The sequence below is a fragment of the Paralichthys olivaceus genome, chromosome 6 (genome assembly GCF_024713975.1).
Source record: "Paralichthys olivaceus isolate ysfri-2021 chromosome 6, ASM2471397v2, whole genome shotgun sequence".
NCBI lineage: Eukaryota > Metazoa > Chordata > Actinopteri > Pleuronectiformes > Paralichthyidae > Paralichthys > Paralichthys olivaceus.
In genome coordinates, this window is record NC_091098.1 from 4,112,996 (window position 1) to 4,185,084 (window position 72,089).

Genomic DNA, 72,089 nt, shown 5'->3' on the forward strand with positions numbered 1-72,089 from the left:
TTTTATACAGGTGTGAGACATCAAACCTGTGACTGTCAGCAAGAAAGTTGAGTGCATTTCTGAAACCATAACCTGTTGAACAGCAGAGTTTCAGTGTAGCCTTACTTTGATGTAGACTTCACTATGAAAATAAAGGTGTAAAATGCCCCCAAAGGCACATATTCAGAGATTTATGTAAGCAGATCAAAAGGTATGTTATCTTAAACAGTAATACTTTTACCCTTTGAGAGGTCAAATAATTCAGCAACCTTTACCATGCGAAACAAACCAAAAATAAAAACCAATTGGTTTTATTAAACCACATATCTTAAAAAATAAATGAGTTTCTGTCTCATCCTCAGGTGCCTGCATTTATGTTTGGTTAAAAAATACATTTCTTTTCACAACAGTTGTAAAAGGTGTTCAGTTAGTTGGTTGTTTTCCTCAAACTCTACTGCCCCCTTTACTTCTAAGGCAGCCTGTGCTCTCATCTTACCGCCATGATTACAGAGCTTTGTTTAAAATTGACTGCACATTTTGTACAGCACCAGTAGAAATGCATAATTGGTTAATTGGCAGCAGCACTGTCACTAGTGATTGATCTGGATACATGGGTTCAAGCCACTGAACGACAGTGATTGGCAAATTGATTCATTCAGATGTTATTCCATAGTGTTACTCAAAGGTTCAATGTGTGGGATTATGTGAACACATTACGCGTCACCCTGCCCTTTAACGTGTGCAGTGCAGTTTTACACACAGCAACTGATGCAATGGTAAAATGATTGTAGTCATGTCAACTGATATCAATGAACATGGAAACCTCAAGTCCACCTGATGAAGGCTAGGCCAGTATTCTTTCCAACTGTTCTGCAGCAGATCAGGCCTCAGATGACAAAATCTTTTTTTTTTGTTGAGTTTAAACTGCAGTTTTAAACAGGTCTTGACCCAGTTTTATTGGTTTAAAAACAATTCTATAGTTTGATATAATTGTAGCAGTAACAGTGATTTGTTCAATGCAAATGTTGCTGCAACAAGTAGGTGTTGATTGAGTGTAGAGAGGGAACCACAGAGTTCTCCTTCAGTATTTCTGTTTGGTCTGAAGTTTGAGCTGCGTATAGAGCTCTGCATCATCTCCAAGAGTCAAGTCCTTGGTACCACCATGAAAAAATTAAAACACTAAATCACACATATCTAAGTCTCCAATCTGTGGAAGAGAATTTGGGTCAGGAAGGGAAGATTTTTACTTTGCATAGTAGAATTAAATATTACATTCTAGATAAAAGTCAAACTTTGAAGTAAATAAACTAATAAGTGCCTTTGACTGCCTCTGCAACATGCCTTGTGTAGAGGAATAGGTGAAATTGTTCCTCAAAATCAGATTTTAACATCAATCTGAAATTGTTCATCTTTCATAAACACTGAGTGGGTATCTATATTAAGATGATATTGTGACAAAACAAAGACAGTAGTCATGAAAATGTGTTTTATACATTGTACTACATTACTAGTAGTATTACTAAAAAAAAATGTATTAATCATTTTATTATGTAGTTACCCCATCCATAATGGCTGCCTTATGCCATGTTCCAAGAACCACGCAACTTCTCAATATTTATAAAAATGTAAATTTGATAAAAGGTCCTTTTCAGTCTTCTGTCACAAGTTTAAGTCACAACATGTCTTTTATAACTGAGTCTATCAACTCTCAATTCTTTGTGACTGGAGTCCCCCACCAGAACTACTGACTCATCTGATCATATACAACGATGAGCCAAAACTCAGATGAACGATGTCAGTTGCCACAGTTCACACTGGTGGGTAACTACTGACAGTGATCCAAGGAAGGACGCAGCGTTGGAAGTGTGTGACCTGAACTGACACAAGGACCACTGTGTCTCAAGTTCTATTTGAATGATGGTCGTTGGATGACTCACAGCCTACAGTCTGTGCTCACAACACATGGGGCTGTAGAGTCATCATGGCCATTCTAGAAATAATTTTCTGGTTCAGTATCTGGAAACTCTTACAGCATATGCTTTGACGTGTCAGATGCAGTTACACTGTGTTTGATGAATGTTTCTTGTCCTGCTCTATACTGTGACATTTGAACATGACACTTGGAAGAGTTGGGGTTTGAATAAGAAAACGAATGATGGCTGTATTCCATAAAGGTAGGGTTGATCATTTATTTCTGAAACACTTCATACCTTTTTTTTTCTTTAAATCCTCTTCTCATCATCAAGATACACGCACAGTGTTGGAAGATATTCATAAAAACCATAAATGACTTGGCTCTGTGTCTCAGTTGTTTGATGGTATCTGAACGTCATTTGCCGTAAGTTGTTTTATACATTTTTCAATTGAAGGTTTTGTCACACGAGCACGCTATTAGTTTTAAAGCTAATGACGAAGTGAATCAATAATCGGCTTCAGTTCACCACCTCATGTCTGCATCGCCAGTTTCCCTCCTCCAAATTGTTCGTACGCACAGGTCAGAGTTTGCATGGAGGTGCGCAAATTCTCCCGTCAAGTTTCTTTTAAATCCCAATGTTTGCGTGAGAAGTGGCGTACGCAAGTTTCAGGCCTTGTTTGGCGCGTACGCAACAATTATAAATGAGGGGACACCTGCCAACATTAAGCTATGACCTTGAGCTGTCGGCTCATACAGCTGTTTGTTACAACCTGCTCCTCACAGCTTGAAGTCATTCAGGAAATTAAGGGGAAATGTACTTAATCATCCTTTTAGATTTACAGCCATTAGGCCTCAGAAGAAAACAAGAGGAAGAATTACTCACCCACATTTTCTATATTTTCAATACATTTTTTAATACAATATTTTGAATCATATTATTTATGTATTGTGTATTTTTTCGGAAATAAAGAATTTACTATAAAGAACATTAGTAGGTGGCATTTTATCACGAAGAACCAGACATCTTAATATGGACTGAATGTAGAGTTTTTCACATTTATATGAAAACTGGAAAAATATTTTGTTGCCACAGATTCAGTTTCTGTGGTATGACATTTCTTCCGAATCCCCTCCTGGGTACACTGTGGTCATATGGACATGGTCAGCAACAATACTCAGGTAGGCCGTGGTGTTTAAACGATGCTCAATTGGTACTAAGGGGCCCAGAATGTACCAAGAAAATATCCCCCACACCAATACACCACCACAACCAGCCTGAACCTTTGATACGAGTCAGGATGGATCCATGCTTTCATGTTGTTTATGCCAAATTCTGACCCTACCATCTGAATGTGGCAACTGAGATCAAGACTTATCAGATTAGGCAATGTTTTTCCAATCTTCTATTGTCCAGTTTTGGTGAGCCTGTGCGAACTGTAGCCTCAGTTTCCTGTTCTTAGCTGACAGGAGTGGCACCCGGTGTGGTCTTCTACTGCTTTAGCCCATCTGCTTCAAGGTTTGACATGTTGTGTGTTCAGAGATGGTATTCTGCATACCTTGATTGTAACGAGTGGTTATTTAAGTTACTGTTGCCTTTCTATCATCTCGAACCACTCTGCCCATTCTCCTCTGACATCTGACATCAACAAGGCATTTTTGTCCACACAACTGCCGCTCGCTGGATATTTTCTCTTTTTCAGACCATTCTCTGTAAACCCTAGATATGGTTGTGCGTGAAAATCCCAGTAGATCAGCAGTTTGTGAAATACTCAGACCAGCCCGTCTGGCACCAACAACCATGCCACGTTCAAAGTCACTTAAATCCCCTTTCTTCCCCATTCTGATGCTCGGTTTGAACCTCAGCAAGTCGTCTTCACCTCGTCTACATGTCTCAATGCATTGAGGTGCTGCCATGTGATTGGCTGATTAGCTATTTATGTTAACAAGCAATTGAACAGGTGTGCTAATAAAGTGGCCAGAGTGTGTATGTCATTTAAATGGATGAACAATCTCACATGTGTGTGAATACTGTCAGTGTCAGGGTGTGCTTGAGATTACAGGGGGTCTACATACACTCACTGAATGAACATTTTGGTTACCTGGCATCAGAGGTTTAAATGTAAAACCATTTTCAGACATGATCTCCAGAGGATGTCCGCAGAATTGGGTCTCTTCAGAGTTTGTCTTTCACACATGAACAGTTCAGCAGGAAATTCTCTGCTCAGACACATTCACAGCAGCAACGAATCCTCCGCAGGACTCAGGTGAGAGGGGGTGCAGCAGGCAGAGGCAGGACGAAACGTAGTCATTCTGCTGCAGAGATCACGTTTTTGTTTACTGCACATTGCACACCTACAGAAGCAGCTGAAATCTTGTCATTTTTTGTGAACAAACAACACAGGACCACACAGACTTTGTCAAAGTTATTATTGTAGAATACTTTGATGTATTTTTTCTTTCATACAGACAAAAGGTGTTGGACTTAATTCCCATTAAATTCTCTTAGATTTCCGTACAGATTTAGTCTACAGTATACAGGTGTGTTCTTTCTCATATATAGATATTTATTCGCTTAAATAACAGGCAGGTAACTCTTTAATATATTCAATAGTCTTTATGTTTTTGTACGTTTGTTTTTGTCTTTTTTTTTTAACTTTTTTTGGTCTTTTGTCATTTCAGCACAGTTAAGGCTGCATTTTCTGTCTGCAGAACAGCTCTGCATTGTGCAAGAAGGGGGGGACCATTCCACACACGATATTTACAACAGTATGTATAATGAATAATGTAAAACCTTCATTTCTTCCCATCGCAACTTGGCAGTAAATACTGGGAGCAGATCTAAAAGAGCAGCCTAAACAATGCACGGCATACGAGGCATTGCACTTCTGCAGTCTCTAGCTCTGCGTCACCCTCCAGTTCTCCATCCTCCCTGGGTTCCCACTTTGTCCAGTTCTTGAGATCATAATGAGGTACAAGTGTATCTCCTGTTCTCTATTTACAGAGTGGTGTCTCTGGTCTTAAGAGACTCTAGAGCATCTCCGCACCTCTGCACACTTCAGGGGCTGTTCACTGGACAGAAAACACAGCCCTCAGAATATGCTCGGGAGAATGTGCAACTGTCTTTTTCCATCAGTGGGAGCACCGGTGGAGAAAATCAATAATAATCATAATAATCATAATATACAAGCGCTTCCATTTTGTTGTTCCTCTCTTTACAAAAAGCAATAGGATTAAAAGAAAGGAACATCCAAAATAAAAAAAGGTGTAACAGGAACATAGTACCTGTAAATCAAAGATGCACATGTGCACATTTGGGCGATCTGTACAGTAGTGGTGCAGTTGTACAATTTATAATTTTTGATAAATATAATATATTCTTTTTCACATTGTGTTTTGCCTTCTGTGAAACTGTCTCACAACATCATGATGTAACGTGGCTGGACGGATGGACAGAAATGGCTTGAACTGGACAGTCAAATTTACACCACTGTAGATTATCCCCCTGTTGTTTGGTGTGTGTGTGTGTGTGTGTGTGTGTGTGTGTGTGTGTGTTTTCTTTGTGTAAGCCTGCAGAAAGCACTGAGACAGTTGTGCTAAGAGGTGCTGAAATAGGATAGACTTGAACAGGATGTGTTTGTATGATGTGTGTGTGTGTGTGTGTGTGTGTGTGTGTGTGTGTGAGAGAGAGAGAGAGACAGCAGATGTGGAGAGATCATTGCACACAGTAGTGACAGGAGCCTAAATGATTTACCAACACATAAAGAGTGACATTAATGATACCAAATGCATGCTTCAAAACAGACAGACCAATACAATGTCACCACCTGCCCGCTCCGACAGCTCGGGTCAGGGTGGCGACGATGATGATGAGCATTCAAGACAGAGTTCTGTACAGGAAAGGGTGTTCCCAGAGAGCCCTGCGTGCATCCTGAAACAGAACTAGCAGGACAGACATGTTCTCTCACTGTGTTTGCATGTGTACCATCCCTGTCAGACAGCACGTCTATCATCCTACGGCTGGGAACAACTGTTGATAAGGCAGTCTGTTGCATATCGTCTGCCCTCAACTGTCTCTGGTGGTGGTGGGGGGGGGGCCCCCGGTCGATAAACTCAGGGAAGTGGACGGGGGGATGGCTGAGGGGAGGGGAGAGGGAGGGAGAAGGGGAGTGGGGGGGGTCCAGGTTTGCATTGCATTGCAGTCACGCTCCGAGGCAACATGAAGTCAGCGGTTCACCCACACCTAGTGCAACATGGGATATAGGCGGGCACTCTCACACCCAGTCTGGAATGTGATGCGGTTGTCTGGAATGTTATGTCACATGGAATGTCGTGGAGCTCGGCGAGGTGACGGCGGACTGTGCGCTGCGCCCGTGTCGTCACAAGGGTGGCTGTCCAAATGTGCTCAATGATTGTTTTTTTAGTTTTGGGTGTGGGGGGTGTACTCATGCAGTGTGTTGTGAGCTTTTACGCAGGACAGCTTCGACACAATATGGGAAATAGGCCTAAAAACCTTCTTACCAACAGTTGGATGAAAAGACTGCATCCACTCTCGTGTGTTTCTAGCTTGAGACTGGAGACATGAGGCCTGGCTCCATCCCACAGTAACACAATCATTTTAATTATTTCTTATTTACTCAAAAAGCCCCCGAAAAAAATCATATCCTATGCATCCATCAACACCTCAATTACAACAAATTATCTTTTAAAAAAAAATGTAATTAGTCAGTAGTTGGCAGTGGTGACAGTTTGCGGCATGTCTGACTGTGATGACTGAAGCTACTGCACTGTCCCACTTTGAGCTGTAGGTGTTGAATGCCTCCTGTAAGCCCAACATATATTTTTTAGACTTCCATTCACAAAAACATATCTGATTTTTAAAACTGAATTGGATGCTTTAGGATTTTTTCAGCAACACTGTTCTGCTTTACAGATATAAAAATATATATAATACATGTATGTTAATTTGTGAGATTCAGAGGTTCTGTTCACTAGTAAGAGAGCCAGGCTAGCTGTTTCCCCCCGTATGCTCTGCTACACTAACCTCGTAATGTACGGACAGGAGAGCAGTGTCTATCTTTTCATCTAACTTTGAGCAAAAGAGAAAAAAACATATTTCCCAAATGGTGGACTGTTCCTTTTAATGTATCCTAATCAGTTTATCGTACATCATGATGATGGGAAATGCACAGTTCAGGATGCACAGACATGACACGTAAGCTCTCATTGGTCATACCTGATAGAGCTGCGTGGGCTTTGGGCCTAAAGCTAAAACTGAACACAGATGTTAGATATGGGCCTGATGGATGATCGCTTTCAACATCAAACAGTGATTTGTTTCCCCCTTGTCTGTGAAAATGACAGATAGAACAAATCTATGACGGATAGAACAAATGAAACAATCTCTTTGTCCACAACACTCATGGAGAGGGCAGTGGTGCATGATGGAGATGACCCAATGGCACATGAGCAGGAGCAGGTTCCAAGTGAGTGCATGTTAGTCTTAAAGGGCCATCGCCTGTGCATTGTGTGTGTGATGGCATTTAAAGGGTTAATGCTTCACAAGCATTCAGCTTTTACTTCCAAGAAAAGCTGAAACACGCCCACACCCACTGACGAAAGACCAGACGAGACCAAGTGAGCGTTGGAAATGAAAAACACGGACTGAGGAACAGCAAGAGAGAAGAGGACACGGCCCGCGGGCTCGCCCCAGATGATGTCCGGAGATGTTACCCATACTCACACATCATTTCATCAACATGGCAAGAGGCTGTGAATAAACTTTGTGCTATATGGGGCTACTGTATGTATACATATAGACATCAAACTCGACACTGTGTCATCTCAGGGCAGGATGGACAGTGTTACAGATAACAGGTCATGTGGACTCATGGGGCGGCGTTCAAGGATCAGTGGTGAACATGGAGAGTTCTGTGTTGTCGCTTCCCACACACATTCCGATTATACATACATACATATACTTATGTAAGTATATGTATCCCCCTCCTTTTCTATTAGGTTTAAAACAGGATCTTTGTTTGCCATATCTGTTTTTGTTCATTTTTAGTTTTTTTTTCAGAAGAGACAAGACAATACACACACACTGAAAGAGGGTGAAAGAAAAGAAGAGAGGGGTTATAAATACATAAATGAAAAAGAAAGAAATGGATGAGCACCGTTATGCTGAGGAATCAGAAGATGGAAATGACTAAAGTCTAGTTAAGGCTTTAACAAAGCCTTTTACTTTAGTTGTGATTTTAAAGTGGCCATAGATAAATGATGGCAGTGGTGACAGTGGTGCCATGTGGGTGGGTAGGTGGGCAATGAGAACAATACTGATGAACACCAATAGAAACAGAGTGAGGCAGCCCCCATAGCCACATGGCCCTGTTCTGCTGAAGCGCTGAGGGATGTCATTTTGTTTTTGGATGTCCGTCCCCCCTCCCTCCCACCGTGCCCACCGTCACTCAGGACAACCCAGCGAGAGTGGACCTGTGCGTATGTGTGACGAGTGTGCGTGGGTCAGGCAGGGGGAGGTGGGCGGGTTATTTGGGAAGTTGACAGGTGGGTGGGAGGGGCCAGTGGGTTCGAAGGTGGAGAGGGAGTTGGGGGTCCGACTGAAGGGGCCTGGAGCGAGGGCGAAGGGAGGGAAAGTCGCAATGTTCTCTGGGAGTTGCGCACAGAAGTCTCCGGCCATTGTCCACTCCCTCCTGTTCCTTCCATGTCCTTCACTTCTTCCTGTTAAATTGTTGTAAGAGATGAAAATGTTATGTGCGTGTCCTCAGCCCTCTCTTCCACTCCCCTCTCCTCCCCCTACCCAAGACTCCGTTCCCCTTCTCTCCCCCCAGACCCAGGTTCAGCTCAGTTATAAGGAGGTCTCCATGCAGTAGAGATGGGCCAGATGAGGGGTGGAGGGTTTCACCGGCCTGTCCCTGCCATGATGGTTATGGTGGTATTGGTGGTGGTGATGGTGGTGATAGGGGCTGCAGCTGCTGGGAGTAACTGCATTGGTGCTGTTGTTGTTGCTGCCGTGGGTGACCATTGAACTGATGCTGCTGCTGCTGCTGTTGTTGTTGTTGTTTCGGTTGCACGGGGTCACCGGGAGGCTATACTGGCGATAGGGGCGAGTGGGGTGGGTTCGGGCCGGGGGCTGGGGCTGAGTGGGAGGAGGCGGCGGCTTGCGGAGGGCCGGGTGCAGGTGCTGGTATCTGCTGAGCTCTGATTCGTCGTCCACGTCAGTGTCGTCGATCAGCGGAATGTTGTGGATGAGGTCGTTGATGAGGAACTCCGGGTGGGCCATGAAGTTGTGGATGGAGTTGCGGGATTCCGGTTTCTCCCGGCCCTCGTACAGCGAACTACGGAATGCTTTCACCACTCGCATCTGCCGGAGGGAAGGAAGACAAGAGAGAGACCACAAAAAAGAGAGAGGAGAAAGTCAGACATAGAAAAAAGGGGGAAACGAGAGACCAGGGAAACCCAGGGGTGGACAGACTTGTGTCCTCCAGCAGACAGACAGACAGACAGACAGATAGACAGACAGACAAACACTCAGGACCAGGTGGCTACAGTCACTTTCCACAAGATTACTTCTAATAGTCACATTGATGTTTCAGTGGGCATTGTTTAAAATGTTTTTGAGCGCCACAACTAGCAAAAAAGATCAGGAGCAAGTTAGCTGTTTCCCCCCCTTCACCCAGGCTATGTCCAAAATCACCATAAAGTCCAACATGTAGTGAATTTTGTAGTGCTGTCCAAATGTTTAGTTCATTGTATCCCACAGTGTATCGTGAAAAGTAGCGTACAACTGATGGTCATTAACTGAGCAATATATACCATCATGCATTGTGCTCAACAGGAAAAGAAATCGCAGAGTGACATTAGGAGAGATGGCAGCACGTCTCAGCGTTCTCTCTCTGGTGATTCTACTGCCTCTTATTCTCATCAGAAATATCTGAATTATCATGAGGATAAAGGCTGTCAGGTTTATATTTGCTGGCATTTTCACAGACTGATTTTAAAACAGTCTCTTTAAGTGTACGTCCATAATACTTCTAATCGCAGTTGGTTTTTATGACCAAGTGAAATCTATGAGTTGTGGCAGTAAAATATGTAAAGCAGGCAAACAAGTTTATTACTACTTGGTCATTCAATGTGCTTTGTACTTCACAGTATTAATAATAAGTATAATTCTCTCCATGAAAGTCCCTTAGGGTAGGGGTTAGTGAATGAGTGGGTGATTTCGGACACAACCCCAGTATTCATGCTAAAACTAAGCTAACTGGCAAACAGCTAACTCTCTGCAGCAAATATGAGAATATTAAGAGGTCCTGTTTAGACAAGACTTCAGATGAACTTTGAGCAGAATTCTATCTCATAACATACACAACCTCACCTTGCTTATCTAGTACGAGCTCACAGGGCAAATTTCTCAAGCTATCAAAGTGACTTTTCAAACTTGAGTCCACCTGACCCCGTATGTCTCCAACAGACAAAAGTGAAAAAAACAAAGTGTTTTAAAAATGAGTTGGCTAATGACATGTTTTTGTCAGTTCTTCCACACCAATCAGACCTCACAAAACAGGAGTATTCAGTAGCCACCATCACAAAGACCACAGAAGCTGCAGACACTTTACATCATTCACATGTGGTGTAGTGTGTGTGTGTGTGTGTGTGTGTGTGTGTAGGGGGTTTGATACAGTATGTGTGGGGAAAACACTCATTCCTCAGCATACTGGACCACATGCATGCATACACACAGATGAGGGTTGTTGTTAGGTGCAGAAGGACAAGAAGCGGGGATGGTGAGTGTGTTAGTTTAATGAACAATAAAATAAGAAATTGCCATGAACCTATAGCAGTGACCACGCGCCACACATAGACACACACAGACACACACAGACACACACAAACATGCGTGCAGCAGTGTAACAGAGTGAACCAACAGTTGAGTTGTTTCCACGTCGTGCAGCTTTAAGGTTGACGTCTGCATGCATTGGACTGCTGTCGATCATGGGCACTGTTTGTTGGAGAGAGTTGCTTCATACACACAAACACGACAGCCGGACAGTGAGTCAGTCAGTCAGCATCTCTGCACTCACGCAGGCGCGCACACACACGTGTAAATATACTGTGGCCATGCAGCAATGACAGACGAGAAGAGAGCAGAGTGATTGAAATGATGATGATGCTGATGATGAAGTTGCTGCAGGATATAAAAAAAACAAGTCTTGCAAAACTGAAAGGTGACGTCACAGAGAATCAGGAGGTTAGAAAGGCATGTGATTGGTTAGGTTACTAGAAACTGAAGGTGATTGGTTGAAAGGCTGGAGCGAAACTCAGGCGTCAGCCCTGTCACACATAGAGAGGCAGCCAGGTCATGCTGAATCAGATCTTTGTCACTTATGCTCCCTTTCTCTCTCTCGCACTCTCATACACATACACACACACACACACACACACATCAGAGTGAGGTCTATGAGTGTACTTCAAGGCGTATTATGCAGTGTATGGTGTATGCGTGCGTAAACACATTCCTTTGCCATGGCAGTTGGTCCATGCACCCTTTCCCCCCCCAAGCCCAAACAGAGGAAAAGAAGCAGCATGAGCTCAAAAGAAACAGAGACTGTTCAATGCAAATATACCGACAGGCACAGGCAGGCAGAGCCCTACATAGAGACAGTTTGGCCAAATGAGATCAACAGAGAAACTTTGTGTCGACTGCAACACAGACTGGAGTCCAAACTGTGACTTTGATAAGGTGGATGGTTCAGACAGCTGAATAGAGATCAGTGCTGCAGTTGGCCAAACTAGGAGTGGTCTCTATATACGACTCTGGTATATATGATAGATAGACAGACAGACAGACAGACAGACAGACAGACAGACAAACAGACAAACGGTCAAGCAGTAGGTTCAGTGCTTATCTGTTTTTCCAAAGAGCCTGTCAGACGGCAGAAAAACACCTCATGCAGACTGAGAAGGCTTCAGAATGTTACTTTCTCACTTCGTCAGCGCTTGGTTTGTTTTCATTTTGTCTCCGTGGAAAGAGTAAACTTTCGAGTATATAACGCCCACAGTGTGACCAGAGAGGCCAGGAGGTCAGGGCACTGCTGGGTTACTTATTTCTCTCACCCACTTCCTTCTCTCTTTCCCTCTCTCCCTGTCGGCTCTTTCAGCAGCGCTTGATGGAAAAACGATGACGGTTAAAAGAGGGAAAAATAGGTGTCGGAAGGTAGAGAGGCTGCTGTGTGCAAAACAAGTGCTGATGAGAAGAAACTGCAACATAAATACAGGGAGAAGCTGTGAGGTAGATGGCTGGTTAATGGCTCCCATTTCTCACCATGTGTCCCAACGGTGAGCAGCACCCCCCCTCTGATATGTGATGACTGAGCTACAATCCATATCAACACCTCCCTCAATCCAACGCAAACCCTCCTCATGTCTCGGACTTGCATCCCATTTGAGGAACAAAAACTGAGGGCAGAGGCTGAAAGCAGGGGAGCTGAGGATGGATTGGAGAATTTGCCTAAATATCCTATTGCTCCCTTATCTTTCCTGAACGCTCACGTTTGTCTCTTTTCTCACATTTTCTGTAACTGCAGGTAGATGGAACTAGCTCAGTCTGAAATGAAAACAAACTGGATCCATAGATCACTTCTACAGATCAAGAGGGATCACTAAGGTTCAGCAAAGCTCAGGCTGATGAAAGCATGAAACTGAGACATACAGTTATATCATTTTTCTATTAAATCATTTTTGTTGTTGTTTCCTTTTAGAAATACCTGGACTCTTGTTTTAAATAATACCCAGTGATGATAGATTTTGCTGAAAAAGTCAGGGAGTTGATAGTCAACATCCTTTATACTGTAAGGGACCGGTGCCAAGGATGAGGGCCGGGTCTGCTTTGCAAAGAACTGAGGGTAGTGGTGTAAAGTAATGACCCTGAAGCTAACTGAGGATGCAGCAGTGCAGGGGGGAGAGGCCACTCTGTCTTGTTAGTCGCTTGAGGATTCCCACATCATATATCATTAGACTTAAAGGTAGGGTTGGTAAGTTTCTTCGGAACAGTTTTTTATTATTGTTTATTTTATTTATTGAAATGTCTTTGTCTTCACGTCATCTGAGAAAAAAAGCCCAAATATTCTCTAAATAATCGTCACTGTCTAAAGCTTTTGTCTAGAGTGTTGCTACATAGACATACTTTTTTATTTTATACATTTAACCAAAATTAAAGGTCTTTTGACTTATTTGAGGACCTAGTTTAAAATATTAGCTAGCCTGTAGATTGGATGTAAATTATTAGCTTAAAATAAATAGTTTTAACTATTAGCCTACACACCCAGAGCTTTCAGACATGCAGTGAACTCTGGAGATTCTGTGGACATTCTGCGATGGGGCTGAATGTGTGAACGCAAATGTACGAGTGAGAGTGTCCAGACTTTCTCCAGAATTTCTCCTGCCAGCTCCCCAGAGAACACAGCAGGAGATCCTCTGGAGGATTCACCACGAGCGATACAAAAATTAAAGTAAATTATAAGAAAACAAATAGCTCAGGATGACAAAACTGTGCCGTACACGATAAAAAGACACCGACAAAGATGTCAAGAGAGCTTTTTGGCCAATGCTGGTGTCAATGTGCTGTAAACTGCAGAAATAATTCATCACATCTTGTCTCTGTCTGCTGCACCCCCCCTCACCTGAACACTTTCTGTGTTGTTGTGAACACGTCTGAGTGGAGAATCTCACACTGCGTTCTTCATGTGTGAAAGGGAACTTCCGTAGAAAGACCCAATTTTTTTTAAAATTTAGTTTATGTCTGAAAATGGCTTTAAGGCAGAATTGCGTCCTGCACGTGATGTGACCAATTGCGGTCCTGAATTACCAGGAATGACTCCTGGAACATGGCTTGGTTAGGTTCTGGAAGATGATTTCTTAAAATGAGTGGGAACCCTGAAGTGTACCCTGCTCTTGATAGCTTTTCCAGGATCACCAACCCTAGCTTTAAGTAATAATTGGAACGTATGCAAAGGTTTTTTGGTGCAGTCACTAAAGCCCATATAAAGACCAAAACCAACAATGTTTTAGTGCTTCTTAAATTATCTCTGACGTTCCTTCACTGTCTGTAACAGCCAGCCCCAAGCTCCAAGGATTCCACTGAAGATGTAAATCTTTAAAAATGGGACATTAGTGTTAAAAATTCAATGATTTCCAAAAACACTGTAAATCTAACCAACTACTCAAATAGCTGCAGTGGTTGACAGTTTCCAGTCAGAGATTTAATGCACTAGAGAATTATTTAGATCCATGGGACAGTGTAAGTTGTAGCGTTGGATGGAGCGACAAAAGAAGTTCTTGTTATTAGAAAAAAGTTCCCTCATTGCTTGAAATAGGTCACAGGCACCAACTCAGTATTTAAAGAAGATAAACTGAGTATTTGATTAAATAACAGATAAACTGAAACAAGATGCTGTGTACAAAACAAGGTCTCTGACAGCAACATACTTGAATCATTTGTAAGTACTGAATATTCCTGCTGTGGATCATTCTTTTGTTTCCTTTCATTTCAGATTATTTGCTTTTTATTTTCAATTAATTGCTTTGAGTCTTTCAGTCTGAATTAAATTTACTGTATTTTCTTTGGTTAAAGCAGCTCCCTACATAACTAATGGCATTATTCCCATCAGCCTCAGCTCTACTTAAGCTTAATGCTATTTAACCAATGTTATCTTGCTAACAGGACAAGATGGTGGTCAGCATGCTGACATGTCAAATGCTGCTTTCAAATGGGATTGTGATTATCCTACTTATGAGCCCATTTGAACGCCCAACACTTGAGACATTCACAACCTCGTGTTGAATTTAATTGAATTCTATTCATACAGAGTTGTCTCTGTAATTTTTGAACACGTCAGATCACTGTTGATCTTTTCATGGGCTCTTGATGGAATTTGTTGACAATTAGAAAATTATAGAATATCACCAGACATATACTTAAAGTCCAATCAAGTCTAAAACACCTTTTCGTGGCAACAAATTTGACACTATCTGAATTCTGCTTTCTTGTGTAAACCCCATCCTGAAAGCTGACGTAAAGCAAGTGTACTTATTATTTAACCACGGGCTGCCTCCATACAACAGGATGTTTTTGAGAGAGGAAAACCCAGGTAACATTAAAGTCAAACTTAATGCTTGTTCATCACGATCCCTCTAAGTATCATTTGTTAGTGGAAATCCATTACGTTCCTCACCCCGACCTGGACCACAGCAAGATGACAAAATGCAAGACTGTGTCATACTGCTGCAGAGTAACAGATTTGGTCCCATTAAGCTCTTTTCTATCAGAGGAGCCAATTTTGAAGCAAGGTCCAGATCGGAATAATTGTATACATCAAATGATTGGTGATAATTGATGGAGAGAAAGATGTGACTACTTAAATAACACACAGGTAACACATAGTGTCTGTGTAGACTGGTCACAATAGTGAGATGTCAGCAGCGCCAGGTTGGGCCTCTTTGTAGCTACACCTTGAGGTGATGGAGCAACATGAGGAGGAAGACAGCATGGAATGGAAGGAGGGAGGGATGGACGGAAGGGAGCAAGGAAGGAAAGGAGAAGCAACTGAGAAGACAGATGAAGACCATCAAATGAAGAGACAAGCGCAAGCACACGCATGCATGCACACACTCAGACACCAGCATACAAGCACAGGTGCACACACTCACACACTGACAGAGACACACACAGAAGTCAAACTACGGCTCTCGGGAATGCCAGCAAATGCACCCATGTAAACACACTTGCAAACAGGCACGCGCAGAACTGACATACAAAGAAATCAAGAGAAAACATGAGGGATGGACACTACTCTAGTAAGGAGATGGGAGGATGACGTAAAGGGATGAGGTAAAGGACAAATTAAGATGAAGAAAAAAAAATGAAGAGTAGCTTACTAAAGAAATCTTTTCAGTATGCTACACAAGAGCCTGTATTTAGATCTGGTAAAATCTAAATACCTCCATAAAAGAACAACGCTACTTATGAAGAACAATTAGAACACATTTCCCAGAATATTTCTCCAAACAGGGAACCTGTAATATCTCATAAATATAGAGGAAAAAGGAGAGAACTGTGATGGAGAGAGAGAGAGAGGAAAAAACAGACCAGAAGTCAGGACTTTTTGGAGACGTCAGGCCAAACGTGTGACGTCGGAGCTGTAAATACTGTTACAGAAATAACCAGTTGACAACAATTGCAGCACCGAACAACAGTGAGAAGAGGGACAAAGAAAGCAAGAGCAATAGAAGAAGAGAAAACTTCTTTTGACTCAAGTATTGGAAACAGCAGTGGGTTATGGGGCTTTTATACTCGAAGGTTTACAGTTCAGAGAATTGCAGAAGCCATATGAAAGCCATTTGGTAATGAGTATGGATTCAGTGAAATCTAATTGTCTGCAGTGTAATAGGAGTTACAGAATAGTTACAGCAGTACTATATTCTCTTGTTTTTTCGACAAAGGAAAGGACACTACTCCTTTAGATTAGAGAACACATCTGGGGTTAAACACAGTAACCACGCTTGACCTCATTCACAGACAGGAAATAACACATGGTGCAGGAGGAGTCACCGTTTGCTCTCTGAACTTCAGGATGCCTTGTGGACTTGTCAGACTATTTGAGTCTTCTTTTTGGGCCTCAATACATGAGTCACTTTCTTTACAAACAACTCTGCTCCATTTCTGTCAGGGCACCTCAGACAGAGGGAGAACGGCAAGCTGCCTCCTGCACCGACCAACACTCAACAACAAAACAAAATGTCTGGACTGGCACCGGGACTGGATTTGGACCAGACCAGATCAGACCAGAGCTACACAGCCGGTCAGGACTGGGTGCTGTTTCAAGGGGGAGAATAAGAGAAAAGAAGAGAGGAGACATTGCACACAGACGAGCAGCGAGCGAGCCGGAGGGGACACAACCATTGAGAGTAAAAATACTGCAGTCCACGTGCCGTGCAGCAGAGTGTGTGTTTGTTGTGATGAATGGGTGTGTGTTTGTGTGTGAGAGAGAAGGTGACTGCAAGTGTGTGTGTGTGTGTGTGTGTGTGTGTGTGTGTGTGTGTGTGTGCATGTGCATGTGTGTACATGCGTTCGGCGGACTCACTCCCGGGGGCTGGGCTGGTATTGGCTGTAGCAGTGGAGAGAGCTACGTGAGAGGGGGTAGAGATAGTGTTTACGTCGTGGAGCTGACTGAGCACAGAGGAGCGCCGTCTCACCGCTCCCTGAAACGAACCGCTTCGCTTGAACGTGCTCACTACCTCCATCTGTAGGACAGAGACAAAACAGCAGCACTCAGTGGGGGCAGGAGAGGCCGATCTGAGTGCGTGTGCATGTGTGTGTTGTTTGGTCCCTTTAAAACATTTTGTGCCAAAACCAACATGACAGGGGCAGCATTTTAAATCTCGCGGATGGCAAATGTGCACCACTGAGACACATCTCAACTGCTTTCAGACCGTTACTGAAACAACAGGATTATAAATAATTGTATTTGCAAATGAGGCTCAGTGTGTAGTTGCATGTGTGTTTGTTGTCCATGAAACTGACCACTTCACACAACGACAGGCACTTAAGCAGAGAGTCTGGATTGCCTCTCTAACGCTGCTTTGGAGGCTGTTTCATATTGATGCTGTTTTGTCATCTTACTGTTCATTCTCTAACAAAGCAGCAGGAGAATCAGTTTCAATCATCAGGTCAAGTCAACAGCCCGTCTATTAGCCCATACACAATGTGCAAACATTCAGGCAGACAAGGGCCCCTGCAGCGACACACACACAGTCACAGCAATTATCGTTTTAGGGTGTTCATGAGCATCTAAAATACCACTTCCGAGTCAGAGAACCCAGAGCGGAACAGTTGGCTGTGTTGGAGAGAAAACAAACTGGAGTCAGTGTGTTTGGCACAAGTCAGAAGAACAGCACAGACGAGATGAGAGAGACTGACTTTTGAAGAGTAAGAACAATTCAGATACAGTGTTTAAATTTAGCTCAAACTGTATCCCTTACAAAGAGGAGTCAATAATGCAGTGTATCTCTTAAAGGACTTCTGTCTTTCTTTCCAAAAGTCTCTTATGTTAGTTCATATAGACCATGATACTGGCAGTTTATTAAGGCAACTTTACTGCACAATTCAGGAGAATAACCCCCCAAATAAATTGTATTTTGTCATAAAGCACTTGGTTAAAAAGTGCAAACATTGACATCCATGTTCTTTGAGATAAAGCTTTTTCTACGTTCCCCATCTATCTGTAAATCACCTTAAACAAACTGCTTGTGTGTCATGACCATGTGGGTTTCTGGGTGACATGTAGCTGTGTCTGGATATCTGCGTGTGTGTGTGTTCCCATGAAAGAGTTTATGGTTTGTTGTGGAGGTCCTGACAAACAGTACCTGGGTCTGGATGCGGTTGAGGCCTCTGAACCAGAGGATCTGTCCGCGGCGCAGCTCTCTCTCAGCACAATCGATCTCCTCCTCATCCTCCGCCATCTCCTCCCCTTCCTCTTCCCCAGGCTCCAGGCCCAACCCCGCCTCCTTCAGGCATGGAAGCCGCTCTGTCGGCACTGTAGCAATCACCTGGAAGCCAGAAGGTTTGTTACGTTGTAATAAGACAATGTACAGTGTTACATTGGTTACATACAGTGTCAACTGTCAATTTCAGCACAGAACAGAAAAAAGCACACGTCATCTGAGTCGGTGTGAAAATGTCTCCTTGGCCTCACCTCAGGAGAAATCCTAGGCCGTGCCAGCCTTTATACTTGCACTGTGTGCATTGACTCAGTGGACTGCAGAGCTGCTTACCTGTCCCCAGAGCAGCTCTCCAACTCCCACGAAAAGACACCAGAGCCACTGCTCGATGTTGAGAGGGGCGCAGCTGAAGGGCTTCCCTCCCCACTGCACAATCACAATCTGCAGCAGAAACACAGGGAGTTATGTCATTATTGTCACATGCAAACACAGTAGAGAGAGAGAGAGAGCGGGGAGAGAGGCGCTGAAGGAATCTCGTGCAGTTGTGCTGTGAAAAAAGGTTTTTACCAATTTAAGGAAAGTGTCGATCGTTATGTGGTGATCAGTGTTGATATTGTGGCAGTGGTTACAAACAAATCAACGAGAAGAGAAAAAATATGTTTGTTCATAGGGAAACTGCAGCGACTCAGCCTAGTAGTCCTTCATGTGGCCCCCACACTGTTAAAAGAATGTGGACACAGGTGAGAAACCACCACTGCACCATCTACCTCTGCTGCGCCGGCCACATCTACCTGCTAATTCCACAAACATCTGTCTGTCTGTATGTGAAATGTATGTCTAACAAACTACATCTAATCGGCTTCACATTTGGCATGTCTATCATAAATTGCCCAAGGCAGTGCAGTACTGAGTTTGGTCCTTAATGGCAGTTTGTCTTCATAGTAAAAGCACAACATTCAACAAGTCTATTGTGCAGAGTGAAGTAAGAAAACACCCTACTAGCTGGTTTATCTGAAGTAAAGTGTAGTCAATGTTTTTAATAAAATTAAACTGAATATGCTTTATAACATTTCAAGTGTGTGGTTTATTTATAAGTTTGAATAATTTACTGAACTGATATTATTCTTTCATACATTACATGTCTGCTTTTTCAAACAATAAAAAGGGACACTATATAGAACTGTTTGAGGAGGACTAGTAATAATTCTGAAGTATCTCTGAAGCATTAACACAGGACAAGAGAACAGAACATTCCGAACACACAGGTACTACACTTGTTCTATATTAAAAAACACACCAGGACATGTCGACACCTCCTCTCAACATTTGTCATACTGATCAAATCTGTTCACCAGGAAATGCAGCAGAACTGCTCTCACGCCGTAGTGTTGCTGTAATTACTGAAAGTGAATTCAGAGTATTCTCGGCTAGGAACACATGGCTCATCCTCTCGGCTAATACTACTGAGTAAATCACACATTACTGTAAGTGAATTCATAGAGCTATAGGATTGTTTTCATCCTGTGTCTCTAACACAGACCACAGTGACACTGTGATCCTGTAGGTCTATTTGTTTCAGTGGATGTAGTGACAGCATTTTAAATAGCAACATGATCATTCACACCAGGAACAAGGCTTATCGGAGGGACACTGTCATCTTGACACCGAACTGCACAGTCATAAATCTGAGTGGGACTACTATACAGTGTATCATATGTAGTACAGTAATAGTATCTTTCTGCAGGGAGGAGGGATCACTTATCTTTCCCTCTCCCTTTTACCTTTCTCAAGCTGCTTCCAGACTTCAGCTCTCTCATCTCTTCTTTTCCTCTCAGCTGCCTCTGTGTCTCCCTCACACTCCAGATCACTGCCATACCCCTCCAGCTGTCTTTCTTTTCTTGTTTCTCCCTAGAGTACCACCCAGCACTGAAGAGCTTTGGAATATATCCGTCTTCTTCGCTTTCCCTCCATCTCCCGCTCTGTCATTGTTTGCTCGTCTGTGTTTTTGTGTACACACAGTTCTCTGCTCAGTGAAGTGAGCTCATGTGGCTGAGAAAATGATGAAAAAGAACGCCTGAACATTAACCATCATGTTACATTACATTACATCTGCCTAGATATCTATCTATCTATCTATCTATCTATCATCCATCCATCTTAGTAGATATTGTAATATCTACAAATTATACTTTAATCAAAAACCCAGACTGAAGGGGTAGGGTTTACTTTTAGAGATTTAGACACTGCCCTCAGGTCCTCAGGCAGACTCATCCTGCACCGTGGATCTAAAGGGCCATACTGGTTCATAAAGGGAGTTCTACAATCAATAGGGAAATTGAAAGGCAACTGATGTCAGGCCTTTATCACAGGTTTAATGAGCTTTCTGGTCCTGGTCAGCACTCAGGCCACAGCTGGATGGAGCAGAGCATTTCAGTAGGGAAGCCTGCTTCATATATAAGTGTGTCACTCAGAAAGACAAACAGTGACAGATAGACAATGAACACACCAGTGTTTTTTGCTTGTTGGATTAAGTGCAAAGGGAATAACATTTTTTGACTAACTTCTTTCGCTGAGAGAAAATCTGACACATCAAACTATAAATGAGAACAGTCTGGACTGCGAGTGTGTTGTGTGCAGGGCGGGTAGTGCCCCACATGTGATGTTTCTTGGAGTAACAAAATGGCTGAGAAGGACTACTACGGTCTACTACAACATCTCTGCCACATATAGTTACTTTACAAATTACAAAATACGTTTTTATTAAATTTCCTATTAATACAAATGTATTAACTATTGAAGTCATAGTAACTGGTGCTGCTGCATTCTACTGAAGCTGGTTTCTAACATTCCCTCGATATTTATAATTGGCATATTGGAAACACCTCTAAATATCATGCAGTCCAGTTTAATACCCCTGCAAACTACAAGCTCTATTATAAACATGTAGGGAAATGTATCTCTGTCTGGTAGTGTGGATCAAAACTTGATCTGAGATCAATTTAATTGTATTGCAGACAACAATAATTTAGTCAACAACTGAAAAATCCAGCGCAAAGTGCTCAGTCACTTTCAGTGAAGTACAACTCATTTTTTGAAGATAGAACTCAGGGTGCATGCTGTAATCAGAACCTCTCTGTCCCTGGTCAGACCACTCGGCTCAGAACATTCCAGACCTCAGAGGAAACATTAAAAGTTATTAACCTCACCTGCACAGCGAATGTCCCCAGAACAATGGAACAGAAGATGGGGTTGGCGAATATGCCATCAAAGACGTTTCTCTCTCCATGGATCTTGCGAGCATTGATCTCGTTGAACAGCTGCATGAGGACGAAGGTGTTGAAAATGATGGTGTAGTGCTCAGAGGGAGGGGAGTGGAGCGGAGCGTTGCGGCCACTGTCGATGTTGAACATGCGCTCGCCTGGATGGTGAAAAAGGAGGAAGAGGGGCCGCAAGATGTGAGAATCTGCTGTTGTTCATTGTTTTGATCTGCTGCAGGGAAAATAAGCTTCTCGACACTTAACATTTTTAAAACAAAACAATGTGTGTGCATGTGTGTTTGCATGTTTGTGTGTGTATGTGTGTAGTGTGAGTGCATGTGTATGTGCACACGTGTTTTTGTGCAGGCATACGTGTGTGTGTGTATGTGTGTGTGTGTGTGCGTGCATGTGTCTGAGTGTGTGTGAGCGTGTATGTGTGTGTGCACCTATGAACAGCAGGGTAAAGATGATGACCAGCTGGTACACTCCATGGCCCAGGATGTTCTTCATCATGGTCAGTGAGATGAGTGGGTTGTTACGTCCGTAGGGTTTCCGTAGCAACAGGGCCTCGGTGGGGGGCTCGGTGGCCAGGGCCAGAGAAGCGAATGTGTCCATGATCAGATTCACCCACAGCATCTGCACTGCCTTCAGAGGAGAGTCCTGCAGAGAGGTTTACATCCAGAGAACTGTGTCACCAACCTCGTTCAGATGAGTCAGACTTCCCACTACCACTGACATGAAGACTCTGACTCCAAACAATAACAACCTGTCAAAATGACCAACTTTAGTCTACTGTTTCAGTTTGTTTATTTATCAGTCAGGTTATGCAAAGAACAACATAAGTTTGTTTAACTTGTGTAACTTATTTTCATCTCTACTCCAAAAGGTTATGATCTGTTGATACAGGGTCAGCTCTACTGTGGTCATGTACCTAATGCTTCTCCATTGCACCTGTTGTCACTTTCATTTACAACAAAGCAGGTGAAATAGATTCATTATCACTTGTGCTTCCTAAATGCACAGATAATACCACTGAACTTTTAAGGACTGTGGGTTAGGGTTAGTGTATTTTCCCACTCAGTTGTATTATGGTTTGACTGATATCATGTGAATGTAGTAGGATTATCTTCATTTTGTATCATCGCACGGTTTAGACTAACGTTCTCATCGATGAAATAGAACGCATTGTACTATAGGTTAGTCAGCAGAAAGTAAAGTGCATGTTAACGACACCATTTGTTCCACATTTCATGAGCAAGGGCCACGCCCCAAACTAATGTATATGAGATTTAAAGGTTGGATGGAAATTGATGCATTTGGTGTTGAGCAGAAATTAATGGATATTCTCATAGCCTTGTCTGGGAGGATGCACTGGTGACGAGGAGGAGGGAGACACAGCGGGGTCCTGCCTTCTGCTCTTTTTAAAATTTTGTTGAGATTCTTTTGCCAGTTTCATGAACATTTGTCTATCATACTTTTATTTATAATAGCAATACATACATACATTATTATTTCTTGTGTAGGTGGATATTCTATTTGTCCATGTGTCAGTGTGTCTCTGCTGACATTAGTTGGTGAAAACTTGCATAAAAAGCATTTTAACGGTTGCTTTGTCTGAGCAGATACAGAATGAGTGACGTTAACAGAAGTGACATCGGTGTGTCTGTTAAGATATATATATATATATATTATATATATATATTATATATATATATATATATATATGTGTGTGTGTGCGTGAGTGTGTGTGTGTGGGGGGGGTACATGTGTGTCAGCATGTATGTTTTATTAATAGATCTGTCTACCTGAGTGATGCAGGCCCCAGTGAAGGCCACTATGACAGCCACTACATTGACCGTGAGCTGGAACTGCAGGAACTTGGAAATGCTATCGTAGACATTTCGTCCCCACATCACCGCCTTGACAATGCTGCTGAAGTTGTCATCCGTCAGGATGATGTCAGACGCCTCTTTCGCTACGTCTGTCCCGGCGATACCCTGACAGAGATTGAGAAAGAGTGAGGAGGGGGAGGCAGACACCCGAGATAGGATTCATGCAAGCATTCAAGCATTCAAATTATTTTTGAGTGCTACTGTCCTTCCTCCAAGTGCTACCACTTCTGTGGCCAATATCAAATGGACACTAGTACAAAAGTACAAATAGTGGATTTTCATTACATCTATTTTTTTTCTTTCATCAGAAAAATCTATAATCTAAATATACTTGAACATATGAAAACTCCTAACTCCTGGTTGTAAACATAGTAGAATATGAATATGAATAACACATTAATTGTTTCAAGGGAGAATTTGATCCATAAAATGGAACTGCATACTGTTTCTATGTGAGAACTATAGCACCTGAATGAGTAGCTACAAAGGGATTTTAACACCAAATAAACATCACTGGTGAATAATGTGTCAGGTTACCATGGCAAAGCCCACATCGGCCTTCTTCAAAGCTGGTCCGTCATTAGTTCCATCTCCTGTTACTGCTACAACCTGCCTCTGTTCTAAGACCGTGCTGTCAATGATGCCTGCACACAGACAGAGAAGGACAGATAAGCTCTGTGTGTGTGTGTGTGTGTGTGTGTGTGTGTGTGTGTGTGTGTGTGTGAGAAAAAACCTCTCTGCACGTGTGTGTTTGGGTTCATAAACCTGAGACTCACCTTTAACCAGTGTGTGTTTGTCTGTTGGCGAGGATCGAGCCAACACGCGGAGTTTGGGCCAGATTTTGTCGATACGTTCCTGTTCGATCTGTCAGTCAGACAGAGAGGACAGTGGGAAAGAGTGTGTGATGATGAATAGACAATAGAATATGTATTAACTCCTCCCATCTCTCACTAGGTGTCACTGTTGATCCAGAGGCAGATCTGACACAGGTGTGATGGAGGAAACAGAAGAAGACACATGGGGAAATTGGCTATCATGAAGAGTTCTCTTACAATCATTTAGCTGGAACAATTATGAAAAACATTTCGGAAGTGAGCCTCTTTTTAGACTATGTGTGACATAATAAATAAGAGCTATCAGCCCAGAAGCTTACTTCAACTGTACACATCTTATTGACAGCAGATATATCGAGACTAGATCAAAACGGTCCGTTTTAGTCCCATCTATTTTTAGCTCATTTTCATTTTGTGCAGTGAGCAGTTTTATTTAGATGCTCTTTAAGTTTAACCCGACACAGACCCCAGCTCACCTCTCCCTTCTCATTCCTGATTCGTCGGTTGAAGTCTTTGCCCTCTATACAGATAAAGTCATCCCCGGGGTGGATGATGCCACATTTCGCAGCAATGGCCCGGGCTGTGTTAATGTTATCACCAGTCACCATTCGCACCGTAATGCCTGCACGCTGACACTTGCGGATGGCCTCTGGCACCTTAGAGGGACATGCAAAGTTGTTCAGCACACACATCCTCAAAATACAGGTAAGAATGAAATATTACGAATCATAAAAACTCACAGTACAAGCTTGACTATAACTTAATGACACAGACTCCACAGGACCCTACCTCAGGCCGCACAGGGTCCTCGATCCCAACCACCGTGATGCAGGTCAGCTCTGTCACTATTTCTGCCTCGTTTTCCCAGTCTGGCTCCGGGTTGGACGGCAGGTCACGGTATGCAATGCAGATGGTCCTCAAACCCTCACATGCCATTGGCTCAATCACCTATTAATCAATCAGTATTTCTGGTATGAAAACAGGGCGGCAACATTTCACCCGTTTCACCATCGCACCACAAACTGCATCATTTACTGCTCATGTGATTTACTTTCCAATATCCGGTGAATATCATATATCATTCATCATCATCATATCATAATCACCTGTACGCAGTTTGAGGTTTATTCAATCATGGACGAGATCCCTGTAAGTCAATGATTTGATAACTGATCATCACAGTGATTTTATCTGTATCACTGAAACCTGCTCGCAGAAAAATATTCAATACTCATATTAACTCTCACAGACGATTTACACTCCACAGGGTCGCAGGGGGGACGGAGCCAATCCCAGCTCATATTGGAAGAGAGGTGGTGTACACCCTGGAGTGGTCTCCAGCGAATCACAGGGCCAATATACAGAGACACAGAACTGTTCACTCTCACATTCACATACAGTCAATTTAGAGTCTTTTTTCTGTGGGAGGAAGCTAAAGGTAACCCACACACGGACCAAACTGCAAACCCCACACAGGGAGCCCACGGCCGAACCAGGATTTGTACCGAGAACCTTTTTGCTTTGAGGCAACAGTTCTTATCACCGCACCACTGTACACTCAAGCTAGAAAACACAGAAAACAGTTCTTCTAATGACTATATCATCATCCACCTGCCCCTTACTAAGACTTTTTATCTACTTAGCACTTAACACAGCCATTTCAGATTTCAACATTCATACTTCTGCATGAAAGCAACCATTAGACTCATTTTGCTTCATTAAACATGTATATGAACAAACTCAGTGTTTTAATCACAGTCTCACTCTTGGTCTGACATACGGCTTAGAAACTGATCAGTAATCAACATTTTGACAAAACGTTGACAGATTCCATTTCAGTCTGTGTAATATTGTAAATGTAAGGAGGGAATTCCATTCTTATTTGCTATCATTTGTCATTTTTGCTATTAATATTGTCAATATAATAATCAGAACCCTCTCAAAGGAGAAGAAGTAGAGATAAAAGGATGGAAATTAACAATTTGATATTGTTTGAATAAAACAGTAGATACAACTGTCCCAAGCCCATCTCTCTACTCCCTCCCCGTTTCTCCTATCCCCCATTTCTTTCCTTTCAACCCAACCAATTAGAGCAGACCCCCTTACAGCCTGAGTCTGGTTCTGTTAAAAGGGAGTTTTTTCTCTGAGAACTGTTGTGTTTCTCTATATAGTATTCTAAGGTCTCGACCTTACTCTTTAAAGAGCCTTGAGATAATGTATGTATGTTGCTGCTAAGCACACATAGAAGTGAAACTGAATTGAATTGTGTGCTGACCTTATGAGTACCTTTGAATACTCTGCGTCACAGCTGTAGGGAAAAGACCCCCAGCCCAGTGCAAACAGCAGAGGGAGGACTGTGTGATGTAAAGAAGAGGTGACATAAAGCTGCCACAGTGCAAACTGAACAAGTGAGCCGGAATAAAGTTGTGTAAGGAGGAGAGTTATTTTTCTCACGGCAAAAGCTGTGTTCATCATGAGCCAAATTTAGGTCAGTCGGCCTGTCAGTCAGAGGAAAAACTGCTCGCTTAGCCAGCACACGCTAATATAAGTGGTGCAAATACATGTTTTAGAGCAAAATACTGTAGTTATACGCTTTATGTACATCACGTTTGGAACATTTATTGTCACTGACACAAGGGAAACTAGTCTGGCTCTATTCAAAGCTCAGAGGTACACAGATGAAATGGATCAAATTAAAACTAGCAATAGCAATGAACCTATAGAGAGGGATCAGCTGAAAGTAAAGCTTCCCTCAGTTTAACAGTGAGTTTCTGCTCATTGTTAAATTCTAAAACTTTACTCTGATGGTTCACTCTCAGCGCTCTCAGGCAGACAGCTGCTTTCAGAGGAAAAGCTATAAAAGGCCACTGTTCACTACCTGCTCAGCAGCACACAGCAGACAGACATAGTCAGAGAGCAGCTGGTGAACACAGAGGAGCATATAGCAGCTAAAGAGACACATATTTCCCCCAGGAGTCGGTAGAGACCAAAAACAGTTAAAAGAGACAAAATACTCTACATAGAGTACAGTGCATGTTATATAAATATTTTTTATCCAAGCAAAAAGCCAAGTTGTTTTCCAAGTTCAACCTTACATCATCCAGACAGACAAAGTGTCATCAATATCATCTAACTGGCAGCAAGGGTATTTCCAGAATTGTCAAACTATTACTTAAAGTAATCTTTTTTTTTTTACAATTTTTTAGTGACTGCAAAGAGCTAGTAGGAAATAAGGAGTAGAGAGATATTGAAGATGACAAGAAAGGTCAATGGCTCAGAGGACATAGTGATGTAATGGTCAGTGTCCTTAAATCCTCTCCCAACAAAATGAATCCTACGGAAGATACTAGTCTGCACATAAAGCCAGAGCTTTATACGATCAAGTCTCACCTGTTTGACCATTTCATCCCTGTCGCGTGGTCGGAAACTATGCTGTTCTCCGTTGGGATCTAAGACATAGGAACACCTGCGAAGAGACAAGGGATAGAAAACACCGAAAAAATCACGAGGATGCTCCAAGAGCTCAACATGTTGAAGAAAGTGAACAAGAAATTCCTGGATTGACCCGTTTATCTGGATCCGCACTGATTGAATGGGTTTTTGGCCCCACCCCTCAACAAAATTTCATGAAAATCTGTTCAATAGTATGTGTAATCCTGCGAACTAACAAACGAAAACAAACCATCAAAGGGTTAAAATGTTTGTCTCATGATCTCATGTCTTACTCCTCTGTCCACCTCCTTCAACCTCCCACGACACTCACTTCTTTAGCATAATTTCAGAAGCTCCTTTGCTGTACAGGCGGAATGAACCATCCGGCAACTTGATCACTGTGCTCATGGATTTACGCACCGAGTTGAATGTGTAAACCTAAGAGAGAGAGAGAGAGAGTGATGATGAACTCTTGGAGTTGATTGGTCATAGGTCAACGTCAACAAAACTACGATCAGAAAAAAAAAAGATCAGAAAAGTATTCCCCATCATATGAAAATGTCATCATGCTGTGTTCAGTTGTCCCTGCCTCCCTTGTGTATATAGTAGCTGTGTTTCACTTTTTCTTTGTCAGGTGTACTTTCAGTTTTGCTCTCATACTTTGTTATTTTGCAGACTGCTACAGAACACTGGTTGCCTGTTTATTCACGTTTTATTAATGTCCAAAGTATAACGTCTCCAAATCGTACAAAATTTGACACTGCACTTCGCTGGGCCAATAACAATACACATACCAAGTGTGAGGCTGATAAGATAAAATGTTTGCCAGATACACATACATACAGACGTTTGTAGAATTAATGGGGAGATGGTTCATGTATGTAAATCCAAGAAATATCAATATATTATAGAATTATATCTTAGAAACCTGGCGTGGCTCTGAATTGAGTATGGATCACCTCAGGGTTCATATATGAGCATGATCATTAAAGAGATATGGATCATGTGCAAGTTCGAAAACTGTGATGAAGCCCCTCGTTAAGGTGGTAGTGTGATGTTGTGCGTGGCTCCTCACCTTGTACAGTCTCTCCTCGGGGATCTGCTCTCTGACAGTGGCGTAGTCCCGCTGAAGGTCCAATACAAATCCCAGCAGGCCACACTCCGTCTTGTTGCCCACCTGCTTGGCCAGACCCCCCTCCACATCAGGTGGCTGATAGAGAGTAGGATTAAAGCGAAGTCAATCAAAGAGGACAATGGTAGGGTCAAGGAGGAAAAAGGAGAAATAATAAATAAATACAAAAATGATTTCCTATGAAACTAGGCCATCTCTGTCAGTGCATGACTCACCAAGATCTTGGAGGTGTAGGCGCTATTGATGGCGATAGCATTGACTAACAGGTCCAGTGTGCGGGGGTTGAGCTGTCCAGGGTCCGGGATCACACGGTGGTGCACATCACCTGGGCAACAACAATTTAATCTTAATACATGTGATTATTAATCTGTGCACATTTAACATACATCTGAGACAACTGAAACATAACCCTGTTATCTTTGAGTCCAATCAACAACTGATCAAATGTTGAAGAAGTTCCCTCAAGCAGTCATGAGATATCACATTCAAGACGCCAATGACATGTTTTCTGAAGCCTGTGACCTTGACCTTTGACCTAGGTAGGTAACTAAGATCTTCCTTGTCACAGGAACATTGAGTGGCCCGACCATGAGGAGCACAAATAATGCCCTGGGGAAATATCCTATGATGACATCATTGAGGACTTTGTCTCAATAAAGTGATGAAGAGGAATATTTTGATCAGTGGCGGTTGGTCAATAGAGGGCGCTAGGGAGCCACCCTCCCTTGTGGAGAGTGTTTTATTTATTTTTTATTTGTTTTTATAAAAAGAAATCTAACATGAGCTATGATAAATTATTTAAGTATTTATGTGTTTAAATTTCATAATAACGTGTGTTGTATAACCTATGACTAAATATGTTCAGTGGAAATGTGTGGGAAACGAGTGTTCGGGCACACAGTCAGTTCATGGGCGCTGGAAAGGTTGCCCATAAAGCAGAGACGAGTAGCCAATAAGGGACTGTTGCTGCCCAAAAATAATGCCCGGAAGGATGATTCTGATAGCGCCCCAAGCCCGGTCCCTCAGTGTACCTGCGACAATGACGGCCACAGGTACGCACGAAACAGCATCCGCCCACCAAATTCGGTACAATCTCTTCTCCAACCTCCATTTGAGAGGAGAACTTTTGTTGAAAAAATGCAAATTAAAGAAATTGGACCAGATTCACCTGATATTAGAATCAGCCCACAAGCCAGCGACTAAGGTAAAACGTACACCCGAGGACTTTCCTGTAACTGGTGCAGCAGAAAGGTGTGGCTAGCAGGATGTATAGAGTATGAGTCATAAGATATATTATTTTGTCTTAATAGTGTTTGTTAACAGCACTGTATATGTTTCAGGAATGTGTACTTAGTAAACACTAGTGACTTGACTCAGTCTGTAGTCTAATGATGCATACTCTACTTACTGTCTGAGCACAAGAGCAACAACTATTAATATCTTACTTATAATATATAATATTTTTCACCAGCCACCGCTAATTTTGTTCGTAAGATTTAAAGAAACATTCAAATGTTTACACACTTAGTAAAATGTGAGATTGTATGGCAAAAGTTCATATGTGTAAAGGACTGCTTAACTTACTTAGGGACATACTGTCTCGATTTTATCCAGACAGTCCAGATAGAGTATACTGATGCTGAATATGCCCAGTCTGTAGAGGGAACCTAAGTTAATCATCTCTAAGATTCTAAAGAAAATACTCTGTTCAATAAATATTGTTTGTTTATGCCTCTGACAGGATATGGAGCAAACTGTGTGCTACTATGTGGCAGAGGCAAATGGTTTACATGGCGCATGTGCCTTTAAGTAGAATTTTGCTTAGGGCCCCAGGGAAATCAGAACCGGCTCTGACTATGACTATGACTATAACTATAATTATAACTATGACTATGACTATGACTATGACTATGACTATAACTATAACTACAACTATAACTATAACTATAACAAGACTCAGGAAAACAGGAAACATGGGAGCAAATACAAAAAAAAAAAAAATCTTAATCAAATACACTGAGAAAAGAGCAGTAGAGCAGTAGAGGGCTGAATTTGACCATGAATGGATGGAGATGGGTTTCCTACAATTCAACACTGCAGCAAATATAAATGTCATTTTAATTAGTATATATCACACAAATATAGAATTGTGCTTCATCTGCAAAGCAATACTAGTTAACAAAGCAATGTCACTCAGTGTGGGCCTGTATACAACACAGAACCAGGCCAAGAATGTATTTTAAAGAAATGCAGTTGTCAGTGCTAAGTATTTATTCAGGCTGACAAGGAACTGTTTTCCAAGAATGATTCGTCAAAAGACACCCACACGTTACACAAATGTCTACATTAATCTAATCCAATGGTTTGCACACTTTTAAAAAACCTAAAACATAACATTCATAGGGACTTTTTTCATTGTATCCCCAGCAACCCCAGCTTCTTTATGCTTGTTACATGCATTTATATATGTAAGTAATGCTGATGTCATATTTGTGACTATTTCAACTAATATTAAATGAAACCATATGTGTATGTTAGATTTAATTTTGTTTAGAAAATTCTAGAGCTAAAGATGCATTTTGTTTTGAAATTGTGTATTTTTGTCCCATTTAGTTTGAATACCTCTAATATAAAATGTGTTGTACTTAATGCATTTTCCCAGAATTTTTTTGTTTGAATATAGATATTACAATAAAAAGGAAATTACAAAAACCTTGCAGCAACTGTTCTCTGTTTTTAAAGTTCACCAGGGTACCACAGCCCCCACTTATCGGAATAACAGTAAGGTAAAATGATGACACATGATTTTGGATTTCCTTAATGACCCATCCAATGCAGCGAGGCTGATTATTAAAAACAGGCTTCATTTATTTATTTATTTATTTTTGCTCACCTATGAAACTCTGCACCACAGTCATGCGGTTGGTGGTCAGGGTGCCGGTCTTGTCCGAGCAGATGGCCGTGGCGTTGCCCATGGTCTCGCACGCATCCAGGTGGCGTACAAGGTTGTTGTCCTTCATCATTTTCTACAAGTCACAGGAAACAGTGGTGAAGAGAAGGATGGAAGGAGCACTCTGATACTTCAGAAACAGATTCACGCAGGATTTCAGTTCCAGTCGTTGAACTGCTGTACAGACTTCAAATTTTCAGAACAGGAGCTATTTTGCCTCCGTTGTGTAATTGTGCATTTGTTACAATGCTAAGACAGCCAATAGCTCTTTTATTTCCATTTGATAAGTATCCACTGTCCAGTCCTGTAGACTGTTGGGTCTACCTTGACAGAGTAAGCCAAAGAAATGGTGACAGCGAGCGGTAAGCCCTCTGGGACAGCCACCACCAGCACAGTGACTCCAATGATGAAGAACTTGACAAAGTACTGGACGTAGACCGGAGTACACTCTGTCAACCAAACCCGACCTGCAATACACACCACGTCACACATTAGTGCCACAAATAGCCTAATAGCCTTTTTGTAATTCAAATTGTATTCATATTTTGTGCAGCAAAACATATAGCAGAAACACTACTGATCATTTACACAGTGGAGGTAACATTAAATAAAACCCTAGACACTAAGGATATATAACCATTAATTAACATGTATAAAATGTATTTAGATGTGTTCTTCATCATTCCATTAATCCTTTCTTTTCCCGAGGACTTCTGGAATTCAAAATAGAGAATTTGCTGTTTGTTTTATTAGGTATCATTGTTTTGTAACAGGGGGTGATCCTAGTAACATGCCCAGATCTTCTGCAAGTATGTGCCCAGCTCCTTTTTACACTTCCAACATTAATTGTTATCAGCAAGTCCCATTTAATAAGGTGTAATTGGTGTCCAGTGATATCTGTTTTTATATGATTATGATTTTATATTGGATACATTTTACGTTTGCTATAATATCTGACCACAGGTCCTTCCATAAAGACTGAGTAATCGTCACCAAAAGTAAAGATTAAAAGTATAACCTGTGCAGAAATGAGAATTATGTTTGTTGGTAATTTGTGTTCACACAGACCTTCAACGACAAACGTGTTGATGACAAAGTAGAGCACCAGAATGATGACAGTGATGGCTGACATCACCAAACCTGCAGGGAGATAAATACAGGAGAAATGTTGTCAATTCAACTCAATCAGTCTGTTTTTATTTTAAGTGTGAAGTAAGGTTTTCCCAATAAACAACACAGTGTGTCAAAATTCACCTTAGTGAAGTTTATACAGCAGAATCTGAGAATATCACCCTTGACATATCTGTTACATCTTCTTTTAGTTAGCAGTAATAAACAACCATTCTAAGTATGAGTCAAACAACTCTGCAATTCATTTCTCGGAGGAAAGTTGCTAAACTGATAAGAGTGTGAAACTTGCCCAGTGTCCTTATGAATACTTTACCTGCTTTGCCAATTTGAACAGCCAGTTTCGTGAGCTTGCCCTGCAACACACTCTTCTCCTTCTTTGGAACATTGGTCTTCTTCTTCTCTCTGTCCTCTACCTCGCCTCCCTCGGCACTCTTCAGGGGTTGCATCTCCATGGCAACACCCCCATCATGCTTCTTGGCTGAAACACAACATACATATATACGTTCTATTCAGCACCACACCTGAAGAAGAAGAAAGTTCATCCCATATCCACACACATACACACACACACACACACACACACACACACACACAAACAAACATCTTTTTTTGTCAAACTCTATGTCAGGACATTGAACCTGATGTATTCCTTTAGCCTTTGCCCTATCCTTAATGATCACACCTAAATGCCAAACTAATTATTAAATCTAATTATAACCCTAACCCTGAAACCAAGTCTTCACCCCTTTAAGCTAGGGTTGGTATCCTGGAAAAACTAGCAAGAGCTGGCTACACTTTGAAAAAATACAACTGATTCATCAAACCACCTTGTGAGTGGCATACACTGCAGTTCATATTCTACCCTGTGCCTTTTTGAATGTATACTTACATGTTGTGTACTTATATTTCACTTGAGGGAGTTTTTCCTCTCAACAGTCGCCTGTGCTTGCTCATTGTGGGAACTGTTGGGTTTCTCTATGTTAATATTGTCTTAAGGTCTTGACCTTTAAATGTAAAGTGCCTTGAGATAATGTAAATTATGAATTGGCGCTATATAAATAAAATTGAATTGAATTGAATTGAGTACTTATATGTTGTGTTACTTATATGTTTACACCAGGGGTCTGAGATGATTGTCATTTCAACCCCCTTTGAAGTTGTGATAACTGTTAAGACTGTCCTCACAACCACAGGCAGACGTGCACATTCACACACGCGTCACGAGTTCCTACCTTTGTTCTGATTGTTCTCCACAGCTCCATCAGGTTGTTTTCCTGAGAGGAGTACGAGAGTTAGAGAGAGGTAGAGAGGAAGATAAGGAGATAGGAAGAAGAAAGGCTATATGAAAATGTTGTGCTCATACAAGTGCATGAACATAAACAGTTCATAGTTCTGATCTTAGGACAGTCAAAGACACACTTCCAGAAACAGAGAACCACAAAGAAACAATACGAAAGGAAAGAGTGATAAATACACACACATCTTCATACACTGGGTTAGAGACTGAAAGACATTTGTCTGGGTACATGTCCATCATAGGTCACTTTACTGCACTGTAAACTGGGGTCCACTTATTGGCTGAGGAAAGGGGCGGGGCAGACAACTTTAGCTCACATACCATTGGTGACTGTGCTGTAACTGGCATCTGTAGAGATGAGCAACTGAGAACTGTCCTCTGTTTAGGGGAATGTGTGAGGAAGGAGGGTTTTGGGGGAGCATGAGAGGATTTGACAAAAAAGGGAACACAAAAGAGAGCAAAAAGGGAAGAATAAAAAAACGCAAATAGTGAATGTGTTTGTATGCATGACTGCATTGGTAGAATGTTTATAGATGACTGTATAGAATGAAAAAAACAAACTGAATATAACGTCAATTTCAAAATCAGAGACAGATCAGAGAGAAAAGTAAACAGCCCCACAGCAAACTCACATTGCATGAGGAAAAACTAACAAGTTATGGCATTTGTAGAAGTCTTATGAATAATGCAGTAACTCCAGTAAATGACTGTCTGAATGATCCAGCCCACAGAGGCTGCACTGAGCGCAACACATCCGAGTACACGACTACCAGTTTCTAAACAGACTGAGGAAAAAAAGAGACAGCAGTATTTCTTTCTTATATAGGCATCATCATCATCATCTAACTTGTTTCTTTCCATTTCTACAGTCCATGATGCCACAAATGTTTTCTAGTTTTGAATACGCCAACAATGCTACACACATTCCCATGCAGAAGTGAGAACTGCAGTGGTGGAAGCACGGATGAGTGCCCTGGTAATGATATTAACCTTAAGTGCTTCTGAAACTACATGTAGCCTCTGTTGTTGTCTGCAGCTGTGCTCCGACTGCAGGGGCTCTTCCAAAACAGATTTGAGCATAGACTAATGCTTCACGCACCGACCAACCAACACTCTTCTCTGAATCTCCCCTGCTCCCTGGCTCTCCCCCTGCTCTTTCAATAATTGATTCAATCTGCAGCCTCACTCTCTCTCTCACAGATTAAGGGAGGAAAGGAGAAACAGGGGGAGGGGGGGCATGGTGGAGACAGGAAAGTGAAAGAGGGCATAGGATTGGGGTAAACAAGAGAAACCTTGTGAGTGAAAAAATTGATGAGTGGGGGGGGGGCATGCGACGGCGTGACAGTGAGGGTGAAGAGAGGGAACAATGTGGAGAGAGAGATGGAGAGGATGAGGGCTAAATTATCTATGAGGTTAAACCGGTGTGTTTCCTGTTCAAGCTCCTTTCTGAAATCAGTTAGGCACCCAACTAACTGTACACACACACACACACACACACACACACACACACAGGCCTGCTGCAGTGTGTGAGTATGGCAGGATTGTGTGTCAGGGGAGCCCTGGGCACAGACAGGGAAAAGGCACCCCACCTCTCCAACATTCCCAGACTGTAAGAGACAAAACAAATACTAAGTGTCCCTCCACATGTCTTTGTGGTCATTTTGCATCATTTTGTGTCTCTCAGTCATTAGTCATTTCATGTATTGTCTGTAGTCATCTTGTGTTTCTTAATAATCTTTAAGCATCACTTCTGGTTGTTTTGCATGTCTTTGTATTAGTTTGTTATCTCTTGCTAATAATTACATTTATTTTCTGACAAGACATTTTAGGTCACTTCAAATGGAGGCCCCTGATCCCTTGGGCCCCTCTTCCTGTGCCCTTTCTATAATTCATCCATATGTGTGAGTACATGATAACTGACTCAAGAGCAGATGTATTCATCCATGGAGATATGGTCCGTGTATGAAAGAGGTTTTCGTCTATCTTCAACAAAAATCATGCTGTCGTTCATTCTTTATAGTGCAAATAACCATTTACGGCCTCAGCAACGGTTCAACTCGTCCACTTACCTTTCTTCTCCTTCCCCTCTTCTTCCATCTCTCCAGCACCAAGTAGGGTGAAGATAATGCCTGTCTGCGAGTTGACTCCAACAGCCGTCACCAGCATCCTGCCCGAGCCCTCCATCACGTGTGTACCTTCATGTCCAAAAAGATTACTGGTTTACACTTCATTAAAAAAAGAGGTAACCATGTCACTATTTTGGGCACCAGCCACACAAGCTACAGGAAAATGAAGACACAGCTGATGCCAAACAGTTATACCATGAACTCCTTCTGCAATTAGTGAATTCTTCCACTTGTTATTGGTTGTTTGGTCCTCATTTTTCCATAAAGAGTTTGTTAGAATACCTATTACAAAATACCAGGCTTTTCTAATCATGTTCAACAGTAACATCTGACTTTCACCAACAAAACTCAAACCAATGTTTTGTTAAAAAAAACTCATTAAATGTGACTTTATCTAATTATACAGTCAGTAAACAGTATATTACTGTTCAATTGTCTATGTTACAGAGATGTTGATTCAACTGTATGATCATTTTGGAGGATGGTGCTGCTGAACTGCATTGTGTTATGTTGACAGGTGTTGCTATTATTTTGTCCACCACATTTAAATAATTGAGGTCAGGCTAAACAACAGACAAACCTCTCTGTATTGTAAAAAAGAGCACAGAGAAACAGGACACATGACAAAGGTTTAATTTACATGACAAAATATTCAGTTATAAAGAAAACAGGAATCTGTATTTTCCATAAATCTGGCTATTTTTAAATCTCATCTCTATGCATTGCTTAAAACTTACATCCGGGTATATCCATGAGTACTTATACACATGGGAACCATTCATAAAAAATGTTAAGGCAGAAATATGTTAAAGCGGTTGTCTCATGTGCAAATATTCGTGAAGCATAATAAAACCTTCGATTGAAATATGTATTTCATTCATTTGTAAGAATCAGCATCAACACCTGATGGACATAAGATACAGTGATGTTCTGTGTTGTGTTGTGGGGTAGCATTACTTCCTCTTACTTTATCCACCCCTTGTACACACAGGAACTGGACAAAATACAACCCACAAATCTACCACTGATATGAACCAAGACAACTCTGCCCCAACAAAAATGGACCTTCAACCTCATTAACAGAAATTAGCAGGGGTCTAAGTGTGACGTTTGTATAATATTTTGTCTTAGCCATGATAACACAGAAAAGGCTAGAAAACCCACCTGAGAGCAGCATGGGGTCCTTTTCCACAGACTTGCGTACGTGGTCGGACTCTCCTGTCAGAGAGCTCTCATCTATCTTCAGGTCGTTGCCTTGGATCAGGATACCATCAGCTGGTAGCAGGTCGCCTGCACACAGACGTGCACAGATCAGAGTTTGATTTACCTCCTAGATTATGTCCTTTTGGGAAGAGTACGAAATGGTACATGGAATGCATTTATATTAGTACTCATCAGGTTATATCAGTACATGGGTGACTACCAAGGAGATTTATGTATCTTGTGGACATGTTAAGTAAAACACACATACATACCACCACATTTTAAAAGGAGAAAAGCAGTACTGGTAAACCAGGAATAGCCAACAGTTCAGGAAATCAGATTGTTAGCACAGAAGATGAAAGATGAAGATGAAAAAAGCATATAGGAGGAGAAAATCTTATTTTAGAATGAAGACTGGATTGTGTGTAACTTTACTAATTACACAGTATGCAGTATATGCTAATTGCAGTTTATCTCTTTTGTTTAATACACAAACAAATTAAAATTCAAAAACCTGTGACTTGAGCTAGCAACTCAGTGTAAGACCACAAGCTGTCATTTTTCCATTTCATTTGTGCACAAATTTAAAAGAAAAACTAATTTAACTGTTAAGCCGTTATCTTTGAACAAGTTCAGGCTAGCTGTTCAGTTAAGCACCTGCTGGCTCTGGCTTAATATCCAGTATGAGCAACCTATATGTATGAACATTCTCACATGACTGGCATCAAAAAAGAAGCATATTTACTAAAATGGCAAAAATAATGCGAAGCAGTGACAAGAGCCAGAAAAGACAAGTCAGCAAAAGCAGTTGGACATCTGACAAAGAGCTGATTTATCATTTTTGTGCAACACATTCAGTCAATACTCAAAACTCAGATGTAGAATGTTTTCAAAATCACACTCAATTCACTTTATGAAATTTCATTAATCTAGTTAGTAAGCTAATTAAATTATATATGAATTACTAATGATTATCAGTATCAACAGTTATATTGTTTATTTGTTGCAGAGATCCAGAGAAATGAGAAATATGCAGGTTTACCTACTCATCTTTCAAATTATCAAACATAAGATGGCAAACAAAAAATCTGGGAAGCAAATTTAGACAGCCAATACCTACCAGCACCAGAAAAAAATCAGAGCAGTGGCATCTCTCTCAAACGCCCTGTTCAGACCTGGTATTCACTTTTATCCTGAGAGATCTCATCACAGGTAGTCGGTGCAAAATGTTTCTGTTCACACCTAGCATCTACTGTATATGCAAATAAAACGTCAGTTGTGTCAAGACCAAATGATGTTGTTTCTACCCATTTTAAGTTTACAAATGTGTCTGATGTCACAGTTTGTGTGCGTCGGTTTGTGTGTAGGTGCGAGCAAGAGAGAGAAAAAAGCGAGCTGAGTCAGGAGGGCCTGAATGGTGCGCAGCTAAAAAGAAAGATTTTTACCAATTTAAGAAAGGTATCAATCAGTGTGTTGATCAGTGGTCACAAAAAAATCAACATATAGACATTGAGAATTGTAATATTAAGTCTAAGCTGTAGCAGGTCAGAAGACGTCAGCCAAGTAGACGGTCCTTCAACCAAAATGGATATATCAATGGTCAAATATTTTGTAAGTTGCTCCTTTTTTGATATAATAAACATTTGCAATTGTCTCCTTACCGTATTTGACCTGGGCCATGTCCCCCACCACCATGTCAGCCACCGGGATCTGGATGACATTTCCTTTCCGCACGACGGTGAACTTCTGCTCCTGCTCGATCCGACTCTGCAGACCGCGAAACTGCTTTTCTTTGGACCAGTCATTGAACGCCGTCACCAGGACGACGCACACAACAGACAGCAGGATGGCTGCACCCTCTATCCAGCCGGCGTCAGCCTCGCCTTCATCCTCTGCACCCCCTGACCCTTCCCCACATGCTGGAGAGTGGGAGGACAGCGGGAGATTTAGATATTTTATGGAGAACATGGCGACAGACACGATATCACAACTGAAGCAAATATTATTACATCAACAACAACTCAAACAACGAGTTTGTGTTTATCATCATTCCTTCAAAAAGATCGTAACATCTAGTACATGAGTACAAATACTTATGTTGCACGGCTCTGATGAAATGTGAGACGGTTGACTGTGTGGTATCAGAGAGAGCTTCAGGGTCCCATATTTCCTCTTTCCGTCCACTGAGCCCACTTCCTCTCATCATGACCCCTAACTGTGGTTGAACAGACCCAGAAAGCTGATGGCAACAAGCTGCTAATCCCTTTCAATTTTTATCTCACTGGCTTTCGTCTGTGTATTCGTTTCCTTTGATTTTGTGCTTTTATGTTTTATAACAGTGAAACTAATAAAAGTGATTGGATCATTACATAGCAGATCTTTCGGATTTAGTCGAACAACAACACGAATGAGAACAAAGTATTTGTGGATTGTTCCTCTCTGTTCTGGCTTTCCTGCCCTGAGGTGTCAAAGGTGAGATTACAGATATTTTCATGTAGGACTCATTAGGTCTTCTTCCTATTGTTTTTTCCACATTACTTTACTCATTAAAGCACTGTCGCATGACAAATTTAAGGAAAAACCAACGTCAAGTGTTTGTGTAAGTTGTTAGGACACCATGTGCTGCCAGAACAACATATCTGGATCTCTACCAGAGCGATGGAGCACCAGTCTGCCAAAAGATATTCATGCATTCGGTGTTTTTATGATGGTGAGGCGGGAGGCACAGTGTAACTTATCAGTCCAAAATCTCCCATAGTTCAATTAGATTTAGATCCGGTGACTGCAAAAGGCCACTGTTTTTTATATTCATCAAATCTTTCAGTGACCCCTCTTGGATAAGGGCACTGTCTCTCTCTCACTCTTGATTTTCCACAAATTTGTCAGGTTTTTCCTTTCATTTGTATTCATCTCTATCTTTAAATCAATACTCTATGACTTTAAATCGAAGAAATAACTATGTAACAAATAAAATTAATGATCTGTAAAATGCATTTTGTTCAGATCTCTGAATTTGCTCATTGACTTTATGACTCTTCTTTACTTGCTACTGTTATACTTTGTTTCATCATTAACCATTAACCCAGTGTTGCCATATTAAAAGTTCTTTAACACTAAAAACCCTCAATCGAATGCGCCAAGGTGTTACCTTTATACCCTTATTTAATCTGGTATCATAGCTGCAAATGTTAGGAGGCTGTGGCTCAGGATGTAGAGTGGGTTGTCCACTAACCAGAGCGAAGGTTTGATCCCTCTCCCCCATTCTGCATCCCAAAATGTCCTTGGATAAGACACTGAACTAAAATGGTAAAACTGTTAAATGCTTTGAGTGGTCATCAAGACTCGAAAAGCTTTACATAAATACAGACCATTTACCAAATATATATTGCTGTGTATCTGAGATAAGTTGCTGATCAGTTTGTTTAAATTATCTTAGTTCAAGGTCCAGAATTTGGTCAAACTCAAGGATAGGGGATTTGAGCAGATTTCACTAATGGCCACAGTGCTGAGCAAAACTTATTTTGATACTCTGTTTCATCATTCTCCCTGATCTTTAGTTCTCGCCTTGTTCTATGAAGCGTCTAAGGATCTTCCTACAATGCTAACTTCCACTATGTCTTATTCCTTTGCCCTTTTTTCACCAGCATACTTATGATAGGACGATACTTCATGCCCACCCCCACCCCAACCACACCCCGCCATCCTCACATTCGCTTTCCCTCCCGGGCGGCTGGTAGAGAGAGAGGCCGAGGGAGATGATGGCGGCGGCTTCCAAGATGATGAGCGTGACGTCCTGTAAGGCCTCCCACACAAGCTCCAAGAAAGTCTTGGCCTTTTTCGGCGGGATGAAGTTTTGACCGAACGCTTGGTGCCGACGCTCCAGGTCTGCCGGGTCCCCGCTGAGACCTGAGGTTGAGAGCAAATTTCTTCATGTTAAGCAGTGTCACAGAAAACCAATCTGCACATGCTCATGCATTCATAAAGTGAGTCATGGAGTTATGCAAGTGTATTTAAATGTAGTCGACACACACTGCTTCACACGTGCAAAATCAAGATTCACACCCAAACAAATACTAAAATCTATAAGACAAACTTTTTGCAAACTAGAATTTTTTTTAAATTTAATTAAGTTATTATTATCATCAGCCTCAGAACCATGTCCCTCTCATTTCCATCCTTGCTACAACATCTCCATCCTCACCCTCTTCTCCCATTCAACCTCACCCCTAAGTGATTCAGTTTCCATGGTGACCAGGATAGCAGGTCCAGGGCTTCCTGTCTCTAATAGGTTTCTGCCCAGCAACAGGTGATGTCATTCTTTAAGTGTAATAGGTTTGAGGGAGAGCTCTTTTTTTTCCATTTTTTTATTTTTTGTGATTGGCTGTTAGGGAGGAGGAACGACAATTTGTACACTGCGGTTGGCCAAGATTGGTGACTATCTTTGCGTCAGCCGTGTGTGTGTGTGTGTGTGTGTGTTTGTGTGTGCGACATCCTGGTCCAATTTGCTTGCTGCAGGAGTCATACTTAGCTCCCAGTGGTGCCGAAGAGTTGTGTAGCAATATGATGCTCAACAGGGTTCATGCCAAGACAAGGCAGAGAGAGAGAGGGAGAGAGAGCAAACAGGTGACCTTATGCTGAGTAATCATAGTGAGCTCTCCCCCCCTTTCATCAGTCCATCTCTCTCTCTCCCTCCCTTCTTTCTCATCCACTCATCTTTCCATCCATTCTATCCTTCCTCCTCTTTCTCTCCCACAGCCTCTTGGGTCTCTCTCGTCTCTTTTTCTTTTACTCCCTCTCTCAATCTCCCCTTGATGTGTCCTTGACAATGCGGCAAGCTGTTCTAGCTTTCCCTCCTCACCCCCCTCCTCCCCCATCACCACACACGCACTCTTTCTCTCACTCCCTCATTCTCATTCTCTCTCTGCTCAATGTGGATATAATGGTCTCATACTGCAGTGCTGGTGTATCCATATCTGTTTGCGAGTGTGTGTGTGTGTGTGTGTGTGTGTGTGTATGTGTGTGTGTGTGTGTGTGTGTGTGTGCGTGCGAGCGAAAAGAAAGAGAGAGCGAGAGAGATCCCACTCTGTATTGGTTCAACTGCCACTCTGGTCTGTGTATCATATTACAGATGATGATGTTCAACATCAGTTCTGTCATAATTTATGTGCATATGGTACAATTACACTGGTTTGTGTATCTATTTATGTAGTACTTTGTAGAAATATAGCAGAATTGCCCATTTCATGTTGCTCGTCTGTGATTACTTTTATTGAAGACGTACTAAGCAGAGGCATTTGACAGCAGTTCTTCGTGCTGCTGTCAAATGCCTCACATCCGGAGCAGAAATTATCTCAAGTTGTGAGTTCAGAACGATCAGTCACAAGTTTGAGCTGTGTTTTCAGTAATGACCTTCGAGTTCTACAAGGTGGAAACATCTTTCTTCTCCTGTGTTTGCACTTTGACTCAGCACAGTGCAGGAGAAGCGTGTGTGGGGGGCAGCGTCTATGTGTGTTTGCCAACTGTGCTTTGTCGGGACAACTGCAGATACATGACTGTGTATGTGTGTGTGTGTGTGTGTGTGTTGTTTGGACCTTCTGCACTGATTCCTGACCGGCTCACAGTGTCAAATTAGCAACACTCAACACAGACTTACTGTAACTCAACACCCACTAACTCTCTCATCTTTCTCCATCTCTCGCTTTCTGTCTCTCTCTCTCTCCTCTCTCTCTCACATACACACACACACACACACTCCTCTCTCTCCATTCAACTGTCATTCCTCTTCACCATCTCCATCTCACAGCTCTCAGTCATCTCTCTCTCTTGCAGACTTTCCCAGTCAACTTCTCTCCTATGTTGTGTTGCTAGGTTACAAACTAGTTGAAGGAGTGGGTGTAGTGTGGTACCACACCCCTGCTAAAACACACAAGTGTTTACATGCACACGCACACACTAAAGACATAGACAGACACATTCTACCCTTAGTAGTCATCACAAATCTTTGATTGGTTTAGATATATTAACTTGTTATTTAGTGTGTGTGTGTGTGTGTGTGTGTGTGAGATTGAGGTTTCATGTAAAAGCTATCAATTAAATTTCAATAAAATTCCATTCATTCATTTATTATTAATATTATTATTGTTGTTATTATTATTATTCACAATAGTGGTAATAATAATAATAATGAGTGCCATTTCTGTGTGATTGATAAATGATCAGAACCATTCTTTATTAATTTCCATCATTCCATTGCAGCTCTGGTTACTATTTGCAATTTATCATTAAAATGTATTAATATATATTCAGATCTGTCACACAATTAGTTGATTTGACACACACACACACACACACACACACACACTATGCCTGAACCCGAAATTAGAGACTGCATCTGTAACAATCACAGCTGTGCCACTCATCTTATGGTCAATCCTTTTGCACTTTTACAATTTATTGATCTAATCCATTCATCCACTATAATCCCCTCATCTAATCATCAATTTTTCCACTCATGTTCTCCATGCATCCAACTCCAACACCAAAACCTGCCTTCTGTAGCCAGGATTACACTTCGTGATAAAATGTGTTTCCACTGTTTGATGGAATGGCCTTTTATTCTGCTTTTATTCTGCTTCCTTCTGTGAGCTGCAGTGAAGTGAATGCATTTTTAAAATTTGTTTTAAACTTGTTAAAGTCATTTGACGTCAGCTTTTGTGAACAAAACATTTCATCAGCTTGAATTGGTTATAGAACGACTGGTGAACACACGTAATTGCTTTCATTCACCTGAGCCTAATGGTGATGGCGTAGAGGAGAAATCTTGACTTGAATGCAGTCTGCAGTAACAGCACGTGCACAGAGAAGTTTATGTGTGACTCCAACGTAATCCATCCATTCACTTCTTCATTCAGCTAATCTCAGTGTGCCAGTTTATTTCTGCTAAACCCTCTCCATTCATCCGCTCAACAAATGCATCCAGCAAGACAGCAATATCTTCACCCATTCATGTATCTTCTCATCCACCCATCCATTCCTCCCTTAATCTATTTATACATCTGTATTCTCACCCATTCATCTATCTAGCCAGTAGCCATCTACTCCATTATTCATTCATTCATCCATCCATCCCTCCCTCTTTCTATCTGCTCTTTACCCCAATAAATCGTCCACACGTTAATGCCTGCTCACCTTCAGTGGTGTTGGACTGTAGTCTCTGGCAGAGTCCCTCTGTGTCTCCGTAGTTTTCCTGGACCTTCGTCAGGGCTTCGCCCCCCCTGAGCTCCATCAGCTCCCTGAGCTCCTGCACCGAGACCCCAAAGTCTCCCCCTGCATGGCTGCCATCTGCCCTTCCTCCTCCTCCGCCCCGACTCCCTTTAGGATAAAACTCCACTGCGCTGTTTGCCATTTCACCCATTGTGGCTGTTGTTGACATGTCAGTAAGGGTTTCTTCTTTTTTGGTCCTCCTTTCTCTCCGTAGTCTGTCCTCAACTCAGTTCCACTTTCGTTTGGTTGGTGACGGGGTGTTCATGTGCTCAACAGTCAGACTCTTGGTTCTGCCTTGATGTCCTACTTTAAAAAGTGCATCTACAAGGATACACCAAAAACCTTTTTTATTTTAATTAATGGTAATGAAGGAGCGTTGGTTGTTTATTTCTGACTCCTCACTAGCTTGTCCTAGCCTCCCACTGCTCCTTTAATTCTCCATAACAGGAGGAGGAGGGTGAGGGGGGTGAAGGACAGCGAGCCGGGGCACCTCAGAAGCGTGATGTCTGAAAGAATCCAGCTTTCTTTTCCTGCGTCTCCTCTGCAACTCCACTCTTTCTTCGTTTCTGTCCCCCTCCCTCCAGGGTCACGGCCAGTCCATGGACAGACGGACAGGCTGACGGACTTACAGACAAGGATGAGGAGTGATGGATGAATGGAGAGAGGGGCGAACGAGGCAAAGGCGACTGATAAATCAGAGACAGTAAGTGGATCCAGTTGGGAGGGAGCTACTGCACCACCAGGACCTAAGAGAGTGCAAGGAAGAGATAAAACATTACCACTGTGCTCTATTGATCTCGCTCACTGTCATTACATCAAATCATTTCTGAGGTACAGACAAGGCTGAAACTAGATTCACATGTGAAATTAACATTCCTTTATCTGTCTTGACCTAAATAAATAACAAGAGGAACACAGTCCAAGAACACTGCCAAGTTTTAAAATGGGTACAAACATGATACATCTAACATCTATAGATGTAAGATCATTATTGATAGAACCATAGCCCTGTTAGCACACTTAAACATCTAGTTATGTAAAAACCCTTGTGTCACTTCATGTGATGTTTAAAACCTGCTCTAATTGACTTTTTGACCACTGGGGGGCAATAAACAAAACACTCACATATACCGTAACCCCCTTAAATAGATATGATTAACACGGTTAACAGTGGCTTATTTAAACATTCAGTTGACAATGAGTAATATTAGCATTCATATAGAGCTGTGTTTTTTTACTTTAAAAAATATAAGTCCGATATTCACTCTCATATCTTGCAAGGAAAATATCTGGTTCTTTAGACACTAGATGCTCCTCAACGTTCTCGTCAGTCTCGTCAGTAGCGTGTGTACCTAGCCTTTATTTTTAAATTTTAGCGTTCTTTGCTGAAAATTGAGCCTGTTCCATTTGCAAACAGCAGCAATAAAAGCAGTATGATTAAACCATAAAGTTGCAGGATTTAAAACCAAATGAATTAATTAAAAGATAAAGGGGAAATACAAAGTTGACCATTTTCCATAGGGCACGCTAATCTTATTAAAATCCATGGTTAGTTGGGGTGTAATGATTCTCCAATCCAAATTTCAGTTCAGACCTTTTTTTCCTCCTTTGTTTGTTGTACAAAAATGTTCCAAGATTACAGACGACTTGAACGTGTCTGGGGTGTCTGCAATCTCAGGGTTATTATCCATTAAGCTAATTGAACTTGCCTTAATTTAACAGCAGGGGTGATCCCTCGATCGTGATTGGACCAAAACAGTCACATGACACAGATCATTAGACGACAATGAACAAAGTTTGAATGTGTACATACTCATCTTGCCCTTGAAATAACTTTGTGATTTAAATTTGTCTATTGATATGGTGGATGTTTCTAACATTTACGTTTTGGTCATTATGACAGATTAAATGTTCTGAAAACTATTTTGAGGATTGTATTACGATACACCACTAAACCTGTCTTCAGCAAGTTCAGGGATAAAACTATCTGCTGAATGACCTCACCTTTAAATACACTTCACAATTGTGTGGGTTCATTTTTACTCAAGATTACTCTTGTTGAGGGTTAAGGGCAGAGGATGCCACACCTTAACCCTATGATTTAATTTGATTGATTGATTTAAAAAGGGCAAAGTCAATTTCTTAAGCGACAGAGCGCTAAACTAAACAGTTACTCAAACATGAGTAAATAGTGCCTTGGGTGACTATTTTCAACTTTGGACTGTACACATGTAGTTCGCCAGTATTTATAGCAGCAGCATGCGACAGAGTCAAAATAAACTACAGTTTTGTGTTCATGGTAATGCAGGACGTTGGAAAGAGGTATATATAACCAGTCTGTTCTTTTAAGAGAGCTCTGTGGATGTTACTGTAAACCATGTACATCAGAACATCTATAATGACAAAACCCACCCCACACCGGGACACATCCACCTGCCTTGAAGGTGCGAGTGATTCAGTTTATTCAGACCAATCAGAAGCTTCCTGATTTGAGCTGAAAAAACGTTTGTCAGTCAGTGAATAAATATTTCAGCCTTTCTCTGGAGCTGATTTAATTTGAATAAATCGGACACAGTAGGCGCAAAGTACGGCCTATAGTGGAACTGCAACTTGCTTTTTTGAGCCACTCCTGCTGAGACAAAGCATCATCCCACATGAGCAATTAGCACCGGCTGAAACTAAATACTCTCAGCATCACAGATGACACAACATATTCTGATTTCCCTATCAGGGTATTTTACATAAGGTTGAGCATTAAAAAACCCCAGAACTGGAGCTCATCATTAATTCCTTTTCTCCTCTCTCTCCTCTCTCCTCTCTGCTCTCCCTCAGCTCCCTCTGCCTCTTGCATCTCCTTCCTCCCTGTTTCCTCTCTGCCCTGCATGCCTCTATCCTGACTGAGAGTGTTAGTTTATGACTGAGTCACCCTGCTCGGCCTTTGAAGCTCCCTCTCCCTCGCCATCTTTTCTTATTCGCCTTCTCTTCCATCTATTCATCTGTCTATCTACAGTCTATAGGTTTACAGTCTGTTTTTTTGGTCTTGTCTTATGGTATCTCATCGCTTGTTATTATTTTACCTCCCCCCACCACCCCCCCTCTCTCTCCGGACTCCCACATTTTGTTGCTCTGCCTGTCTATCTGCTTCCTGCTACTGCAATCATTTATTTACTCCGCCAGTCGCGCATTTTCTTCTCAGCCTGGTCTCTTACTCACTGATTCTGTCTGATTTTATAACACTCACACAAGAAATAGCTCTTCTGTTCAGCCTTCCAACTACTGCAACTAACTCTGACCATGTCTCTGTTTGGTGCAGAGCTTTCATGAGGACGGTGCACATGTGTATATATGTGTGCCCATGTGAGCCTACATTACATAAAATGAACACAAAAAGAAAAAGACTTTGTTACTCAATTTGTTACGCATTCCTAACTCTTACACACACTCACAAATACACTCCACTTTAGCCACAGGATGCAGCATCAGGTACAGTAAACACACAAAGACACTAACGCTCATGCCCAGAGACATCATATGATCTCTGTAATGACACACACACACACACAAATGTGTCATAGACCATCGCACTTTCAAAATGAGAGTGTAAGAGAGTGAGTGAGAGGGGCTGTCCTGGCTGAAAATGTGTTTGAACATGAAAAGAGTCAGACAAAAGGTCACCACAACCCTCTGCGGTCTGCCCATTTATCCTGAACGTTAGCCCTGCTCCCCTGCACACATCCCTCAGAGGTTCGGTGCAATTAGATTTTTTTTTTTTCTAGAGAAAGTGGCCACTCTTTTCCCGAGGGCATTTCGTCTTTATCACAGCAGCAAAGAAGGTTGAGCGGAGTACAGAGTGGGGAAGACACAGGAGAGAAGCTCCTCACGGGATTTGATTCTAGGCCAGCAGGGCTGCGTATGCTTTGTGACTCTGATGGTGCGTGTGGGTGGGTGTGTGCGGGATGGGGCAACCCAGGCCACAAATGCACAAACCAGAGCACATGTGACAACACAAGCATGTGTGCATTCATGTGTTCCTGCCAGAACTTCTTGTGCACATACTTGTCATGCGAGGTGAGTGTATTCACATCACTGTACTCTCTCTCTCTCTGTCTCTGTGTGTGTGTGTGTGCAAGATCGTCTGTATTTCATCTCCCTGCCTACAATGGCTGGCCTGCTGTCCACCTGTGCAGCTGTAGTCCTACTTCCTGACAGGCAACTGAAGGGTCACCTCTGGCGGGGCGCTTGTATCTGGGCTGCTGCCGTCGCTGGCTTGGCGCCAGCCACACACTTCTGTATTTCCCAGTGGGAATAGCACACTTAGAATTCGACACAGTCAGTGGCTGGAGCCATTAGAAGGTGGGCTGCCAACAGGGCACAGATATCTGCATTACTGTTAGAGCACATTAAAGCAGCTGAACGATGCTGAAGAAGATGATGATGGCAAAAGTTAGAAAGAGTGTGTTTGTGGGGGAGAGAGAAAGAAAGAAAGTGTAAATGAACTGCTATCCACCTCCAACAAACACACACACACACACACACACACACACACACACACACACACACACACTGACATACACACACACAAACGCACACACACACACACATTTCAACTGGCAATTGCAACAGCAAGACTGTGCACTTCTGTGCAGGAATGGCGTCGTGCAACAGTGTTGCCCACACAAAACGACCTTTCCTGGTCACCTTCAGACGTGCCTGAGCCTCATCCCTCTGTTCACCAGCACATATATGGCAGCAGGAGGAACTTCTGATTCAAGCGGACAGGATACACTGCAGGCCGACCAAAATGCAAGGAGAGCGAGTGTGTGGGTGCGTGTGAGTGTGTGTCGCCTATGGTGCGCCACTTGCCAAACCTACGTCCCTCCGCAAGGTTACCGGCCTGGCCACCGCCGGCCCGCTCAGCCCCACTCATACCCAGCCTGCACCGGGCGAGTTGTGAAGGTGCCTCCGGCCGGAGATCGTTACCGGATCAGACCGGCACCCCCGCAGCTCCGCGCTGCAGGTGCGACAAACAACGCAACTGATCCACAATAGCCTGTAGCCCGGTACGCACGAGGGCCGGGGAACCCAGAGAACAGCGCATGGTGCTCGGTGAAAATGTTGCAGCCCGTCACTAACCGATACATGCAGGATGGATGGATATGTATCATTAGCTTTACCCACGCGCAGGAGCACATTCACGCGCACACACACACACACACACACTCCCTCACAATGCCATACCGCTGTGTGCCAGGGTATAATGGTATGCCCTACAGTATAAGCTACTATCAGAGCAGTGAGGGGCCTGTGGAGAGAGATGCCACATCAGGCCTGTTCCATCCTGCAGCTCCATCACTAACCTTCACATTGTCCATGAAGCTCTGCGCGAGCGACACATCTGCCCTCAGAAAAACGGCGCTCGAGCGCCCGGGGTAAATAGGAGCCACGCACGCGTGCACGCACGGACTCACCGACTCACCGTGCAGGCCGAGCTCAAGGACATCAGCATCAACTCGCGGGCGGGGAGGCAGAATCCCCGTTAATCTGCGTGTGCGTGGAGCGGCGAATGTCCCGGACCGGATGAGAGGACACAGCGGGGGAGCGGGGCTGCGGCAGCTCCGGGAGCCTGGAGTCCGAAGGAGGGGAAGGGATGAAAGACGACGACGGTACTGATGAATATTCCGCTCCGCGCGGTCACCTGACAGCTGGTCGGCGGAGTTCTGCGGCGGTGGAGGAGAGGGAGAGAGAGAGAGGGGAGAGAGAGCGAGAGAGAGAGAGGGAGAGAGAGAGAGAGAGGATGCGCCGGGTTGAGGGTTTAAACACCTCCGTGGAGGGAGGCGGGGGGGGGGGGGCTGTCCGTGCGTCTGGACCAGGGCTAGCTGCCGGCGGCGGTGAGAGCTGCTAATGTGACCGAACTCGGTTCACTGTTAAGGGCAGTGGAAGAAAGAGAGAAGAAAAAAAGAGGAGAAGCTCATGCGACATCTTTGGAGGAGGAGGAGGAGGAGGAGGAGGAGGAGGAGAGCCCGCGCGCACAGAAGCTCGGTCGCAGCATCCGCGAGAGGAATCAGGCAAAGGGGGGGGCTCTATACGTCACCCCCCACCCCCCCATCACCACCCCCCCCTCCGCCACCGACTCTGCTGCGTGATGACGACATCACCCTCACACCGCAGACGTACGCTCGTTGTGAAGGATCTCTCCAGATTTCAGATATGACTGCAGTGCCCGTTCCAGTCCTGCCTGGTTGTGACGTTCTGCTCTCTTGTCCTGTGTTGAAGCTCTGGAGCCACTTCAGAATGATTCCTTGTCTACAACATACTGTCACTTTCTATTCTTTGTGTGCTGGACATTGTTTGCAGAGCTTTTCACAAACATGTCTATGGCGCACAGTGAAGTTAGAAAACTTTGTGTTCATCCTCCCTGGTTTATTTGCAGTGAATATTTTTTTCAGGATATGTTTTACATTCAATGGAACTGAATTTGTCGTATTACTGTTCATGACACGGCAATGATCGTGCTGTGATTTTGACCCAAGGTTTGACCCAGTTACAATACACATGCCAAATGTGTGTGTACAAGATATGTGTTCTACAAACAGACAGATTTGTGGAATTAGTAGGTAGACAACATCAGTTGTTGAAGAGAACTCAAAAAATGTCATTGAACATTAAATCAAAAGGTTTCCACCACTATAGAGCCAATTTCCTTCCATTTCCAGACAGATTTAAATACAATGAAATGCATTTTTATTCAACACAGAACAAATAATCTAAAAAAAAACATTTTTTAAATTATTTCTTAACACTTAAATCTATATATTCAGTTCCTTCTGTCCATCAATTTTCTTCCACTTATTCAAGGTCAAGTTGCGATTTCAGCAGGCTAACCAGGATTTTCCAGACGTCCCTCTACCCAGCAATGCTTGCCAGCTCCTCCTGAGGAACGGCAAGTGCTAGTTGGGATATATACCCCTCCAGTTAGGTCTGCGTCTAACCTGGAGTCTCCTACCATTTGGGCCTGCCCAGAAAACCTCTAATTGAAGACATCCAGGAGACATCCAATCAGATGCTCGAATCACCTTAGCTGACTTCTTTTGACTCAATGGAGCAGCAGCTCTTCTCCGATCTCCCTGCAGATGTCCAAACTCTCACACCAGCCACAGAGGAAGCTCATTAAGGCTGTTACTTTATATTTGAAATTCGAACATTCATTCAAACATGGTGGGGGGGCTGTATACTTAAATCCTGGATATACAGTCTGGATGCCTATCAGACCATCTGAAGTAGTTTGTTTCCTGGTCCAGCAGAGGGCTTGCATGTCATCTTAACGTATGAGTTAAATTAGTCAGTGATGTTGCAAAATGGACGATGATAGCAAAAGAAAAGTCATCCTGTGCTGACAATCATGACACCGGAGCATCTGAGGGGTGGAATGTGGAAATAGTTACGATTCTACATAGTTTATGGCAAAATAACAATCTAAGGTGAGGCTGTTTGGTCATCTTTGTACCACTCAACTGCCTTATAACAAACCTGTTGGCTCACCTGTTAGCAGCAGCTGAGGATGGACCACAGATGAACAAGAGTAACGTCAAATGTTCAACCGTTTTTGACTGTGTGCCGGCGGGGAGGGGATGTGTGTGTTTGAAGATATCTGAACGAATAATGTGTCATATCAAATTTGTTTGAAGTTGACTTTTGGAAAAACAGCCCTTGAGCCTATTTTTACTGCTTGTATTTGTCAGTTCTTAGGTCGCTATGCAAAGATCATGACCATTGGTGAGGGTCAGAAGACAGTCTGGTAAATCGAAAGCTTTACCCTCTGGCTCAAATCCCTCTTCATCACAACACAAGTCCTCTTTCTACCTCAGAGTGAAATTCAATTAATAAACTTACATTTTAGATTTTTCAATTTTTTATTCAACATGCATCCAAAAAAGGCTTTTCCTTTTGCTGGTCTGAAGGCTCTGGGAATGGATCTTTGATTCACACTCAACCTCCAATTTGCCAGACTCATTGTTTGGTTGACAAGTGAATTACATAAAGTGAAGAGCCAAAACACTACATTAGCATCTACGGACAAATCACAGCATGCATCTGGTCCTAAATGGGGAGATGCCTGGCTGGTCCACAGCTCAGAGGACAGGGGAGAATAAACTGGAGTTGGTCGATGTGGTTAGAAGCAGCAGAACCTGCCTCCTCTGCTCTATGAAATCAAACAAAACAGAGGCCTGAGGCGCTCTTCACTGTGGTAAAAGATAGCACACCCTAGTGCTGAAGAACAAAGAGTCCTACGTTCAATGCAACCGCCCCCCCCGCCAACAACCACCACCACACTCACACACACACACCAGTCCTCCATACTCACATCCCGCCATCCACACGCATTGGCTATACCCAACTGGCTACTGTCACAGCTTATTATGCAGTGAGCCAGTGTAAGGAGAAAGAGGATAAATGTATTTATAGATGAATCAGATGAACTTATTAATAGATATCCTGTACACTGCAGGGAGATGGACCCCAGACTCGTCCATTCATGCAGGCACACACACACACACACACACACACACACACACACACACACACACACACACATCTTGATGAAAAGCTTTGGAGCTGATTTTATCTTCCCTTATCTTTAACTATTCCACACCATCTCCCAGAGACACACACACACACACACACACACACACACAAAACAGATGTACCGTCTTTGTAGATGAGCGCTGATCTCTTTTAATATTTCAACGATATACACAAAACGTCCTCTCACTCTTTTCAAAATCTTCATCTGGAAATAGGTGAGATCTTCTAAGAATAGGAGTTCTGTCTGATTGGTGACCAAGTCTGTTTACCTGCATTTAAAACAAACATTTTACATATATTGTATTTCTGGTTATGGTATGCAGTTCAGGAGGCACAGTGAGTCATCCTCTGATCAGAGGGTTGGCTGTTTGATCAATCTCCTATTCTGTATGCTGAAGTGTCCTTCAGCAAGAAACTGAACCACAAATTGCCCCTGGAGAAAGTGTTTCACATAGATGTGTAAATGGTCCTCAAGAACAGAAAAACGCTATATAAATACAGACCATTTCCCATTTACATAGTGTCGTAGAATGAGGCAGCAGTGCAATATTTAAAACACACATAAATGTTGGTTTGAATGTTTCTGAGAATTTTTCTAAGAGTGGACACAAAACAAAAGAGATCCAGTGAGCAGCAGCTTTGTGTTGATGATAGAGGTCAGAGGAGAAGAGGCAGACTGGTTGGAGCAGACAGAATGGTTGTGGTAACTGAGGTAATCACTCTTTACAACTGTGCTGAGCAGAATGAATGGCACGTCCAGCCTTGAGGTGGGTGGTCAACTCTGGACAGTTGAAGGCTGCGAAAAATGTATCCTGGTCTGATGAATGTGGATTTGTGCTGAGGCTGCTGATGGTAGAGTCCCAATCTGGAGTTAACAGCATGAAGCCATGAAGCCAACCTGCCTTGTGTCAACACTCCAGGCTGCGGGTGGTTGTGTGATGGTGGGGAATGTTTTCTTGGATACTGCTTACCATGTTCATCCCCCTTATAGTCACTGTTCACCATCTTCTAATGGCTTCTTCCTGAAGGACGATTCTGCATGTCACAGAGCAAAAGTCGTGACGAATTGTTTAGTGAACTTCCGATAGAAAATGTAAGATGTGGTAGAGCAGGAGATCTGCATGAAAGAGCAGCTTAACTGATGTGATGCCTTCATGTCAATAGAAACATTAATTAAACACAGAGAACAGCTGAGGCATCTGGTCACACAGACAAATATAGATGTTTATATGATGATGCTACATATGACAAATCAGGAAATCACCACATAACCACAGATTATGATTTTGTGCCGAACATATAATTTCACCCAGTAGTAAAAGCCAAAATGTCAAACACAGTCTCACAGTGGAAAACTCATGGACTCACCAACGTCAATAGGATACCTTGTCCAGGAACCAACAAATTCTGAGCTGCTAGCATGGCTGTCTGTGTGGGTTTTCTCTGGGAACTAGACTGATTGGAGACTGTAAGATTGTCTGTAGGTGGGATTGTTGTGATGGAAGGTTTCTGGAAGCTGGTGAAAGGAGAACTCAGGCAACAGCTGATGTCTTATGTATTTAGCAATTGTCACCCCCAGTCTCAAGATGTCTCCCACGGCATCCCCATGTATATCTCTCTCCTTGTGTCACCTATTTCAACAGAACATGCATGAATGGCTACAATTGCTGTCACTCTCTATGTTGCATGTAAGTGTTCGCATCCTATATATTTCAGCCTAAAGCATGCTTTCCTAAACCACGCTGTGTCCTTACATCTTTCCACTGGTGTAATATACAAAAGAGTTTGGTGCCTCTCTGTCTGAGGCATCTGAATTAGATATGAAAGTCCATGACACTACAATGTACTGCTAGTTGACCTATAATCCTACCATGGGTATTGTTGGGAGAGAAGGGAGTATGTGTGGAATGAGACAGGCTCTATTCTCATAATGGTGTACAGATGGAAAGTGTGAGGATGGATTTCTCAAAAATTGTGAGTTTGAATGGCTGTTTGTCTCTGTATGTTGACTATGGGATTTGCTGGCGACCTGTCCATGGTGTACCCCACCTCTTGCCCAATGTCAGCTATGACTGGCTCCAGTTCCCTGAGACCCTCAAGAGGTAAAGCAATATAGATAGTTAGTTTCTAATCAGAGAGATTTGTTCTCCTGCTATTTATTTAAAAAAATTACTGATGACGAAAGTTTGTTCTCCGTCTTGTTTGTACACCATGACTGGTGGTATCCTGTCCCTGGTATTACTAAGGTGAAGAATAGAACACGTTTCTGTTCTTCTTTATTTGTACTGCAGTTTGTGGGGCAGCTGGACAGTCCTCCTGACACACAGAGGCTCTATGGTTCAGATGATCTAAGTCACTCTGCAGTGAATGTCACATGGTCTGAAAGAGTGCAAAGTTACCTAGTTACCTTACACTAGAGAAAAACATGACGAGTGAAGAGGGAACTTTGTGAGTTAAACAGAATTTTTTCAGAACCGCTTTACCGACTTGATCCTCTGAACATGAACATCTCCTGAGCAACAGATGTTTGAATGGAGGGGGGACTTTGTTATATGAAATCTGTGGTCACCAAGAAACATTTGAGATGCAAAAGCAGGTGTTCAGGGGTGACTCCACCCATCAATCTCAATGTTAAAGGTCCAGTGTGTAAGATTTAGGTGAAAGGGAACTATTGGCAGAAATTTTATGTAGAATAATCCTCATGATGTTTTCACTAGTTCGTTTCATCTAAATTGTATGAATTGTAGTTTTCTTTACCCCAGAAAAGGCCCTTTATATTTAAATACTTTATATTTACATGGAGGGGATCCTCTCTACGGAGGCTGCCATGTTTTTTACATTAGTCCAGACTGGACAAACACCTTTTGAGTTTTTATGACAACTGAAGCTACCAGAGGTTCTTTTTCTTGTTTGGAAGGAGAGGGTGAGGTGAGGGGTGGTCAGCTGCAACATGATATAACAGATATTACAAAATTCTACACACTGTACCTTTAAGGTCACTGGTCAGTAAGGGTGCAGGGTGAGAGGCCTTGATAGACTTGTGGCTGATAGTTTGATGGCTTTGTCTGTCTGCTGACCCATCCATCGTTTCATCTCACTGTTTACATTGTGGCTGATGAATCATGCAGATTGCTTTTTTTCTCCACCCTTCAATACTAAGAGCGTGCACTCACACACACACACACACAAACACACACACACACACACACACACACACTTAAATCTATTGTCTATGCATTAGGCATTTAGAGTGTTTAGGAGTGCTTGGTTGATGTCTAATAGGTCTCAGACTGAAGGCTACAGAGCTTTTATAGTTCAAGGGCACTCAGATCTGAGACTGCAGGCCTGATACAACATCAACATCCCAAACTGTCATTTCGATGCCAACACACATGTAGACTGAGACGTACACACCCAGCTGGTCATGTGTGTGTGTGACCTTCTGACTTCCCCTCAAGGCCACAGTAAAGGCTGAAGTGATGTGTAAGCAGATAAGAAGCAGTGCGGAGGAGAGGCGATCAGAAGCAGGCTGGAGAGTGTTGAAGTGTGACACAAAGATAAGCTCCCCTCTCACTTGCCATTTCCCTCTTCACCTCCCCTGCATCCCTCCTTCCATCCATCCTCCCTCTCTTCACCCCTCCATCCATGTCACTCTCTTTTTCCCCCTACTCCTCCAACTCCTTCCCTCGATGCTCCTTCCCCTCCGATGGTTAATTTATGGAGTCTGGCTGAACACGCACCCTCTCCATTATTAATATAACATTAGGGAGACGGAGGCAGGAGAAGGGAGGAGGCACAAAGGAGGAGAGAGGAAAGATGTGGGAGACACAGGGAAGTGGACAGAGAGTGAGGAGGAAACAAGTGGAGGGAGGACGACGGAATGTGATGGGTGAGTGAGAGAGAGAGACGGGGAGATGGAGGCCACAAGAGATGGAGATTGACAGAAAGAAAAAAAAGGTGGAGAGAAGATGACAGGAATGGGGCAAATGAGGAGCTTAGAGAAAGACAGCCAGATTTTCCCAGAACAGCTGCACGACGGAGGGTGACAGATGAGGAGGGAGAGGAATATTGTATAATGTGCAATGCTGTTGGCACACATGCTGTCCCGTGAAGAGAAGCAGGAGGCATGAGTGGAGGAGGACAGGGGAAAGGAAAAGACAAAAAGAGAGACTCAGACGTGTCAGTGCTGATCATGTGACTCCTTTATCCTGGACAAACACAGACACAAATATTTTTGTGAGGACACTCATCGACACAATGAATTCCTTTGGCCCCTTACTGTAACCTCAACCCTTTGAAGCTGAGGACCATGCTCTCTCTCCGCCTCTCTCTCTCTCTCTCACACACACACACACACACACACACACACACACACTTGAGACAGGCAGACTGGAATTTTACAAGTTTAATGCAAAGAGAAGCTTTGTACAGGAAATTTAAATAAAACTTTGACAACTGTCTCTCAGCAGAAAGATCTTAAACATACTTTGATGATTAACAACGACAGCTGAGTTTTCACAACTCAAATCAATGGAGACATTACTGTTTTGTCTCTTTCTTTCTAACTGTTAAAAATAAGGGGCAAGGTGTCCTCAAGTCACCTGAACACTCACATTGGTTTTACGCTCAACAGAGGCCAACCGCATTTCAGAGCTGGAGCTACCTCAGTGCTATCTGGGCTTTTAGCTCTGTGCTGCCAGACTGGTGTGTTCACAGATGGGCTCCTTCTGAGAATGACCAAGGTTCTGGTTGTGAATAAATCTCAGTGAAACACAGATGTGTTTTTTGATCATTGGGTTTATTCAATGTATCTGTCAGACATATAAAAATTGACATAAGAACTGATACATGCAAGTATTTATACATACAGTTTACTGTATCGCGAGTAAAACAAAGCATTGGCGACACAGAGCATAATTGACGAGTTTATTTTTTTTAATAGTTTGTCCATATATACTATAGACAAATCTATAGAAGAATCTTTTCAAAATCCTTGGGTTTCACCTTGATTGAAAATGTTTGGTTTATATTATTACAAACCGCACATTTGAAAGTCCATCAGTGTTTTTCTAACTCATAGCAGCTGCAGTGTGCAGTAAAGCCTTGTTTGTTGTGAAGATATCAAAATGAACCCTTTTCATCAAATTTGTTGAGTCACATACAGCACAAAGGAAATGCACCAAGTCGACACAAATTAAAACAGGACATCAACATGAGGACAGTCATCATCAAAAAAAAAACATTCTCATGAACAATCACACAATGACACTTGTACTGTCCTCTCGGTTTGGTCCTGGTGTTCACATTGATCTTCTATCTCAACCTCATTTAGCACTGACGCCAACACCATCATCTGTTCTCATACCTCAGCCTGAAGCACACTGCTTCCTGCTGAGAATGTGGATCCTGTCAGTCTCAGTCAGAATAAACTGCAGTTTGTGGAAATTAAGAAGACATTCAGTGCAACAACAATGGAGCTCTATAGCTCAGTTGAATAACATTCAACTTTGGTACACAGGCGACAATTACAACACTGAAGACAATTCATTGGTTTTGATTGATATTAAAGTGTGTCATTTAAACAGCAGACATTGTTCTTAATGATACAACAAATTACCTCTCTATTTCCCATCAGCTCGATCTTCTTCCAAAACTTATAACCATCTTTTAACTACTTATGAGATGTATCTGGAAAAAGAACATCAAAAAAACCTTGAAAAACCACTTGTATTGCAAAATACTGCCACTTATGGTGAAGAGGTCATTAAGCCATTGAGTATACTTTTTAATATAACTATGTGATGTCAAGATGAGTTTAAATATGTATCTTGAGACACATATTTGTATGCAACACAGAAAATCAATGTTTTCTTGTGATGATGTAGATTTATGCAGCAAGGTGTTCTGAATGATAAAATGTTTTGTAGTCAAATGAACTAATGTGTTAAGTTTAGTGCCGTCTCGTAACAGATACTGTATCTAAGTGATTCTGAGACTATTACCATTCCTTTTCATGGATTTATGGATTTATTGGTGAATTACTTTTAGGCTGGGGATGAATTTATGATTACCCAATCAAACAGTGGTATCTGTAGTTAAAACATGATGTCTGTGATGAGAATGCTGACGTGTTGAGAGCTGCTGCACGGCTGAGTCATCAAGAAATGTCTCCCCCAGGTGGCAGCAATCGGTAATGAATTTGTTTGTCACACCTCACAGACTAACTGGGGCAATACAAAGTATTCCCTCTCAGAAACAGAGAGGCGCAGAGGCATGTGTGTGTGCGTACACACACACTTTCCTGCTGCGAGAAAATAACACACAACACACATAACTCTTGATGTGTCTCCCATGTGCAGGTCTTGTTGCCGTGTCCTTTAGATACACTTGGCCTCCATGTCATAGAGTTGAAGAAGGTCTGAGATCACAGCATCGATGTCTGATTTGGTCACGTCCTCACACAGCACCTACAAACACACAAACACGCAAGCGCGCACGCACACACACACACACACGCACCTGGTCTCAGTAAGCAGTGGACATCAAAGGCCTACACACCATTTCAAAGGACCTAGATTTTATTGCCTTGAGGACTGAAGAAAAAAACCATAACAAATTCTGACTGTTCCATTTGCATTTGTGTACAGTGATTTATAAAATCAAAGCTCTAACAAAAGAGAGTTAATTTGTAAATTGCTTGACAATAAAAAAATATAACGGCTACCACCTCTCAATTAATACTTAACACTCAGAGACACTTGTGCTTTGTGGACTGACTGGAGCTGGTTGGTCAGTGGGTATGTCACTTTGGTTCAAGTTCAAGGTTTGCTGTTGGCATGACCCTGAAATCTAGGGCGCATCCGTGCAAGGCTACATCACGTCTGTCCGTCTGGCCCTTATGGACTAAATTGAATAATGTACATGCTTTAAATACCACTAAATGTGACTCTATACATTTCTCCCTGTTGCATTTGTTGTAAATGGATGCTTTATTAACAAGTTCATTTCCCAGGATAAAGTGCTTCAGCTCCCAGGATAGAAAATAAGTAATTGACACAATCTTCAGACCCAAGTTCACGACATTTCAAACAAAAGCTCTGTAATTCTAAGTGACTCTATGGACATTACTGCCATGACAGAGATCAGCATCCCTGAATGTCTGTGTCAGTCTCGGTGAAATAAAAATAATCAAGCAATAATCTGAGGACGTAGAAGAGGACATGTAGAACTCGGTCCACTGTGTCTGCTGGCTGTGTAAGCAGGTAACCTCATGTCTCATTTTATGATCAAATCACTAAGTTACATAGTCACTTGCACACTTGTTTCTGATCAATCGTTTCTCTCTTCAATCTGTAACTGGGACTATGCAACAAACACACACCTGCCACCACTCCTTCTCCCCGACAGGCAGCTCCACTCCGTAGCTGTTTAAAGCCAGGTACAGCGTTGCTATGGCAATGTGTTGAGGTGTGTGGCGGATGCACATGTCTCCGTGGTAACAGTCTCTAAGCAAAGCCCACGAAGTCTCAGTGATGGGGGTTCGAGACCAAGCGTGGCGGTTCACCAGCGACTTCACAGACATTAGGTAGTGAAGTAAATACTGAGGAGGGAGGGAGGGAGGGAGAGAGAGAGGGAGAGAGAGAGAGAAAATCCAGTCATTCTGTATATGACACATTCTACATTTGAGTCAAACAGAAATTTAATTTGTTTTAGTTTTGGCTGCAAGTTAACAATGCGTTCAAGGGTAACCACTTAATCCCAGTTAAATTAAAGAAATGAGAAAAGCTTAGATAAGGCAGCATTTTCACCTCATATTTGAAAACACCTCTTCTATGGCAATCGTAAACCAGTTGTACACATTGGGACAACCACGACATTACAACAGTAACTGAGACAGACGTAGAGGCTGAACACTAAACAGAGGGGACAGGAATACATACACACGCTTACACCTACCTTGTGAGGGTGTTCAAAGGAGACGTGGAAGTTGAGCTGTCGGAGGATGAGGAGCTCGCACTGCACCACGCTGTCCCTCAAGTCCCAGAACTCCTTGTCACATTCTAGAGGCGCACTGCCACTGTTGAAATACCTGTGGAGGGAGAAACAGAGGGGGACATGAGAACAGGGAGGGAGATGAGGGCAGAGGGTAATCGAGGTGACCACTCTGAAAGTACTTCTCTGCTCTGTTCAAACTGACGTAAAGCACTTGACACATAATAATGATCATCCTTAATCATGTTTGGAAAGTTGTGTTCTCTTCTCCTGTGTTGAAGCTCTGCAGCTACTTCAGAATTATTCTTTGTCATTAGTGAGTTCTCCCCAAACAGTTATACAATATACTGTCACTTTTGATTGTTTGTGTGCAGAATTTCTTTATAGAACTTCGTGTTCATCCTACCTGGTTTATCTGCAATGATGACTTTGTAGAAGTAAAACTGAATTTGCTTTCTTACTGTGAGGCTTATATATATATATACTCTATATATGACTGATTTACTGAACTGAGAGGAGTCAGTCTGAGTCACCGACGATAGTGTAGCTGCTAGTTTGCCGCGACCTGCTTTATACATCGCAGGCAAGGATATGTAACCGCATCAGAACTAGCAAGTTCTCCAGAGACGCTTCATCACCAGCTGCAAGAGTCTCCTCCTCGCGTGCCTTTATAGCCTGGTTGCACTTGATGGTGTGATGTCGCTTCAAGTGGTGAAACAAGTTTGTTGTGTTTGGGATTGTGACGTTGTTGTGCGCGCTATGGAACATAAATGCGTCATAGCATCACTATATCATTAATATTGCTATATGACACTTTTTTAACACGTAAAAATGTATACCAGTATTATCATGGATGATGATGATATGATATGATAAGGCACATCCCTAACGGCAAGTAGTACCCACTTGTAACCAAGCATATTACCTGTGGCTTACGTTGATGATGTCACGGGTCCTGATATGCTGCTCCTCCACTTTGCCAGCCAGGTACAGACAGCTCATGGCCACCAGGTAGGGTTCATATGAACCAATGCTGACACGATTAAAGAAACGGTGGTACAACACACACGCTGTGGCCACAGGCACCGAGCGCATGCCCAGCTTCACTCCTAAACAATGGAGGAGGGTACACACACAAATTCAAAGTGGTGTTTCATCATCTCTGATAGATTAATTCACACATATTCATATACTGCATTTCTATTTAGTAAGTGTGATTAAGGTCTGATAACAGTACTGCCAATGCTATTTCATAAATCATTTCAGTCACCATTTGAATCAGTGGAGAACATATCAGTGTGTCAGAGTTCTGTCCCTACGGTTACAGCTAAAAAACAGCAAAAGTGTAGAGACAAAGGCTAAAAGCTGAGTAAGAGCTTCTTGGTGGATCAGATGTGTGGTAAATTTACGGTTTGGAAAGTTTACATGATGAAAATAAAACCGTACCAGTGAAATGTATGAGGTGTTAAGACAGAATAATGAGATAATACACATCCCTGAGACTCCAGAAGTGTGTTGTGGACTCAAGCACTTTACCCACCCCTCCATTGGCATAGTGGTGATTAGATAATAAGTACATTTTAATTTTTCAGTGAACTATCCCTTTAAGCTTTCAAAGTCAAATTTAATAAAACAAATAAAAATGGAACTTACTAAATATATTTAATGAGAGGGTACTAACCTTCTCATATAATATATACTAATTATACTATAATAGTTTACAGTTTAATTTTATTTATACAACCTACATTATACCAGAGTGACTCCATAGAATAAATCAATCCCTTCTTAGAGCTCTGCCAAAGATATCTACTTAAACAGGCGACCTCACTCACATGTTCTGGAAATTGGAATCAACTAAAAACAGTGCCATATTTGAATTTCTTAAGGAGATGAATGGATTTGAGATCCTTGGTTCACTTAAACTAGTCTTACTAGCTGACATAAAACCACAGACTGTGTATAAAGCATAAAAAGTGATAAATAAATTGCTCTGTTATGGAAAAGTGTGGAACCTGTCATGTTTTATCTTAAAAGAAAGCCACGGCTGTGATACATATCGGGATGGTTTCAGGAGCTATATGGGTAATATGTGCTGTGGGTGGACAAAAAAAAACTTAACACACATGGGAATCAGTGTATGTGTGAAAGCTGAATCTTTGGACCAATGTGTGGAATTTGTATGAACCACAATAACTGTAGCCTTTCTTATATTTAGTACTCGCTCACACTGAGTCTGGTTCTGTGTGTGATCCTGGTGTTTCTCTATAACCTTCAATGTCTCGATCTTCTAAGTGCCTTGACATAACGTATGTTGTGATCTGGCGCTTTCTTTATGAAACTGAACTTCTGGATTAACCCTTGCCTGTGGTGGGTTGGGGGTAATAATCTATGAATACATTTCACCATCATACACGACTTTGAATCTTTGTTTCCAGGCAGAAGCGGGCTTCCATACTACACTGGCGGGAACTGAGAGTTACCTGTCTCCATGATGAAGCGACAGACGCGGAAGTGTGTCTTGGTGTCCCGGGCGGGGTCACACTCCGACTCCCCGCCGGAGGGATGTCTCCTGCCCGCCAGGCACGGCGGAGCGTCCGTGCTGGCAGACGGACGAGACACCGGAGCCTCCATGTGTCCCGGAGCATCCGCAGAAAGACAGCGAGTGGGAGTGTAAACTGAACTCAGCCACACGTAGCTGTGCAGTTACACGTGTCCCTTCATCCAGGGCACGCAGAGGTGGAAGGATACTGGCGTTGACTGCACGTCCCGAGTACCTACAACCTATTCATTCTCCATCACAGCGTCCATTACCGCGACGTGAGTTCGCCGGAAGAAAAACATGCTTGTCTTCATCTTTCCGGCAGACTAGGCACCATTAAGCGCTTTGCTGCCTCCCGGCGGTATGGAGGCATCGCTGCACTGTATGCCCCTGCTGCCCCAGCACACTACAGCACAGGAGATGACGCAGGCCACCACTGATTGATAAAACATCTGCTGCATGGTTCTGCAGACATTGAAAGACCCGAGCCTCCTGAGACGAAACAGGACATTGAGTGGAGGTGCTCCAGGACCAGCCCCTCCAGAGTCTTCATAACATGAGAGATCAGAGAAACTGGTCTGTAGTCACTGTGTGGGGTTTCTCTTTGGATCCCTAAAATGCAAATTTGTAGCTATGAGGAAATGCAGTAGTTCCTTTGCTCTCTTCTTCTTATACGTCCCATTGTCAAGCAGTGTTTTTGAAATGTTTTAGTCCTCACTTTGCCTATTTAAAAGCTCCCTTCTTTCCTTGGCGTGGAGTGGACAATGCATCGAAACATCCTGTGCAGACAGAGATTGATGAAAAAGCTTTTTTCAAATCCTTTTAACTTGATGCAATAATTTTGATCTTATTTTGCATGTCACAGCCGCAGTGGAGCCTCCCCTGCTGGTGGAAGCACTCATCGCACCAGCCCAGCAGGAACACCTAGTCAAGCACCTCATAATTATTTATAACCTTCTCACACATACTAACCATTTCCCCCACATGTTCTCTATATGTCAATTTTTCATCCAACCATACACCTAAGAGCTTAAAGACCTTAGGGTTCTTCTTATAGCTTTAGCCCCTGACTAGCCCACATATAATATCACATGTTTTCTCTTTGACGACCTGAAAACACTTTTACAGGTGGTTTCCAGGTCAAAGATTCCAAAATAAAAGTCGTTTGTGACTATGTTTCAAGAACAGAGTTATTTGGGTTGAATTGTGCAAAAGCATATTAAAAAACATAAACTGTGTGTAAGAAAATAATCTAACTCTTAAAAGCTATACTTATGTAGTCAACTGCTATTTTATAATATAGGTCTATAGGTCTAAATAAGATGGTCAAATCCCTTGTACCTTTGAAGGCCTTCTGCACAATTTAAGTTACCTTTATACTTATATGTAAAACTAAATAAACACTGCTGGCCACCACTCTACTGCCTCACAGAGTCCACAAACAGAACAACCACTTCGGTTTCGTGCCTATCAAAATAAGAGCACTAGATATAGGCTATAAACAGCATATAAGTAAAGAACTTCAACTCCACTTATAGCATTTACTTGTTACTAATTGTTTATATCTATCAGTTATCCATTTTATCTGTATTTTTATTTTATGTTAAATGCATAATACATTTAAATAATCATTGCTTGTTTTGCAGCCTTAATTACTATGCCATGTTGCTTATTAATACAAACAAGGTTGTATTTTCTGAGGAAAACACCATGAGCTAAAAAGGACCATAATTATCAAATAAATATATGTTTAACCAGATGGCCTTCTCCATCCATTCTTTATAGATTTTTATTTTATTTATTATGAATGTATTGTTCTATATTGGGACTGAGTGTGGTAAAAAAAGATGCGTGTATACGAGTAGTGGAGAACTTTGCTAATATGTTGGCTATTTTTCTTTCTATTTTCTTTTTCTGTCTATTTTCTTTCAATGATTTTCTGGTTGTGAGGGATTCCATATCACTCTTTGTCACTGCCATGGACATTTAAACCCAATAAATGATCCACAATGAAGCCTGCTAACCTCCGGTTACATTTTTCAAAATAAAAGTCCTAATGGAGCTCACAACGGGACAGGCGATAAATAAACAAATAAGCAATAAAAAGTCATTCAAAGTGAGTTTTTAACATCATGTATCCACAAATGCAAAGTCAATAGCCACTTGTTAAACTGTGGTTCACAGAGTGCAGTGTGTCGGTGCCATCTGATATCTGACGAAATAGTTGCTGTTGCTATGCAACGAGTCAACAGACAGGGGGGGTAGGCAGGCGCAGACATGTCGTCCAATTACTCAGCAAATCAGGTAAGATACAGATGTATACGGTATATATAGATGAGATAAACATATATATATAAGATGATATACATAAGATAAATATGTGCTCTGATCATGAAACTCTGCAGCCATGTTTGACTCACACATGTCTCTACATCCTCAGTATGAGAGTTCCTTCAGGACAGACAGACACAACAACTGGTGTGAGAGGAAACCCTTCAAACAGGTACAGCTGCTCAACATACATCACTACTTCTGTCCTGGTGTGTTATATTTCACATTTCCTGCTAGTTGTGTGTGTGTGTGTCCAGGTATTACAGTACTTGGTATTGTTAGGGCCCAAGCAGCAACCTGTTGTGCGTTTTACATCTGGGCATATGCATCATGCCCAGATGTACAAAATCCAGGGGATCCATATTCCAAACCCAACAGCCATTTTGGATTAAGTGGTAATTTTTGGCGATTCACCCACATTGTACTTTAACGAACCCCTCCTAGGACCTAGGGGATTTATTGGATTGACTTCTATTCTGGTCAGTGCAACCTAACACCTTAATGACTAAAGTTGTACTCTGTGAGTTTTTGTCAGAGGGCATGTCCGTGGTGTGGTGTCCAATTTTAATATTTCCATGTGAACCAGGAAGTTGTAATAACTTCAGTGTACATATACTTTCATTATAGGTCTTGCATATGGGTGTGGCAAAATGACTTGATATTTCAATTAAGCACTCCCGGCAGCATGTTTTACCAACATTCTGAAAATCTGTAGGTATATGAACCATGTCCAGACTTACTAAAAAGCATCTTGGATCCATACCCTAAACTGAACAGGAAGTTGCCAGTGTAGACTGTATTGCGTAATTTTGCTTGGTTTTTCCTATTATCAAAATTAACGTGTCCTACAGAGTAATCATATCAACCTTGAATTTTGTGAGTGCAATCAAAAGACATGATGTATGTGGCATAATGTGGAATCTTGAAGTATTGCAGTGAAATAAGAAAGTGGTTTTATAGTGTCATTATAGTATACATGCTTAATCGCCCAAACTTCAAATGTTGTATGTAGTTGTTAAAAGTTTAGACTTCATAACATTAATGTTTCATGAGTAAATGTTGTGCTAATCATACGTTTTCTTTCAACTGCATGCGTGGCCATATCGCCATGAAACAGGAAGTTCCACGAATTTAACTATACACTGTCCAATCTGCACAAGACTTAAATGTCCAGTGTGTAAGATTTAGGTGAAAGGGAACTATTGGCAGAAATTTAATGTAGAATAATCCTCATGATGTTTTCACTAGTTTGTTTCATCTACATTATATGAATTGTAGTTTTCTTTACCCCAGAAAAGACCCTTTATATTTAAATACTATATATTTACATGGAGGGGACCCTCTCTATGGAGGCTGCCATGTTTTTTACATTAGTCCAGACTGGACAAACTAAACACCTTTTGAGTTTTAATGACAAATGAAGCTACCACAGTTTCTTTTTCATGTTTAGAAGGAGAGGTTGAGATAAGTAGTTTTGATGCAACATTCGATTTCAACACTAGATATCACAAAATTCTACACACTTTACCTTTAACGTGTTTGATGACCTGGCTTAACCACATTTAAATGTCAAAATACCACAGTCATCGCACTCCCTACTAGCAACAGAACGCACGCCACAACAGGATGTGACATTCAACATTCAAATTTCCAGCAACTTCACCACAACCACAGCACATCTCCCTGTGTGGGGACTGCAAGGGCCCAACCATTGCTCCATGCAGCTTTAATTGGTAGTTTTTGGGACCTAAATCAGTTCACATTCACATTACAGGGACTTGTCTTCCTTATGGGGACAAAAGTCCCCATGATGTAAATCATTACATTTTGTTGTATGATTTAAGGCTAGGTTAAGATAAGGTTTGAGTTAGGATTAAAATGAAGGGTAGGGTTAGGCAAGTAATAACTAGGGTTAAGGTTTGAGTAAAATCAAAGTCAATGTAATGTCCTCTGAACTCATGGAGACACAACTGTGTGTGTGTGTGTGTGTGTGTGTGTGTGTGTGTATGTGTGTGTGTGTGTGTGTGTGTGTACACGCTCACAGAGACCCCAAGCAAGGACTGGTCACACCATTGTAATTGCCAATGACAGAGGACACCTGCTCCCCGGAGCAGTTAAGGTGAGAGTGTACACATCTTTGTTAATTGTACTTGTGTGTTTGTAATTATCTCTCTCCCTCTTGTGTGTGCTACAGAGAGGCAGTGCATGGCCAGACTTTAAGGGGACCTGGGATCTTCCTTCTCGTATCCCAGCCTGCCACATCAACCCTACAGGCCGTTCTGTGGAGGGTCTCTACAGACTCAAGTCCTGGGGCATCGACCCACAGCACACAGGAACATCTCAGTCACACAGCTGCAGCAAGAAGTCAGAAAGACTGCAGGATGTGAGCAAGCAGGTTGGTCAACTTTGGACTTTACACACAAATGTACATAAACGATTCATGAAACAGAAAGCTTCTCCGGTTACTCCTTCACCCTCAACTGTTCTGGCCTAACCTTAAGAGCTATTTAAAAGGCTGGAATTGTTTTTTTCACACAGTTTGGATTTGGAGGGTGTGTCGGCGATCAGAGTGGTCTGAACTGTTAATGTTCAGATGGACTTTTATTTGTCAATTTTTCTTTGAGCTGCATCTTGGGATTGATCGATACACCACAAAGTGTAGCTCAATGAGTAAACATACCAGTTTCAGGACAAATGTTTTATGTTTCCTCATAATACTGGTGTGTTAATGTGAGCAGATAAAGTTGATTACATCAGCAACTAATATTACAAGTAATACATTTTGGTTTTTATTGCACATTTCATTAAGATGTAATTAGATTTTTTTAATGTAGAAAAATAAATTAAACAAAAAAACACACCACAACAGAATCAAAAACACAGAGTGTTTGTGAGAAAGGGAGGGTGGATGAGTTCATAACACAGGACAAGACAATATGTCGCTGAACAAAAGGGCTCACATAACAACAAACTCTGTGGTGCCTTCAGGTGTTGGGTCTCTCAGGGGAAAAGTCATCTGAGCTGAAACCCAGTCGACAGTAACGTTGAGTTTCAGTCAAACGATCATTTGATCTGAGGTTGCGGTAGTGGGAGGGTTTAGAATGAAGGTTAATACATTTTTTTGTTTTTGGAACTTTACTGTCTACCAAGGGTAGAAAATAGCATTTGGCTCACCAAGGACAATATGTTCAATTTAAAATTAAAATTAAATAGTTTCTGTGGGTTGAAATACAACAGTCAGTATAAAAAATAGTTTATTATTATTATTATCATCATTATTTTTAAGAGAGACTATGGGAGGGAACAAAACACAATGTAGTGAAATAAATGAAGGGCAGAGAGACAGAGAGATGGAAAGAGAAAAGTGCGTGAGGGGAATTCCCCCAGTAGTATCGGCCTATAGAAGCATAACTAAGTGATGATTCAGGACTCACCTGATCCAGAACTAACTATAGGCTTTATCAAAAAGTTTTAAGTTTAACTTTAAATGCTGAGATGGTGTCTGCCTCCTGAACCCAGAGTGGGAGCTGGTTCCACAGGAGAGGAGCCTGGTAGCTGAATGCTCTACCTCCTGTTCTACTCTTACAGACTCTTGGAACCACAAGAGAGCCTGTGTTTTGTGAACGAAGTGATCTGTTTGGATAATATGGTGTTATGAACTCTTTTATATATGAAGGGGCTTGATTGTTAAGGGCTTTAAATGTGAAGAGCAGGATCTTGAATTCTATTCTGAATTGTACAGGGAGCCAATGTAGAGAAGCTAAGACAGGAGTAATATGATCTCTCCTTCTAGTTCCTGTCAGCACTTGTGCTGCAGCATTTTGGACCAACTGGAGACTTTTTATAGATTTCCTGGGGCATCCTGATAATAAAGAGTTACAGTAATCTAGTCTAGAGTTAACACATGTGTGGACTAGATTCTCAGCATCCTTCTGAGACAGGATGTTTCTAATTTTTACAATATTGCACAGGTGGAAGAAAGCTGTCCTAGAGACTTGTTTTATGTGTTGGTTAAATGACAAATCCTGGTCAAACATAACTCCAAGGTTCCTCACAGTGGAGCTGGAGGCCAAACTGACACCACCCAAGGTGACGATCTGGTCAGACAGTGTTTCTCTGAGATGTTTAGTGATCTGGGGATCCAGATCTATTGCCAGACCATAAAAGGAACAACACACACTGCAGAACGCTGCAGCCAATGGCTCTGGATCAGGAGGAAAGCTCCAAACTGGGCCCCAAGATGCTAGGGACATGCACCCAGGTCTGATCAACTTACGGTGGGCCAAGAGGGAGTCTTGTGATTGAAAGGCTGGAACACCTGATGACGCTAAGGTACACATGTCCCTAACATCCAATAACATCAACTGGCCCATTCTATGGTAGAGAAAACAACTATTCATACAATTTAGATGAAACACACCAGTGAAAACAACACTAGGATTATTTTACATTCAATTTCTGCCAATAGATCCCTTTCACCTAAATCTTACACACTGGACCTTTAAGTTATGTACCTAACATCTAATGATGAGAAGACCTTCAAACTTGCAAGGGGCATTCACCATCTTGTCTATAATCTTCTAATGGTAAATGGTTTGTATTTACTGTACATAGAGCTTTTCTAGTCTTGATGACCACTCAAAGCGCTTTACAGTTGCATTGGAAATTTGTCTTTTGTGTATGTATATTTGCATGAGCAGACATGTATATGGAGGACTGACCTAATTGTTTATGTTAAAGGGCAACTTTGGGGTTTACGACGGCTCAAGAGACTTTAAATTGTGGCCTTGAGAAGCCATAACTTTATGGTTTCTCATGGTATCTCTGGTTGGGATCTCACACCTGGGGTCTCACTTTTGGGGGGTCATCCACGAACATGTAAACACATATGGACAGGATGTGTCCTCCACTGGGTGAAACTACAGGACTGTAATAAATACCTTTGCATGCTTAGTGGGAGGGGGCTGTGAGTAATAATTGCACAGATTCTCCTATGTTCTTGGCTCATTTGTGCATGTCATTCAGGTGATGTGTACTGAGTCCATCTGCAGATGCTGAATTAAACTTTCAGAAAGAAGTGTCTGACTTTGTGCTTGTTTCACAGAAATTGCCACCACACAGTACAGTTTGCCATTCACCCATTCACACACACAATCATACAGTGCATCTATTAGCAGCACTTTTTTTTCTATGAGGGGCAATTTGGGGTCCAGCATCTTGTCCAAGGACACTTGGGATAGAACCGATGACCTTTTGGTCGACCACTCTACCCCTCAGCCACAGCCGCCCTGTGGCAGACACGCAGAAGTGAAAGCAATATCCCGCTTCTGGGTATATGCTGGTGTGCAGGGTAATAGGCTTACTGGCTTTTTCGTGCACCCCAGTAACTAGAGAAACTGTGTGTCTAGTTACTGAGGTATATGTTTCCATGTCTCTGTGGCAGGAATTAGGTTGAGTGTTGCCTCAGGAAAAGACCTGCAACAAAAGCTCTCTCCGATGGCTCTGCATGCAAAATGTCTGTGGTGCATATCTGCCTTTCAGGAGTGCTGTTACAGATTCTACAAAATGAAAACTCAACGATAGAATGTACCAACTTTAAGTGATTTGAAACAATATAAAAATGTGTTCCACATTTTTAAAAGGTCATTTTGTTGAAATAAAGTGTTAAGTATTAATTATTATTGAATTATAGAACTGCTTCATTCTGTTTAAACAGATTGAT

The 72,089-nt window shown here is 42.2% G+C and overlaps 3 protein-coding genes across 9 annotated transcripts in view; 1 reads left to right on the forward strand and 2 right to left on the reverse strand.

Moving 5' to 3' along the window:
- Positions 1-4,304: 4,304 nt before the first annotated feature.
- On the reverse strand, positions 4,305-50,951 carry atp2b3b (ATPase plasma membrane Ca2+ transporting 3b). 6 transcript variants are annotated; one of them, XM_069527007.1, is made up of 27 exons: positions 50,396-50,949; positions 44,845-45,665; positions 41,365-41,562; positions 39,318-39,575; positions 37,618-37,743; positions 36,397-36,522; positions 34,649-34,705; positions 34,263-34,304; positions 33,344-33,508; positions 32,968-33,039; positions 32,224-32,366; positions 31,843-31,975; positions 29,165-29,274; positions 28,893-29,027; positions 28,149-28,255; positions 27,776-27,851; positions 25,175-25,333; positions 24,862-25,041; positions 24,329-24,416; positions 24,090-24,196; positions 23,466-23,657; positions 22,107-22,320; positions 21,610-21,821; positions 18,737-18,844; positions 18,329-18,511; positions 17,047-17,206; positions 4,305-9,272 (listed from the first exon to the last, which is right to left on the reverse strand). In XM_069527007.1, the coding sequence occupies exons 2-27, from the start codon at positions 45,086-45,088 to the stop codon at positions 9,247-9,249; spliced, it is 3,621 nt and encodes a 1,206-aa protein (XP_069383108.1). In that variant the 5' UTR covers positions 45,089-45,665; positions 50,396-50,949; the 3' UTR covers positions 4,305-9,246. The 6 variants fall into 6 exon arrangements, with proteins under 6 accessions (XP_069383108.1, XP_019944976.2, XP_019944977.2 ...); XM_020089417.2 differs by lacking the exon at positions 17,047-17,206 and having other exon boundaries at positions 50,396-50,951; XM_020089418.2 differs by lacking the exon at positions 17,047-17,206 and having other exon boundaries at positions 50,388-50,951.
- Positions 50,952-58,281: 7,330 nt separating this feature from the next.
- ccnq (cyclin Q) lies at positions 58,282-64,611 on the reverse strand. Its single transcript, XM_020089480.2, has 5 exons — positions 63,978-64,611; positions 62,420-62,603; positions 61,459-61,591; positions 60,884-61,102; positions 58,282-59,969 (listed from the first exon to the last, which is right to left on the reverse strand). The coding sequence occupies exons 1-5, from the start codon at positions 64,126-64,128 to the stop codon at positions 59,880-59,882; spliced, it is 777 nt and encodes a 258-aa protein (XP_019945039.2). The 5' UTR covers positions 64,129-64,611; the 3' UTR covers positions 58,282-59,879.
- Positions 64,596-72,089, forward strand: part of cfap126 (cilia and flagella associated protein 126) — an 11,817-nt gene continuing 4,323 nt past the window's right edge. The window contains exons 1-4 of one of the 2 annotated variants that reach the window (XM_069526601.1): positions 64,596-64,612; positions 66,221-66,340; positions 66,477-66,539; positions 68,562-68,762. In XM_069526601.1, coding sequence (XP_069382702.1) covers positions 66,314-66,340; positions 66,477-66,539; positions 68,562-68,762 — 291 coding nt within the window. In that variant the 5' untranslated portion in view covers positions 64,596-64,612; positions 66,221-66,313. Of the gene's footprint in view, positions 64,613-66,220; positions 66,341-66,476; positions 66,540-68,411; positions 68,487-68,561; positions 68,763-72,089 lie in introns of those variants that run through there. The other variant, XM_020088865.2, reaches the window with a different exon arrangement.

What these genes read in the sequence shown, in the direction of transcription:
- atp2b3b (XM_020089417.2), bottom strand. Translation starts at nt 45,088, where the DNA reads ATGTCAACAACAGCCACAATGGGTGAAATGGCAAACAGCGCAGTGGAG. An exon ending in TGGGGACATTCGCTGTGCAG is followed by an intron (nt 18,845 to 21,609) that starts GTGAGGTTAATA and finishes TTTCTGCTGCAG; the next exon opens with ATTGTGATTGTGCAGTGGGG. An exon ending in GAGAGCTGCTCTGGGGACAG is followed by an intron (nt 18,512 to 18,736) that starts GTAAGCAGCTCT and finishes TCTGGCTTCCAG; the next exon opens with GTGATTGCTACAGTGCCGAC.
- ccnq (XM_020089480.2), bottom strand. Translation starts at nt 64,128, where the DNA reads ATGGAGGCTCCGGTGTCTCGTCCGTCTGCCAGCACGGACGCTCCGCCG. An exon ending in TCGCTTCATCATGGAGACAG is followed by an intron (nt 62,604 to 63,977) that starts GTAACTCTCAGT and finishes TCCATTGTTTAG; the next exon opens with GAGTGAAGCTGGGCATGCGC. An exon ending in GGGAGAAGGAGTGGTGGCAG is followed by an intron (nt 59,970 to 60,883) that starts GTGTGTGTTTGT and finishes GTGTGTTTGTAG; the next exon opens with GTGCTGTGTGAGGACGTGAC.